Genomic DNA, 72,089 nt, shown 5'->3' with positions numbered 1-72,089 from the left:
TTATAATAATATCTTTGTTACTCTACGGTATGTATATTAATATCTTCGTTAATCTAGACTAGTATATTACCATGTCTGTATTAACCTTGAATATTTTACCACAATATTAGTATTAAAATAGTGTTTTATTATATCTTTGTTAATCTAGGGTATTTTATCATAATATCTGTGTTAACCTCTGGTATGTTTTTACCATGTCGGTGTTAGCCTCGAACACTCTATTACAATATCAGCGTGAAGCTAGTGTTCTGTAATAATATGCTTGTTAATCTAGGGTATTTTATCGTAATGTCTGTGTTAATCTCGAGTAGTTTATTATCATATCTATGTTAACCTCGAACATCCTATTATAATATTAATGTTAATCCAGTGGTTTATAATAATATCTTTGTTTATCAAGAGTATTTTATCATAATATCTTTCTTTATCAAGAATATTTTATCATAATATCTGTATTTATCTAGAGTATTTTATCATAATATCTTTGTTTATCAAGAATATTTTATCATAATATCTGTATTTATCTAGAGTATTTTATCATAATATCTTTGTTTATCAAGAGTATTTTATCATAATATCTTTGTTTATCAAGAGTATTTTATCATAATATCTGTATTTATCAAGAGTATTTATCATAATATCTGTATTTATCTAGAGTATTTTATCATAATATCTGTATTTATCTAGAGTATTTTATCATAATATTTGTATTTATCTAGAGTATTTTATCATAATATATTTGTTTATCAAGAGTATTTTATCATATCTGTATTTATTTAGAGTATTTTATTATAATATCTGTATTTATCTAGAGTATTTTATCATAATATCTGTATTTATCTAGAGTATTTTATAATAATATCTTTGTTTATCAAGAGTATTTTATCATAATATCTGTATTTATCTAGAGTATTTTATCATAATATCTGTATTTATCAAGTGTATTTTATCATAATATCTGTATTTATCAAGAGTATTTATCATAATATCTATATTTATCTAGAGTATTTTATCATAATATTTGTATTTATCTAGAGTATTTTATCATAATATATTTGTTTATCAAGAGTATTTTATCATATCTGTATTTATTTAGAGTATTTTATTATAATATCTGTATTTATCTAGAGTATTTTATCATAATATCTGTATTTATCTAGAGTATTTTATAATAATATCTTTGTTTATCAAGAGTATTTTATCATAATATCTGTATTTATCTAGAGTATTTTATCATAATATCTGTATTTATCAAGTGTATTTTATCATAATATCTGTATTTATCTAGAGTATTTTATAATAATATCTTTGTTTATCAAGAGTATTTTATAATAATATCTTTGTTTATCAAGAGTATTTTATCATAATATCTGTATTTATCTATAGTATTTTATAATAATATCTTTATTTATCTAGAGTATTTTATAATAATATCTTTATTTATCTAGAGTGTTTTATCATAATATCTGTATTTATCAAGAGTATTTTATCCCCATATCTTTTATAACATCGAACACTCTATTACAATATTAGTGTTAAACTAGTGTTTTATAATAATATCTTTGTTACTCTACGGTATGTATATTAATATCTTCGTTAATCTAGACTAGTATATTACCATGTCTGTATTAACCTTGAATATTTTACCACAATATTAGTATTAAAATAGTGTTTTATTATATCTTTGTTAATCTAGGGTATTTTATCATAATATCTGTGTTAACCTCTGGTATGTTTTTACCATTTCGGTGTTAGCCTCGAACACTCTATTACAATATCAGCGTGAAGCTAGTGTTCTGTAATAATATGCTTGTTAATCTAGGGTATTTTATCGTAATGTCTGTGTTAATCTCGAGTAGTTTATTATCATATCTATGTTAACCTCGAACATCCTATTATAATATTAATGTTAATCCAGTGGTTTATAATAATATCTTTGTTTATCAAGAGTATTTTATCATAATATCTTTCTTTATCAAGAATATTTTATCATAATATCTGTATTTATCTAGAGTATTTTATCATAATATCTTTGTTTATCAAGAATATTTTATCATAATATCTGTATTTATCTAGAGTATTTTATCATAATATCTTTGTTTATCAAGAGTATTTTATCATAATATCTTTGTTTATCAAGAGTATTTTATCATAATATCTGTATTTATCAAGAGTATTTATCATAATATCTGTATTTATCTAGAGTATTTTATCATAATATCTGTATTTATCTAGAGTATTTTATCATAATATCTGTATTTATCTAGAGTATTTTATCATAATATTTGTATTTATCTAGAGTATTTTATCATAATATATTTGTTTATCAAGAGTATTTTATCATATCTGTATTTATTTAGAGTATTTTATTATAATATCTGTATTTATCTAGAGTATTTTATCATAATATCTGTATTTATCTAGAGTATTTTATAATAATATCTTTGTTTATCAAGAGTATTTTATCATAATATCTGTATTTATCTAGAGTATTTTATCATAATATCTGTATTTATCAAGTGTATTTTATCATAATATCTGTATTTATCAAGAGTATTTATCATAATATCTATATTTATCTAGAGTATTTTATCATAATATTTGTATTTATCTAGAGTATTTTATCATAATATATTTGTTTATCAAGAGTATTTTATCATATCTGTATTTATTTAGAGTATTTTATTATAATATCTGTATTTATCTAGAGTATTTTATCATAATATCTGTATTTATCTAGAGTATTTTATAATAATATCTTTGTTTATCAAGAGTATTTTATCATAATATCTGTATTTATCTAGAGTATTTTATCATAATATCTGTATTTATCAAGTGTATTTTATCATAATATCTGTATTTATCTAGAGTATTTTATAATAATATCTTTGTTTATCAAGAGTATTTTATAATAATATCTTTGTTTATCAAGAGTATTTTATCATAATATCTGTATTTATCTATAGTATTTTATAATAATATCTTTATTTATCTAGAGTATTTTATAATAATATCTTTATTTATCTAGAGTGTTTTATCATAATATCTGTATTTATCAAGAGTATTTTATCCCCATATCTTTTATAACATCGAACACTCTATTACAATATTAGTGTTAAACTAGTGTTTTATAATATCTTTGTTACTCTACGGTATGTATATTAATATCTTCGTTAATCTAGACTAGTATATTACCATGTCTGTATTAACCTTGAATATTTTACCACAATATTAGTATTAAAATAGTGTTTTATTATATCTTTGTTAATCTAGGGTATTTTATCATAATATCTGTGTTAACCTCTGGTATGTTTTTACCATGTCGGTGTTAGCCTCGAACACTCTATTACAATATCAGCGTGAAGCTAGTGTTCTGTAATAATATGCTTGTTAATCTAGGGTATTTTATCGTAATGTCTGTGTTAATCTCGAGTAGTTTATTATCATATCTATGTTAACCTCGAACATCCTATTATAATATTAATGTTAATCCAGTGGTTTATAATAATATCTTTGTTTATCAAGAGTATTTTATCATAATATCTTTCTTTATCAAGAATATTTTATCATAATATCTGTATTTATCTAGAGTATTTTATCATAATATCTTTGTTTATCAAGAATATTTTATCATAATATCTGTATTTATCTAGAGTATTTTATCATAATATCTTTGTTTATCAAGAGTATTTTATCATAATATCTTTGTTTATCAAGAGTATTTTATCATAATATCTGTATTTATCTAGCATGTTATATCATAATGTCTGTTTTGATCTAGAGTATTTTATTACCATGTCTGTGGTAGCCTCGAACATTATATTACAATATTAGTGTTAATCTAGTGTCTTATAATAATATATGTGGTAACCTCGAGTAGCTTCATACAGTATGTAGTTCATGTAGTTTCACACAGTATGTAGTTCATGTTTTCTTATCATACTTGACCAATTTTCTATTTTCGACAGATATACTAGATTTCAAAAACCAAGTACCATTGAATAATTTCAGCCGGTTTACCGTTGTTGAGTCATTTCACATTGTGGCTCCACCTACTGACGAAGATCATTATCCTCCAAACAGAGTCACCAATCTTCAAGTGAAAAGTGTCAATCAAAGTTTGGAAAATGTGACCGTCTTCTTGAAATGGACTGCTCCGGGCGGTGATGGTGACTGGGGAAGTGGTACGTTAGTCAACCCTAGTAATTAAATAGATTTAGGTCATAATCCTGGTATAATAAATGAAATTAATTTACAAGCAAACAAGAATTATAAAAGCGACCACAGTTAGGTTTTTATGTTATCTATGTTTCTATGTTATCTATGTTTAAACAATAATTTCCAGTACTGACCATATCCTTGATGTATGTTGCAGCTTCAAGGTATGAAGTCCAGTTTTCTGAGGTTCCATCAGCGCTAACAGAATGTAGTTTTGGGGACAGTCACGAGCAGATGATCTTCATGAAATCACAGCCACTACCTAGCTATTCAGTGGAAGTCCAAGGCTTTAGTTTTATTCCGGTAGAGAAAGACACTATTCTTTACGTAGGCCTTCGTGCTGTTGACAGTGCGGGTAATTATGGGAGAGTGTCAAATGTGGTTCCTGTTATTCTGAAAGGTCGTAATATTCCCACTACCACCTCGACCAGCACATCAACCAATACAACTTCATCTATAACTGAAAAATTTACTATAAGTTCATCCTCTAGACCAGAAACTGTCGAAACAACGACACTAGACGTCACCACTAGTAAAACTTCTCAACCGAAGGAAAACGTTGATGTTGAACAAGTGATTATTATATCGAGTGCTGCATGCGGTGGGTTTCTCTTCCTTGTTATCCTAGTGAACGCCATCTGTTACTGCATGTGCTGTAGAAAACACCTTACTGGATCGAAAGGAAACACACTTCAAAGAAGACATTCACGTTATAGCGTAGACATAATGAGTCATCCCGCAAGTAGACTTTCTGTAAACAGTCTACTTCAAGAAAGAACCCAGATCATCCCGGAAGGCAACATGTTGTTTGAAGGAGGCCAGTCACAACCACAGGGACCACATACAAACAAACAAGTGGCAAAAAGGAACAACTTCGACAAACATGCCAGTGATGACGTCACTATGTCCTGTGACCCACTTCATTTTCCTGTACATTCCACTAGCGAAACTCCCTATTCTACATCCTTCCGAGTCAACACAATGGACAGTGATTGTTTGACATTTAAATTCCACATTATCCAAACGTATCGGACAAGAAAATTGAGTTAGACACCAGATATTTTGTACAGCCGTCTCGTTACGATAACCCGAATAATATATTTCCCAATACTGCGGTCCGGCCACGTCCTATTGTAGAGGTTGATGAGGATCTTGGTATCGTATGATGTTGTTGATGAGGATCTAGGTATTGTATGGTATTGATGATGAGGATCTTGGTATCGTATGATGTTGTTGATGAGGATCTAGGTATTGTATGGTATTGATGATGAGGATCTTGGTATTGTATGATGTTGTTGATGAGGATCTAGGTATTGTATGATGTTGTTGATGAGGATCTAGGTATTGTATGGTATTGATGATGAGGATCTTGGTATTGTATGATGTTGTTGATGAGGATCTAGGTATTGTATGATGTTGATTGATGAGGATCTAGGTATTGTATGATGTTGTTGATGAGGATCTAGGTATTGTATGGTGTTGATGATGAGGATCTAGGTATTGTATGATGTTGTTGATGAGGATCTAGGTATTGTATGGTATTGATGATGAGGATCTTGGTATTGTATGATGTTGTTGATAAGGATCTAGGTATTGTATGATGTTGTTGATGAGGATCTAGGCATTGTATGATGCTGTTGATGAGGATCTAGGTATTGTATGGTGCTGGATGATGAGGATCTAGGTATTGTATGATGTTGTTGATGAGGATCTTATTGTATGATGTTGTTGATGAGGATCTAGGTATTGTATGGTATTGATGATGAGGATCTTGGTATTGTATGATGTTGTTGATGAGATCTAGGTATTGTATGATGCTGTTGATGAGGATCTAGGTATTGTATGATGTTGTTGATGAGGATCTAGGTATTGTATGGCATTGATGATGAGGATCTTGGTATTGTATGATGTTGTTGATGAGGATCTTGGTATTGTATGGTATTGATGATAAGGATCTTGATATTGTATGATGTTGTTGATGAGGATCTTGGTATTGTATGATATTGATGATAAGGATCTTGATATTGTATGGTATTGATGATAAGGATCTTGGTATTGTATGGTATTGATGATGAGGATCTAGGTATTGTATGATGTTGTTGATGAGAATCTTGGTATTGTATGGTATTGATGATGAGGATCTTGGTATTGTATGATGTTGTTGATGAGGATCTTGGTATTGTATGGTATTGATGATGAGGATCTTGGTATTGTATGATGTTGTTGATGAGGATCTTGGTATTGTATGGTATTGATGATAAGGATCTTGATATTGTATGGTATTGATGATAAGGATCTTGGTATTGTATGGTATTGATGATGAGGATCTTGGTATTGTATGGTGTTGTTGATGAGGATCTAGGTATTGTATGGTATTGATGATGAGGATCTTGGTATTGTATGATGTTGTTGATGAGGATCTTGGTATTGTATGGTATTGATGATAAGGATCTTGATATTGTATGATGTTGTTGATGAGGATCTTGGTATTGTATGATATTGATGATAAGGATCTTGATATTGTATGGTATTGATGATAAGGATCTTGGTATTGTATGGTATTGATGATAAGGATCTTGGTATTGTATGGTATTGATGATAAGGATCTTGGTATTGTATGGTATTGATGATAAGGATCTTGGTGTTGTATGGTGTTGTTGATGAGATCTTGTTATTGTATGCTGTTGTTGATGAGGATCTAGGTATTGTATGGTATTGATGATGAGGATCTTGGTATTGTATGATATTGATGATAAGGATCTTGATATTGTATGGTATTGATGATAAGGATCTTGGTATTGTATGGTATTGATGATAAGGATCTTGGTATTGTATGATGTTGTTGATGAGGATTTTGGTATTGTATGGTATTGATGATAAGGATCTTGATATTGTATGGTATTGATGATAAGGATCTTGGTATTGTATGGTATTGATGATAAGGATCTTGGTATTGTATGGTATTGATGATGAGGATCTAGGTATTGTACGATGTTGATGATGAAGATCTTGATACTGTATTGTATTGTTAATGAGGATGCTAATAGTGTCTGATAATATAAATGTGTTTAGGACTTGATGTTGTGTGATAAAATCAAACAATTGCAGCTTGGTTATGACCTTACCTTCATGTTGCCTGTCACTAATTAGAACTAACAATATTATCATCAGGTACGAAGCTCATCAGCATCAGAAATGAAAATTATCTTCTTTTCACACATGTAGTCAATACTTTTATTAGTTACATTTTTTAATCAACAGTGGTTTCTCCCATAAACATTGTATAACATCAGTAACTAAGATTTGTGTGTTTCCAATATTATATATACAGCTCAGTTATTCCTGTTATGGTACTAATGAAATTGTTGAAAATAAAAACAACCAAAAACCAGTAACATTGTGAGGATAATTTTGAGACTTTCCTGGCATATATGTTTTAATTATATTAAACTTCCCATTTTACTGAGGAAGCTGAGAAATCAAATTAAAACTTTCTAACTTTGGTAGAAGCATTTACTTTTAAATATTAAAATAAAATAATTGTTTTTTGTTATCAAACTTGTCAGTTATTAGTGAGGGATACATTACAATTCGATATCTATATATATACATCATTTTGAGTTACATTTTTATGTTAATATTTTTACGTGTTTCTATACATAGGTCGCTATAAGCCCTATAAAAATATATGGCTACACTTTATGTCCATCTTTAGTTACAATAAAGAAAATGATTCATTCTCCTTTCTCCTCCTTTATAATATTCAAATATTGTCCTATTAATAGGACGAAAGAATAAAATAAAATCTGTAATACTGAAAAGCGAATAACTGAAAACTCAATATTAAGAATATCATGTTAAAACACGTTAATATCACGTTAAAACACGTTAATATCACGTTAAAAATGTACATTTATAATTTCTTTTTACAATCCTGCTCAACAATTGTAATAACATAAGAAAACGATTACACTGTTATGTTGTTAACTTCACAAACTATAATAATTCATTACCTCTGTTATATTGTGGATATATATCGTGTTGAATTATCTCTGTTATATTATAGATCTATACTATACTGAATAATCTCTGTTATATTGTGGATGTATATCGTGTTGAATTATCTCTTATATTATAGATCTATACTATACCTAATAATCTCTGTTATATTGTAGATATGTATCATGTTGAATTATCTCTGTTATATTATAGATCTATACTATGCCCAATAATCTCTCTTATATTATAGATTTATACCATGTTAAATTATCTCTGTTACATCATAGATCTATACTATGTTGAATTATCTCTATAAAATGCAGACTTATACTATGTTAAATTATTCATGCTGTATCGTGGATCTATAATATGTTGAATTATCTTTGTTATATTGTAAATCTATGTTATGTTGAATCATCTCTGTTTTATTGTACATGTATACTATGTTGAATCATCTGTTTTATTTTGGACCCAAACTATGTTCAATTATATCTGTTATGGTGTAGGTTATACTATGTTTAATTATCTCTCTTATATTGTACATTTATACTATATTGAATTATCTTTGTTAAATTGTAGATCTATACTATGTTAAATTTTGCTGATTTATTGTAGAGATATACTTTAGTATAATTATCTCTGTTATATTGTAGATCTATACTACGTTGAATTATCTCTGTTATATTGTAGATTTATACCATCTCAAATTATCTCTTTTATATTGTAGATTGTACTATGCTGAGTTATCTCAATTATATTGTAGATCTATACTATGTTGAATTATCTCTGTAATAGTGCAGATCTCTACAATGTTAAATTATCTTTATTATATTGTAGATTGTACTATGTTGAATAATCTCGTTTTTTACTGTACATCTATACTATATTGAATCATCTCTGTTATATTATAAATCTATATCATCTTAAATTATCTTTTCATATTGTAGATTGTACCATCTTGAGTTGTTTTTGTTATATTGTAGATTTATACCATCTTGAATAATCTCTGTTATATTATACGTTTATTCTTTGTTAAATTATTCCTGATTCATTGTAGAGATATACTTAGTATAATTATTTCTGTTATATTATAGATCTATACAATGTTGAATCATCTCTATTACATCTATACTATGTTGAATCATGTTTGTTTTTATTTTGGGCCTAAACTATCTTCATTTATCTCTGTTATACTGTATATCTATGTTATGTTGAATTATCTCTGTTGTATTGTACATCTATAGTATGTTGAATTTTACCTGTTATATTGTAGATCTATACACTGTTGAATTATCTGTTATATTGTAGATCTATACACTGTTGAATTATTTGTTATATTGTAGATCTATACACTGTTGAATTCTTTCTCATATTGTAGATCTATACACTGTTGAATTATTTGTCATATTGTAGATCTATACACTGTAGAATTATTTGTTATATTGTAGATCTATACACTGTTGAATTCTTTCTCATATTGTAGATCTATACACTGTTGAATTATTTGTCATATTGTAGATCTGTACACTGTTGAATTATTTGTTATATTGTAGATCTGTACACTGTTGAATTATTTGTTATATTGTAGATCTATACACTGTTGAATTATTTGTTATATTGTAGATCTATACACTGTTGAATTATTTGTTATATTGTAGATCTATACACTGTTGAATTATTTGTTATATTGTAGATCTATACACTGTTGAATTATTTGTTATATTGTAGATCTATACATGGTTGAATTATTTGTTATATTGTAGATCTATACACTGTTGAATTATCTGTTATATTGTAGATCTATACACTGTTGAATTATCTGTTATATTGTAGATCTATACACTGTTGAATTATCTGTTATATTGTAGATCTATACACTGTTGAATTATTTGTTATATTGTAGATTTATACACTGTTGAATTATTTGTTATATTGTAGATCTATACAGTTGAATTATTTGTTATATTGTAGATCTATACACTGTTGAATTATTTGTTATATTGTAGATTTATACACTGTTGAATTATTTGTTGTATTGTAGATCTATACACTGCTGAATTATTTGTTATATTGTAGATCTACACACTGTTGAATTATTTGATATATTGTAGATCTATACACTGTTGAATTATTTGTTATATTGTAGATCTATACACTGTTGAATTATCTATGTAAGATTGTAGATCTATACACTGTTGAATTATTTGTTATATTGTAGATCTATACACTGTTGAATTATTTGTCATATTGTAGATCTATACACTGTTGAATTATTTGTCATATTGTAGATCTATACACTGTTGAATTATCTGTTATATTGTAGATCTATACACTATTGAATTATTTGTTATATTGTAGATCTATACAGTTGAATTATTTGTTATATTGTAGATTTATACACTGTTGAATTATTTGTTGTATTGTAGATCTATACACTGTTGAATTATTTGTTGTATTGTAGATCTATACACTGTTGAATTATTTGTTATATTGTAGATCTATACACTGTTGAATTATTTGTTGTATTGTAGATCTATACACTGTTGAATTATCTGTTATATTGTAGATCTATACACTGTTGAATTATTTGTTATATTGTAGATCTATACACTGTTGAATTATTTGTTATATTGTAGATCTATACACTGTTGAATTATTTGTCATATTGTAGATCTATACACTGTTGAATTATTTGTCATATTGTAGATCTATACACTGTTGAATTATTTGTCATATTGTAGATCTATACACTGTTGAATTATTTGTTATATTGTAGATCTATACATCGTTGAATTATTTGTTATATTGTAGATCTATGCACTGTTGAATTATTTGATATATTGTAGATCTATGCACTGTTGAATTATTTGATATATTGTAGATCTATGCACTGTTGAATTATTTGATATATTGTAGATGTATACATGGTTGAATTATGTTTTATATTGTAGATCTATACACTGTTGAATTATTTGTCATATTGTAAATCTATACACTGTTGAATTATTTGTTATATTGTAGATCCATACTGTGTTGAATTATTTGATATATTGTAGATCTACACTCTGTTGAATTATTTGTTATATTGTAGATCTATACACTGTTGAATTATTTGCTATATTGTAAATCTATACACTGTTGAATTATTTGTTATATTGTAGATCTATACTGTGTTGAATTATTTGTTATATTGTAGATCTATACACTGTTGAATTATTTGTCATATTGTAGATCTATACACTGTTGAATTATCTGTTATATTGTAGATCTATACACTGTTGAATTATTTGATATATTGTAGATGTATACACTGTTGAATTATTTGTTATATAGTAAATATATACACTGTTGAATTATTTGTTATATTGTAGATCTATACATGGTTGAATTATTTGATATATTGTAGATTTACACACTGTTGAATTATTTGTTATATTGTAGATCTATACACTGTTGAATTATTTGCTATATTGTAGATCTATACACTGTTGAATTATTTGTTATATTGTAGATCTATACACTGTTGAATTATTTGTTATATTGTAGATCTATACACTGTTGAATTATTTGTTATATTGTAGATCTATACACTGTTGAATTATCTGTTATATTGTAGATCTATACACTGTTGAATTATTTGCTATATTGTAGATCTATACACTGTTGAATTATTTGTTATATTGTAGATCTATACACTGTTGAATTATTTGCTATATTGTAGATCTATACACTGTTGAATTATTTGTTATATTGTAGATCTATACACTGTTGAATTATTTGTTATATTGTAGATCTATACACTGTTGAATTATTTGTCATATTGTAGATCTATACACTGTTGAATTATCTGTTATATTGTAGATCTATACACTGTTGAATTATCTGTTATATTGTAGATCTATACACTGTTGAATTATCTGTTATATTGTAGATCTATACACTGTTGAATTATTTGTTAATATTGTAGATCTAAACAGTGTTGAATAATTTGTTATATTGTAGATCTATACACTGTTGAATTATTTGTTATATTGTAGATCTATACACTGTTGAATTATTTGTTATATTGTAGATCTATACACTGTTGAATTATTTGTCATATTGTAGATCTATACACTGTTGAATTATTTGTCATATTGTAGATCTATACACTGTTGAATTATTTGTCATATTGTAGATCTATACACTGTTGAATTATTTGTTATATTGTAGATCTATACATCGTTGAATTATTTGTTATATTGTAGATCTATGCACTGTTGAATTATTTGATATATTGTAGATCTATGCACTGTTGAATTATTTGTCATATTGTAAATCTATACACTGTTGAATTATTTGTTATATTGTAGATCCATACTGTGTTGAATTATTTGATATATTGTAGATCTACACTCTGTTGAATTATTTGTTATATTGTAGATCTATACACTGTTGAATTATTTGCTATATTGTAAATCTATACAGTGTTGAATTATTTGTTATATTGTAGATCTATACTGTGTTGAATTATTTGTTATATTGTAGATCTATACACTGTTGAATTATTTGTCATATTGTAGATCTATACACTGTTGAATTATCTGTTATATTGTAGATCTATACACTGTTGAATTATTTGATATATTGTAGATGTATACACTGTTGAATTATTTGTTATATAGTAAATATATACACTGTTGAATTATTTGTTATATTGTAGATCTATACATGGTTGAATTATTTGATATATTGTAGATCTACACACTGTTGAATTATTTGTTATATTGTAGATCTATACACTGTTGAATTATTTGCTATATTGTAGATCTATACACTGTTGAATTATTTGTTATATTGTAGATCTATACACTGTTGAATTATTTGTTATATTGTAGATCTATACACTGTTGAATTATTTGTTATATTGTAGATCTATACACTGTTGAATTATCTGTTATATTGTAGATCTGTACACTGTTGAATTATTTGCTATATTGTAGATCTATACACTGTTGAATTATTTGTTATATTGTAGATCTATACACTGTTGAATTATTTGCTATATTGTAGATCTATACACTGTTGAATTATTTGTTATATTGTAGATCTATACACTGTTGAATTATTTGTTATATTGTAGATCTATACACTGTTGAATTATTTGTTATATTGTAGATCTATACACTGTTGAATTATTTGTTATATTGTAGATCTATACACTGTTGAATTATTTGTCATATTGTAGATCTATACACTGTTGAATTATTTGTTATATTGTAGATCTATACACTGTTGAATTATTTGTTATATTGTAGATCTATACACTGTTGAATTATTTGTTATATTGTAGATCTATACACTGTTGAATTATTTGTTATATTGTAGATCTATACAGTGTTGAATTATTTGTTATATTGTAGATCTATACACTGTTGAATTATTTGTCATATTGTAGATCTATACACTGTTGAATTATCTGTTATATTGTAGATCTATACACTGTTGAATTATCTGTTGTATTGTAGATCTATACACTGTTGAATTATTTGTTAATATTGTAGATCTAAACAGTGTTGAATTATTTGTTATATTGTAGATCTATACATGGTTGAATTATGTTTTATATTGTAGATCTATACACTGTTGAATTATTTGTCATATTGTAAATCTATACACTGTTGAATTATTTGTTATATTGTAGATCCATACTGTGTTGAATTATTTGATATATTGTAGATCTACACTCTGTTGAATTATTTGTTATATTGTAGATCTATACACTGTTGAATTATTTGCTATATTGTAAATCTATACACTGTTGAATTATTTGTTATATTGTAGATCTCTACACTGTTGAATTATTTGTTATGTTGTAGATCTATACACTGTTGAATTATTTGTTATATTGTAGATCTATACACTGTTGAATTATTTATTATATTGTAGATCTATACACTGTTGAATTTGTTATATTGTAGATCTATACACTGTTGAATTATTTGTTATATTGTAGATCTATACATGGTTGAATAATTTGTTATATTGTAGATCTATACACTGTTGAATTATTTGTTATATTGTAGATCTATACACTGTTGAATTATTTGTTATATTGTAGATCTATACACTGTTGAATTATTTGTTATATTGTAGATCTATACACTGTTGAATTATTTGTTATATTGTAGATCTATACACTGTTGAATTTGTTATATTGTAGATCTATACACTGTTGAATTATTTGTTATATTGTAGATCTATACACTGTTGAATTATTTGTTATATTGTAGATCTATACACTGTTGAATTTGTTATATTGTAGATCTATACACTGTTGAATTATTTGTTATATTGTAGTCATAAGTTAGGAGGACCTTCTCTAGTTGTTATAGCTTTAAACAACTTTTTACACCATTAGGGCCTGTTTGTGTTTTTCTTCTTAACAAATCTTTATAAACTCTGACCACACAAATGTAAGTACAGAGGTAATTGTGAAAAAAATATTATTTTTCCCACTTCATGCTTTTGTCTATTTATTTATAGTTAACCAAAACAGATCTTTAAGTCTGAAAACAAAAGTTGTATCGGTCTACTCTCTTACAATGGAGTAAAATATCAGTGCTTTAACACTTAACAACATCTGTTTACGAAGTGGGTCTAAGTTTCACTGATTCCGTACTCAAACACATCTGACTGAATTTTCCATTCGTTACTTGCTTATCAGGACTTACCAGAAAAAAAAAAATATCATAGTAAATTACTGCTTTAGGTAGGAAAGAAAACGTGTGTTGAAAACGACAGCTTACAATACAAAACTAATTTTTAAGTACGACCCAATTTAGTCTCCGTAGAGATGTACACACAATACCAACAACTTTAGTCTGGATAGAGATGTACACACAATACCACCAACTTTAGTCTGGGTAGAGATGTAGACAGAATTCAACCCAGTTTAGTCCGGATAGAAGTGTTGATATAATACGACGAAGTTTAGTCTGGGTAGAGATGCTGACAGAATAAAACCAAGTTTAGTCTCGGTAGAAATGTAGACAGAATTCAACCCAGTTTAGTCCGGATAGAAGTGTTGATATAATACGACCAAGTTTAGTCTCGGTAGAAATGCAGACAAAAACAATCATGTTTACATTGGGAAGAGATGCAGACAGAGCATGACCAAGTTTAGGATTGGTAGAGAGGTAGACAAAATATTACCAAGTTTAGTCTGAGTGTAGATGTAGAAAGAATACAATCAATTTAATCTGGGAAGAGATGTAGACAGAACACGACCAAGTTTAGTCTGGATACAGACGTAGACAGAATACAGCTAACTTTAAGCTGTGTAAAAATGTAGAAAAAAACAAGTTTAGTCTGGGTAGAAGTGTAGACAGAACACGACCAAGTTTAGTCTGGATACAGACGTAGACAGAATACAGCCAACTTTAAGCTGTGTAAAAATGTAGAAAAAAACAAGTTTAGTCTGGGTAGAAGTGTAGACAGAACACGACCAAGTTTAGTCTGGATACAGACGTAGACAGAATACAGCCAACTTTAAGCTGTGTAAAATGTAGAAAAAACAAGTTTAGTCTGGGTAGAAGTGTAGACAGAACACGACCAAGTTTAGTCTGGATACAGACGTAGACAGAATACAGCTAACTTTAAGCTGTGTAAAATGTAGAAAAAACAAGTTTAGTCTGGGTAGAAGTGTAGACAGAACACGACCAAGTTTAGTCTGGATACAGACGTAGACAGAATACAGCCAACTTTAAGCTGTGTAAAAATGTAGAAAAAAACAAGTTTAGTCTGGGTAGAAGTGTAGACAGAACACGACCAAGTTTAGTCTGGATACAGACGTAGACAGAATACAATAACTTTAAGCTGTGTAAAATGTAGAAAAAACAAGTTTAGTCTGGGTAGAAGTGTAGACAGAACACGACCGAGTTTAGTCTGGATAGAAATGTAGACATAAAACTACAAAGTTTAGTCTGGGTAGACATGCAGACAGAATACAATCAAGTATAGCCTGGGTAGAGAAATAGACAATTTAGAGGAGTGAACAACGTTGTTTGCTCTTCTATGTAAAATATTTTCTCAACCCAAACGAGCCGTTTTTACATATATATTTCTCTACAAGTGGGTTTTCTCGACATCACTGAAAACACGACCAAATTTAGTCTGCGTAGAATTGTAGACAGAATACCATCAAGTTTAGTCAAGGTAGAGATGTAGAAAGAATACCGCCAAATTAGTCTGGGTAGAAATGAAGACAGAATACGATAAAGTTTTTTCTACGTCGAAGTGTATACATAATACAACCACGTTTTATTTGAGTAGATATGTAGAGAATACCGCGAAGTTTAGTCTGGATAGACATGAAGACAAAAAACGTTCAATTTAAGTCTAAGTAGCAGTGTAGACAGAATACCACTAAATTTAGTCTCAATAGAGATGTAGACAAAATACGACCAAGATTAGTCTGAGAAAATATGTGTACACAATACCACCAAGTTTAGTCTGAAAACAGGTGTAGACAGAATATAATTAAGTTTCTTCTGGGTAGAAGTGTAGACACAATACCACCAAGTTTAGTCTGGATAAAAATGTAGAGAGAATACGAGGAAGTTTAGTCTGCGTCGAAGTATATACAGATTACAACTTTGTTTTGTTTGAGTACAGATGTACACAGAATACCACCAAGTATAGTCGGGGTAGAGATGTAGACAGAATACCACCAAGTTTAGTCGGGGTAGAGATGTAGACAGAATACCACCAAGTATAGTCGGGGTAGAGATGTAGACAGAATACCACCAAGTTTAGTCGGGGTAGAGATGTAGACAGAATACCACCAAGTATAGTCGGGGTAGAGATGTAGACAGAATACCACCAAGTATAGTCGGGGTAGAGATGTAGACAGAATACCACCAAGTTTAGTCGGGGTAGAGATGTAGACAGAATACCACCAAGTATAGTCGGGGTAGAGATGTAGACAGAATATCACCAAGTATAGTGGGGGTAGAGATGTAGACAGAATACCACCAAGTTTAGTCGGGGTAGAGATGTAGACAGAATACCACCAAGTATAGTCGGGGTAGAGATGTAGACAGAATACCACCAAGTATAGTGGGGGTAGAGATGTATACAGTATACAACGAAGTTTTGTCTAAGTAGAGATGTAGACAGAATACAACTAAGTTTAGTGTGGGAAAAATGTAGACAAAATACCACCAAATTTGGTTTGGGTAGAGATGTAGACAAAATAGAATGAGTTTAGTCTGTGTAGAGATGTAGAGAGAATACCACAAAGATTAGTCTGTGTAGCAGTGTAGACAGAACATAACAAAGTTTAGTCTGGGCAGAAGTGTAGACAGAATACCATCAAGTTTATTCTGGGTAAATATGTAGAAAGAATACCACCAATTTAGTCTTGATGGAGATGTAGAAAGAATATTATTAAGTTTTATTTGGGTAAAGGTGTAGACGGAATATCACCAAGTTTTCTGGGTAGCAATATAGACACTATACCATCAAGGTTAGTGTGAATACAGATATAAACAGAATACCACGCAGTTTGGACTAAACAGAAATAAAGAGAGGATTTCATAAAGTTTAGTCTGGGTACAGATTTAAACAAAATACCTTCAAAGTTAATCTGGGTAAAAGTGTAGAAAGACTACCACCAAGTTTAATCTGGTTAGTGATGTAGACAAAATACTTCCAAGTTCATTCTGGGTAGAGACGTAGACGTAGACAGAATACAACCAAGTCTAGTCTGAAGAAGAATGTAGACAGAAAACGACCCAGTTCAGTCTGAATAGAAATGTAGACAGAATATCATCAAGTTTAGTCTGGATAGAGATGTATACAGAATACGACTCAGTTTAGTCTGGGTAAAAATGTAGACAGAATACGAGGGCTGTTCAAAAAATACGCGGACTGTTTGAATTGGGCGGCTCCAGTTGGTTCCAGGAGAATCCGCTTGGTGTCGCTAGGTTCGCACAGATCAGCTGATTACGACGCCATTTCCCGATTGCAGATATCTTCACTTGTGTATTAGCTACGCGGTTTTAAGTGAAGTGCGATTTTTACGTTTGGCGGATTTTAGAATGAATGACCTGAAGGAGCAACGACTTGCTGTGAAATTTTGTGTTAAACTTGGAAAATCTGCGACTGAAACTTTTGCTATGCTTAACACGGCTTACGGTGATGTTGCTATGAAGCGTACGGCATGTTTCAAGTGGCATGAACGTTTTAAGGATGGTCGACAGTCCATTGAAGATGATGAGCGTCCTGGACGTCCTTCCACGTCAACTGACGACCCACACGTTGACAAAATCAACACCCTGGTGCGGGCAAATCGACGTCTGACTGTCAGGGAGCTTGCTGAAGAGTGTGGGATATCAGTTGGATCTTGTTACGAGATTTTGACCGAAAAATTGAAGATGCACCGCGTTGCTGCGAAATTCAGCCCTCAGAACTCGTGAGTTTTTGGCCAAACACTCGATCACTGTTCTTTGTGATCACCCACCCTACTCACCTGACCTTGCTCCTTGCGATTTTTTCTTGTTCCCCAAACTCAAAAGACCCTTGAAAGGAAGAAGATTTGAGACGATTCCGAGATTTAGGCAAATGCGACGAAGGAGCTGGAGGACATTACAAAAGAAGCGTACCAGGACTGTTTCAACAAGTGGAAACACCGTTGGGATAAGTGTGTGCGTTGGGGAGGAGAGTACTTTGAATGGGTCCCAGACCTGTAACTTCCAAATAAAGTACATTTTGTTTTATGACGTCTGTCCGCGTATTTTTGAACAGACCTCGTACAACTAAGTTTAGTCTGGGTAGAAATGTAGACAGAATACCACCAAGTTTTGTCTTGGTAGAAGCGTAGACAGAATACAATCAAATTTAGTCCGGGTAGAGATGTAGACTGAATACAACCTACTTTAGTCTCGGCAGAAGTGTAAGTAGAATAACATAATGTTTAGTTTGAATAGAGATGTAGACAGAATACGACCCAGTTTAGTTTGGGTAGAAGTGTAGACAGAATACGACCAACTAACTTCTGAGGAAAGAGTAACATAAAACTATTTTAATTTTTCTTTGATATCTGTTCTTCTGGCTAGACATATACAGAGTTCGTTACTTAAGATTCAAACAAGAACTATACAATCTGACTACAGGAAACAAGTTTGAAGTTATGAAATTCTACATTCCAATTCCTTGATAAAACCAATTTTCAAGGTTCGATTGATGATTAAAACAGTGATCTGAGATACAGCACATTGTTTACATCATGTACTTAGGTGTGCTACTATTAAACACTGTATGCATTAAGTAAATAACCATTGACCTGACATACTGAACACTGCTTACATCATATACTTAGTTGTACTGTTATTAAACATTATATCCATTAAATAAATAACCACTGACTTGAGACACTGAACATTGTTTACATCATGTACTTAATGTGCTACTATTAAACACTGTATTCATTAAGTAAATAACCATTGACCTGACATACTGAACACTGCTTACATCATATACTTTGTTGTACTGTTATTAAACATTATATCCATTAAATAAATAACCACTGACTTCAGACACTGAGCATTGCTTACATCAGGTACTTAGGTGTGCTACTATTAAATACTGTATTCATTAAGTAAATAACCATTGACCTGACATACTGAACACTGCTTACATCATATACTTAGTTGTACTGTTATTAAACATTATATCCATTAAATAAATAACCACTGACTTGAGACACTGAGCATTGCTTACATCATGTACTTAGGTGTGCTACTATTAAATACTGTATTCATTAAGTAAATAACCATTGACCTCACATACTGAACACTGCTTACATCATATACTTAGTTGTACTATTATTAAACATTATATCCATTAAATAAATAACCACTGACTTGAGACACTGAGCATTGTTTACATTATATACTTAATGTGCTACTATTAAATACTGTATGCATTAAGTAAATAACCATTGACCTGACTCACAGGTATACATTGTATACTTAATGTACTAGTGTTAAACACTGTATTCACTAGATCAATAAAATAAACACTTTCAAGGAACTTCTAGCATCCTTTTATTAAAGTCATTCTTTGCGGTCTCCAGACACTTAATATCTGCTAATAAGCAGCCACTACTTGTCAATTCGTGTCTTTGTCCACATCCTGTCAATACGCAGTCATGCCCCTAAATAAATCCATCATCTAGCACACATGTGCAAGAAACGTTCTTTGATTATTTAGATGGTGTAAAACGTAACACCATTATTTTCACCTCTTCTTTCAGTTTCTCTTCTGTTCAGTGTTCTGAAACGATAGATTATTTATCGAATTAAAATGTTTTATTATCTCATTCTACGTCATATAGTTTTAATATCAATGTTTTATTATATAATTATATTTCATATAGTGTTAATGTAAATTATTATCTTGCAATTCTACTTCATATAGTTTTACTATGAATGTTTTATTATATAATTCTATTTTATATAGTTTTAATGTAAATGTTTTGTCTTGTAATATTACTTCTTGTATTACGTAATTCTAATTACGATATTTTTTAAGGAAAAAATACTACAAATGAAATGGAAAATATTAAACGTTTCGTTTATATATAAGAACCAACACAAGGTTAAAGTAGGGTTAAATGGCATCCGTGAGGTTCTCTATTTAACTTTAGTGGATTTTGTCAGAAATTATCATTTTTGACAACCTGTCAAACTCTTAAACATAAATCTACTGATTATGCATTATTTCATATATAAATATAAACATTTAAATTGTCTCTATTCTTTGTATGAGGTAACGTCTATAAAACTAATATCAGTGATAATATATTGTGTTGTTAGGATGTTTTGAAATGTGTTCTAACACTAACAGTAACACCGTTAGGTAAAGTAACTTGACGTTAAGTCAAATACAAACATATTTATAAACACAAATATTTATATATATGAATTTGTTTTTGAATTACCTTTATAAGTTCTGAGAGAGAGTATGTTGTGTTAATAACTAAAATAAAAATAAAGTAACATGAAATTGTGTAAAATCAGCCAGTCTTTGAATATCACTTAAAGATATCTTACCTGATTTAAACCCCTCATCCTGGATAGCTTAGTTTAACACTTTGAAGGTTCTTGGGTGCAGTGTTTGTTGTTCCCTCGGCCCTGATGGTAAAACGTCACAAAGAAAGGAAATTTAAGAAACTACAGCAGATGTACAACACTTTTTATGAGAAAATGTAACTAAAAGCATGAAAAGTTCAGGTATTTATAAAAGCCAGTGCTAAAATTAGAATCTGAGATCATATTTAAGAAGATTTCGTCGAGTGAGGTCTAAAAACGTACAGTTTTACATATCTTTCTGTTATCTAGTAATGGATACTACAAATTAACAAATCCACCTCCTGTATACCATCTACTTCGCATTAAAACGTAAAGGAAAATAAATGTTTATTACAACCAAGTACGTTTTATCCTTTTAGAATCCAGAGTTAGAAATTTGTGTCGGAATGTAAAAACGTTAAAATGTGCTATTTAAGTCTCTATCTGGGTGCACACGTACTTTTATTCGAAAGAAATTTTTTCTGTGTAGTTTTTTATTAAAACTATAGTGATAAAATATCATTTTGAGATTGAGGAAATAAGAATAGAGACTAACAAATTCGTTCTAATAAATTATGTATTTTTACTAATCAGTTCATGGTGTTTTTTAACAGGTTTTTATACTATAATATCAGAACAACAGTGAAACATTAATAATAATTCATTAATTAGACGTACTTTACGGCAGCTTCGAGAAATAAAACATTACAAGCAGTTTTGGTATAATAAGTAAAACACAGTTTAAGATAACGTAACCTTGAGCTAAATGCAGAAAATTTATCATTTTATTAAAAAAGATCGATTCAATTTTATACTTAAATCGTTTTGAAATTAAACTATTTTATATCACCAACGTTTTTGGGACAAGTCAGTCTCTATTGTATATCACCAACGTTTTTGGGACAAGTCAGTCTCTATTTTATATCACCAACGTTTTTGGGACAAGTCAGTGTCTATTATACGAGGGCTGTTTATTTTTAAACGCGGACTGACGACATAAAACAAAATGTACTTTATTTACAAGTTACAGGTCTGGGACCCCTTCAAAGTACTCTCCTCCCCAACGCACACACTTATCCCAACGGTGTTTCCACTTGTTGAAACAGTCCTGGTACGCTTCTTTTGTAATGTCCTCCAGCTCCTTCATCGCATTTGCCTAAATCTCGGGAATCGTCTCAAATCTTCTTCCTTTCAAGGGTCTTTTGAGTTTGGGGAACAAGAAAAAATCGCAAGGAGCAAGGTCAGGTGAGTAGGGTGGGTGATCACAAAGAACAGTGATCGAGTGTTTGGCCAAAAACTCACGAGTTCTGAGGGCTGAATTTCGCAGCAACGCGGTGCATCTTCAATTTTTCGGTCAAAATCTCGTAACAAGATCCAACTGATATCCCACATTCTTCAGCAAGCTCCCTGACAGTCAGACGTCGATTTGCCCGCACCAGGGTGTTGATTTTGTCGACGTGTGGGTCGTCAGTTGACGTGGAAGGACGTCCAGGACGCTCATCATCTTCAATGGACTGTCGACCATCCTTAAAACGTTCATGCCACTTGAAACATGCCGTACGCTTCATAGCAACATCACCGTAAGCCGTGTTAAGCATAGCAAAAGTTTCAGTCGCAGATTTTCCAAGTTTAACACAAAATTTCACAGCAAGTCGTTGCTTCTTCAGGTCATTCATTCTGAAATCCGCCAAACGTAAAATTGCACTTCACTTAAAACCGCGTAGCTAATACACAAATGAAGATATCTGCAATCGGGAAAAGGCGTCGTAATCAACTTATCTGTGCAAACCTAGCGACACCAAGCGGATACCCCTGGAACCAACTGGAGCCGCGCAATTCAAACAGTCCGCGTATTTTTTGAACAGACCTTGTATAATGGCTTACGTCATAGATTACTTGAAATGGCATTACCCCAGGAAACTATTCGCTGGCTGTCCAACTTCCTGGAAAACAGAATGTGTAAGGTAAATGTAAATAGGGCCCACTCAGGGTCCTTTTCACCCGAAGCAGGAGTCCCGCAGGGAGTGGTTGTTAGCGCTATATTATTTATCATGTACGTGAGTAATATGCCTCTGTCGGACCTAAATTTAGGTTATGCATCACAGTTCGCTGACGATGTAGCAGTCTGGAAAAGTGCCCCCACTCCGTCAATAGCAGCAACGAACCTACAACCAGTCCTAAATAACATCGAAGAATACTGCCAGAAATACAGAATCAAAATCAATATTCCAAAAACCCAAGTCATATTATTCAACAGACTGAATAAGCTGAAAAAAGATCCACCAAAACTCTATATGAATGGATCACTTTTACTGACTGCTACTTCTGCTAAATTTCTAGGTCTAACCTATGATTCAAAATTAACGTGGTTACCACATATTAAAAATATACTGATACGAATCTGGAAAAGAGCAAACTATGCAAGAAGTCTTTCAGGTAAAATCAAGGAACATCACCAGACAACATACTTAAAATCTACAAAACGTACATTAGGCCAACAATAGAATATGCATCACCTGCCTAGATTAACATAGCACCCACACATGTACAGAAACTTCAACGTATACAAAATTCAGTACTAACTTCAGCATATAAAGTACCACGTAGCACCTCAACCACATTCATGCACAAGTATGCAAACATAAACACAATATCTGAAAGACTCTTGCATAATTCTCTAAAATATTTCCATAAGAATTGGCATAAAAATGACTTAATGTGTGATCTCGACAGATATCACGTACATGATGTAAATGGTACTAAATACCTCTCCCATTTTAACATATATTTAAGAAATGTAACACAAGCTGGCTACTATGCACTAGACACTTAGTCCTTGTTTCTTTTTATTATTATAATTATTATTTTCTTTTTTTAATCATTATTTTTTTTCTCTTTTTGAATTATTATTCAAGTATTGAATAATAATAATTATTATTACTTTCTTTTCTGTGTGTGTGTGTGTTACTACAAGTAGTAGTAGCATTCTCTCAATCGAGAAAAAGGAGAAAAATACAAAAAAAAATATATATATGAAAGTACAAAAAAAATAAAAATGAAGAAAAAAAACACAAGAGAAATAATAAAGGGAAAATACAACAACAAAAAAACTTCTTGTTCGTCCATGCATGGACTGAGCCCTGAAATGGGCCTGAGTATGATGTTATACTTTTAATCTGGCCCAAAGCTTAAAAAAAACAAAACAAAACCCTAAAGACAGACGCTATAATTGTTCGGGAGGGAGGAAGAGGTCAAATGTACCTGACCTGGGTATTTAACATCAATACCCAAATACCGACACAGTGAACTTGGAACAGACCTTGTATATCACCAACGTTTTTGGGACAAGTCAGTCTCAATTTAAGTCAGTGATATTTTTTTATAATATGATAACGACTATACGCTAGAAATTTAGATGAAGAAAATAAATCACGATTTCCTTCAAAATAACGACTGTATACAATTTTCAATTTATTTCTATAGAGTGAGCTATGAGAAATTAGGTTTGATAAATTGACCTTTATAGCGTCTGAGCTGCCATCTAATAGCTTAAAATGAAGTTGTGTAACAACATATTATTAATCGTGTACTCATTTTATTGGGCTCGGCATGGCCTAGCGCGTTAAGGCGTGCGCTTCGTAATCTGAGGGTCGCGGGTTCGCGCCCGAGTCGCACCAAACATGCTCGCTCTCCCAGCCGTGGGGGCGTTATAATGTGACGGTCAATCCAACTATTCGTTGGTAAAAGAGTAGCCCAAGAGTTGGCGGTGGGTGGTGATGACTAGTTGCCTTCCCTCTAGTCTTACACTGCTAAATTAGGGACGGCTAGCACAGATAGTCCTCGAGTAGCTTTGTGCGAAATTCCAAAACAAACAAACTCATTTTATTTAACTTTACATGAATTATTTTACTTCCAAAATATTTCAACATGTATGTTAATAGGAAATATAAAAGAAACTGATAACGGTTCAGCTATATCTTAAAGTATAATGTGATGATTTATTAGCTTGTTCCAGCAGGTTAACCAACTTGTTCTTTTTCTGACTGTTAAGGGAACATATATAAACCAATTGTACTCGTATTACATATATTTATCACTTCTGACTCTTAACAGCTTTTCGTGATGACGAGAAACCCATCTGAAGTAAAAATATAGTTCAGGACGGCTGGTCTGGTATGGATATTAATACTTTTACCAATGAAGCAGGGAACAACGTTTCGACTTTCTTAGGTCATCTTCAGATTAACAGTTTTCTAGCTTCGTCTTTAGGTGTCAATATTATTAACTCATAGTTTCAAGATAAAGCAATTTTGTTTGTTATCACCCACTACGAGATTAATTATTAACTTTATTTTTTCAACCAGTAAAGAAGAAACTGTTGGTGTTTTTCTAAATCCACCCAATATACAAGTAACTGTTGGTCATGTGTAGTAACTACTGTTTGAACTGAGATAGGTGATATTTAGCAACTATTGTTTTACCTACTAATGAATATGATATGTGGCAACTACTGTTTTAACAACTAATGTATGTGATATTCAGTAACTAATGTTTTAACAACTAATGTACGTGATATGTGGTAACTACTGTTTTAACAACTAGTTTATGTGATATTCAGTAACTAGTGCTCTAACAAATAATATATGTGATATTTGGTAACTACTGTTTTAACAACTATTGTATGTGATATGTGGTAACTACTGTTTTAACAACTAATGTACGTGATATGTGGTAACTACTGTTTTAACAACTAATGTATGTGATATGTGGTAACTACTGTTTTAACAATATGAATAATTCAACATACATCACTGGTTTCTTATCCAAGGAGGTATGTTGTAAGTTTGATGAATATTTCAACATACACGACTAGACTAAGGAGATATGCTGTACATTTATCATTTCAGAATGATGTTTATTTTAACAATCATAGTTCCTATTGTTCTTTAAAGGTGAAGTGTTGTTGTGTTTCCTTTCTTACTTACCAGGTTGATTTTCTCATCCAAAACTCTGAAGAATTCTGTTTGGCTTGGTGTTCGTTTACTGCAAAGAACGTTGATAAGTTTCAATAAACTTACTGAAATTTAATTAGCTTAAAGCTAACTACTCAATACACAAAGTTTCAATAATGTTACCTGGCTTAAGTGTTCAATATTTAATAAAGTTAGTGCTCAGTATACAACTAACTTTGTGTTAAATGTACAACGTTTCAGTTAAAAGTGTTGAATGTAAACAGTGGAATCCACTGTGTTACACAATCAACTTTATAACTAAACAACGTGGAATCCACTGTGTTATACAATCAACTTTATAACTAAACAACGTGGAATCCACTGTGTTACACAATCAACTTTATAACTAAAAAACGTGGAATCCACTGTGTTACACAATCAACTTTATAATTACACAACGTAGAACCCACTATGTTACACAATCAACTTTATAATTAAACAACGTGGAATCCACTGTGTTACACGATCAACTTTATAATTAAACAACGTGGAATCTACTGTGTTACACAACCAACTTTATAATTAAACAACGTGGAATCTACTGTGTTACACAACCAACTTTATAATTAAACAACGTGGAATCTACTGTGTTATACAATCAACTTTATAATTAAACAACGTGGAATCCACTGTGTTATACAATCAACTTTATAACTAAACAACGTGGAATCCACTGTGTTACACAATCAACTTTATAACTAAAAAATGTGGAATCCACTGTGTTACACAATCAACTTTATAATTACACAACGTGGAATCCACTGTGTTACACAATCAACTTTATAATTAAACAACGTAGAACCCACTAAGTTACACAATCAACTTTATAATTAAACAACGTGGAATCCACTGTGTTACACGATCAACTTTATAATTAAACAACGTGGAATCTACTGTGTTACACAATCAACTTTATAATTAAACAACGTGGAATCTACTGTGTTACACAACCAACTTTATAATTAAACAACGTGGAATCTACTGTGTTACACAACCAACTTTATAATTAAACAACGTGGAATCTACTGTGTTATACAATCAACTTTATAATTAAACAACGTGGAATCTACTGTGTTACACAACCAACTTTATAATTAAACAACGTGGAATCTACTGTGTTACACAACCAGCTTTATAATTAAACAACGTGGAATCTACTGTGTTACACAATCAACTTTATAATTAAACAACGTAGAACCCACTATGTTACACAATCAACTTTATAACTAAACAACGTGGAATCCACTGTGTTACACAACCAACTTTATAATTACGCAACGTGGAATCCACTGTGTTACACAACCAACTTTATAATTACGCAACGTGGAATCCACTGTGTTACACAATCAACTTTATAATTAAACAACGTGGAATCTACTGTGTTACACAATCAACTTTATAACTAAACAACGTGGAATCCACTGTGTTACACAACCAACTTTATAATTACGCAACGTGGAATCCACTGTGTTACACGATCAACTTTATAATTAAACAACGTGGAATCTACTGTGTTACACAATCAACTTTATAATTAAACAACGTGGAATCTACTGTGTTACACAATCAACTTTATAATTAAACAACGTGGAATCTACTGTGTTACACAACCAACTTTATAATTACGCAACGTGGAATCCACTGTGTTACACGATCAACTTTATAATTAAACAACGTGGAATCTACTGTGTTACACGATCAACTTTATAATTAAACAACGTGAAATCTACTGTGTTACACAATCAACTTTATAATTAAACAACGTGGAATCTACTTGTTACACAATCAACTTTATAACTAAACAACGTGGAATCCACTGTGTTACACAACCAACTTTATAACTAAACAACGTGGAATCCACTGTGTTACACAACCAACTTTATAATTACGCAACGTGGAATCCACTGTGTTACACAATCAACTTTATAATTACGCAACGTGGAATCCACTGTGTTACACGATCAACTTTATAATTAAACAACGTGGAATCTACTGTGTTACACAACCAACTTTATAATTAAACAACGTGGAATCTACTGTGTTACACAACCAACTTTATAATTAAACAACGTGGAATCTACTGTGTTATACAATCAACTTTATAATTAAACAACGTGGAATCTACTGTGTTACACAACCAACTTTATAATTAAACAACGTGGAATCTACTGTGTTACACAACCAGCTTTATAATTAAACAACGTGGAATCTACTGTGTTACACAATCAACTTTATAATTAAACAACGTAGAACCCACTATGTTACACAATCAACTTTATAACTAAACAACGTGGAATCCACTGTGTTACACAACCAACTTTATAATTACGCAACGTGGAATCCACTGTGTTACACAACCAACTTTATAATTACGCAACGTGGAATCCACTGTGTTACACAATCAACTTTATAATTAAACAACGTGGAATCTACTGTGTTACACAATCAACTTTATAACTAAACAACGTGGAATCCACTGTGTTACACAACCAACTTTATAATTACGCAACGTGGAATCCACTGTGTTACACGATCAACTTTATAATTAAACAACGTGGAATCTACTGTGTTACACAATCAACTTTATAATTAAACAACGTGGAATCTACTGTGTTACACAATCAACTTTATAATTAAACAACGTGGAATCTACTGTGTTACACAACTAACTTTATAATTACGCAACGTGGAATCCACTGTGTTACACGATCAACTTTATAATTAAACAACGTGGAATCTACTGTGTTACACGATCAACTTTATAATTAAACAACGTGAAATCTACTGTGTTACACAATCAACTTTATAATTAAACAACGTGGAATCTACTTGTTACACAATCAACTTTATAACTAAACAACGTGGAATCCACTGTGTTACACAACCAACTTTATAACTAAACAACGTGGAATCCACTGTGTTACACAACCAACTTTATAATTACGCAACGTGGAATCCACTGTGTTACACAATCAACTTTATAATTACGCAACGTGGAATCCACTGTGTTACACGATCAACTTTATAATTAAACAACGTGGAATCTACTGTGTTACACAACCAACTTTATAATTAAACAACGTGGAATCTACTGTGTTACACAACCAACTTTATAATTAAACAACGTGGAATCTACTGTGTTACAAAATCAACTTTGTAAACACGTTTTTATTTTTCAAAAGCTTTAACATTATTCTTCGTATACGGGTAGTTTAAAAACCACTGAGAACAAAATATTAGAAACAAAATGATTCGACTTTGTTACTCACACCTGGGCTCTCAGTGGTCCAGAAAGTGTCCGGTTCCCCTTGTCCTTAAGTTCAGGTTTCACATTACGGTTCAATATCGTTGTCTGAAAAAAAACCCAACAAAATCTACCAATAGGTTAATGGTACAAAACAGGGTATTATACAGGTTCATTTCGTAAAACATTTTATACATCCACTTTCAACAAGTATCAAACGTTCTGTAGTCTACACTTTCAACAAGTATCAAACGTTCTGTAGTCTACACTTTCAACAATTATCAAACGTTCTGTAGTCTTCACTCATCAACAAATACCAAACATTCGATAGTCTACACTCATCAACAATTATCAAACCTTCTATAATCTACACTCATAAACAAATATCGGATATTCTATAAATACACTTTCAACAAGTATCAAATGTTCTGTGGTCTACACTCATCAACAATTATCAAATGTTATGTAACCTAGCAATTCTACAGTTTAATGGAAAACCCCACAATATACAAAACAAAATATCACCGAAACATCGCTGTTTATTATAAAATCATATAAGATATGTTAGTAAAACCTCAAATGTTAGATATATTTAAATATTCATATAAAATATATTAGTAAAACCTCAAATGTTAGATATATTTAAATATTCATATAAAATATATTAGTAAAACCTCAAGTGTTAGATATATTTAAATATTCATATAAGATATATTAGTAAAACCTCAAGTGTTAGCTATATTTAAATATTCATATAAGATATATTAGTAAAACCTCAAATGTTAAATGTATTTAAATATTCATATAAGATATATTAGTAAAACCTCAAGTGTTAGATATATTTAAATATTCATATAAGATATGTTAGTAAAACCTCAAATGTTAGATATATTTAAATATTCATATAAGATATGTTAGTAAAACCTCAACTGTTAGATATATTTAAATATTCATATAAAATATATTAGTAAAACCTCAAGTGTTAGATATATTTAAATATTCATATAAGATATATTAGTAAAACCTCAAGTGTTAGATATATTTAAATATTCATATAAGATATGTTAGTAAAACCTCAAATGTTAGATATATTTAAATATTCATATAAGATATATTAGTAAAACCTCAAATGTTAGATATATTTAAATATTCATATAAAATATATTAGTAAAACCTCAAGTGTTAGATATATTTAAATATTCATATAAGATATATTAGTAAAACCTCAAGTGTTAGCTATATTTAAATATTCATATAAGATATATTAGTAAAACCTCAAATGTTAAATGTATTTAAATATTCATATAAGATATATTAGTAAAACCTCAAGTGTTAGATATATTTAAATATTCATATAAGATATGTTAGTAAAACCTCAAATGTTAGATATATTTAAATATTCATATAAGATATGTTAGTAAAACCTCAACTGTTAGATATATTTAAATATTCATATAAGATATATTAGTAAAACCTCAAATGTTAGATGTATTTAAATATTCATATAAAATATATTAGTAAAACCTCAAATGTTAGATGTATTTAAATATTCATATAAGATATGTTAGTAAAACCTCAAGTGTTAGATATATTTAAATATTCATATAAGATATATTAGTAAAACCTCAAGTGTTAGATATATTTAAATATTCATATAAGATATATTAGTAAAACCTCAAATGTTAGATATATTTAAATATTCATATAAGATATGTTAGTAAAACCGCAAATGTTAGATGTATTTAAATATTCATATAAGATATGTTAGTAAAACCTCAAGTGTTAGATATATTTAAATATTCATATAAGATATATTAGTAAAACCTCAAGTGTTAGATATATTTAAATATTCATATAAGATATATTAGTAAAACCTCAAATGTTAGATGTATTTAAATATTCATATAAGATATGTTAGTAAAACCTCAAGTGTTAGATATATTTAAATATTCATATAAGATATGTTAGTAAAACCTCAAGTGTTAGATATATTTAAATATTCATATAAGATATGTTAGTAAAACCTCAAGTGTTAGATATATTTAAATATTCATATAAGATATATAGTAAAACCTCAAATGTTAGATATATTTAAATATTCATATAAGATATGTTAGTAAAACCTCAAGTGTTAGATATATTTAAATATTCATATAAGATATGTTAGTAAAACCTCAAGTGTTAGATATATTTAAATATTCATATAAGATATATTAGTAAAACCTCAAATGTTAGATGTATTTAAATATTCATATAAGATATGTTAGTAAAACCTCAAGTGTTAGATATATTTAAATATTCATATAAGATATATTAGTAAAACCTCAAATGTTAGATGTATTTAAATATTCATATAAGATATGTTAGTAAAACCTCAACTGTTAGATATATTTAAATATTCATATAAGATATATTAGTAAAACCTCAAATGTTAGATATATTTAAATATTCATATAAGATATGTTAGTAAAACCTCAACTGTTAGATATATTTAAATATTCATATAAGATATATTAGTAAAACCTCAAATGTTAGATGTGTTTAAATATTCATATAAGATATGTTAGTAAAACCTCAACTGTTAGATATATTTAAATATTCATATAAGATATATTAGTAAAACCTCAAATGTTAGATGTGTTTAAATATTCATATAAGATATGTTAGTAAAACCTCAACTGTTAGATATATTTAAATATTTTAAAAGAAACCCCTGTAATACCAAAAAACTTAAAATATTTATTACCGTAATCTCTTGGTTGTTCGCTTCCATTTTCCGTGAATATATAGGATGTAGGTGGGAGACACCCATGGGTGTAAATACCTTCTCTCCTGGGAATAACAACAACAATAAAACATTAATTACACTTTTAACCAGGTTTATAATATATTGTACGTGCAGTTTTCAGATGAGTATTTAGAAACTTCCATTACTGTGTAAAAACAATAAAACTAATATTAGATACTGGTTTCTAAGTGTAGAAAGATACCTTCATTTAAAGATAAGAAATTATTGTTTGTGTGCATGCTGGTTCATACACACTTCTCTAAGTAGATACAGCTCTAGTGGCCAATCAAGAATAACCTCACATTTAGAGATACTGCGTCCTCAGTCCTCTTGGAACTATCCGAGTAATATTCTAGATTTTAGTCGTTGGAGAATACAGTGTTGTACGGTTAGTCACATTATGATGTTTTTTTATCTGTAGACATCACATTAAGAAACAGTACATCATTTCACGGAACGTAACAGGGAAACAACGCATTTGTGGTTCGTCTGATACTCTGTCTATTCTACACTGATGTTATGTACTCTACTCTAAAGTGTATACCTGCTGTTCTCTAGTCTACTCTGTAATGTATATGTGGTGTACTCTAGTCTACTTTGTAACGTATATAGGCTGTTCTCTAGTCTACTCTGTAATGTATATGTGCTGTTCTCTAGTCTACTCTGTGATGTATATGTGCTGTACTCTAGTCTACTTTGTAACGTATATAGACTGTTCTCTAGTCTACTCTGTGATGTATATGTGGTGTACTCTAGTCTATTCTGTAACGTATATAGACTGTTCTCTAGCCTACTCTGTAATGTATATGTGGTGTACTCTAGTCTATTCTGTAACGTATATAGACTGTTCTCTAGTCTACTCTGTGATGTATATGTGGTGTACTCTAGTCTACTCTGTAACGTATATAGGCTGTTCTCTAGTCTACTCTGTGATGTATATGTGGTGTACTCTAGTCTATTCTGTAACGTATATAGACTGTTCTCTAGTCTACTCTGTAATGTATATGTGCTGTTCTCTAGTCTACTCTGTGATGTATATGTGCTGTACTCTAGTCTACTTTGTAACGTATATAGACTGTTCTCTAGTCTACTCTGTGATGTATATGTGGTGTACTCTAGTCTATTCTGTAACGTATATAGACTGTTCTCTAGTCTACTCTGTGATGTATATGTGGTGTACTCTAGTCTACTCTGTAACGTATATAGGCTGTTCTCTAGTCTACTCTGTGATGTATATGTGTGTGTACTCTAGTCTATTCTGTAACGTATATAGACTGTTCTCTAGTCTACTCTGTAATGTATATGTGCTGTTCTCTAGTCTACTCTGTGATGTATATGTGCTGTACTCTAGTCTACTTTGTAACGTATATAGACTGTTCTCTAGTCTACTCTGTGATGTATATGTGGTGTACTCTAGTCTATTCTGTAACGTATATAGGCTGTTCTCTAGTCTACTCTGTGATGTATATGTGCTGTACTCTAGTCTATTCTGTAACGTATATAGGCTGTTCTCTAGTCTACTCTGTGATGTATATGTGGTGTACTCTAGTCTACTCTGTAACGTATATAGACTGTTCTCTAGTCTACTCTGTGATGTATATGTGGTGTACTCTAGTCTACTCTGTAATGTATATAGGCTGTTCTCTAGTCTACTCTGTAATGTATATAGGCTGTTCTCTAGTCTACTCTGTGATGTATATGTGCTGTACTCTAGTCTATTCTGTAACGTATATAGGCTGTTCTCTTGTCTACTCTGTGATGTATATGTGGTGTACTCTAGTCTATTCTGTAACGTATATAGACTGTTCTCTAGTCTACTCTGTGATGTATATGTGGTGTACTCTAGTCTACTCTGTAACGTATATAGGCTGTTCTCTAGTCTACTCTGTGATGTATATGTGGTGTACTCTAGTCTATTCTGTAACGTATATAGACTGTTCTCTAGTCTACTCTGTAATGTATATGTGCTGTTCTCTAGTCTACTCTGTGATGTATATGTGCTGTACTCTAGTCTACTCTGTGATGTATATGTGCTGTACTCTAGTCTACTTTGTAACGTATATAGGCTGTTCTCTAGTCTACTCTGTGATGTATATGTGCTGTTCTCTAGTCTACTCTGTGATGTATATGTGCTGTACTCTAGTCTACTTTGTAACGTATATAGACTGTTCTCTAGTCTACTCTGTGATGTATATGTGCTGTTCTCTAGTCTACTCTGTGATGTATATGTGCTGTACTCTAGTCTACTTTGTAACGTATATAGGCTGTTCTCTAGTCTACTCTGTGATGTATATGTGGTGTACTCTAGTCTATTCTGTAACGTATATAGACTGTTCTCTAGTCTACTCTGTGATGTATATGTGCTGTACTCTAGTCTACTTTGTAACGTATATAGACTGTTCTCTAGTCTACTCTGTGATGTATATGTGGTGTACTCTAGTCTATTCTGTAACGTATATAGACTGTTCTCTAGTCTACTCTGTGATGTATATGTGGTGTACTCTAGTCTACTCTGTAACGTATATAGGCTGTTCTCTAGTCTACTCTGTAACGTATATAGGCTGTTCTCTAGTCTACTCTGTGATGTATATGTGCTGTACTCTAGTCTACTTTGTAACGTATATAGACTGTTCTCTAGTCTACTCTGTGATGTATATGTGGTGTACTCTAGTCTATTCTGTAACGTATATAGGCTGTTCTCTAGTCTACTCTGTGATGTATATGTGCTGTACTCTAGTCTACTCTGTAACGTATATAGACTGTTCTCTAGTCTACTCTGTGATGTATATGTGGTGTACTCTAGTCTACTCTGTAATGTATATAGGCTGTTCTCTAGTCTACTCTGTAATGTATATAGGCTGTTCTCTAGTCTACTCTGTGATGTATATGTGCTGTACTCTAGTCTATTCTGTAACGTATATAGGCTGTTCTCTGGTCTACTCTGTAACGTATATAGGCTGTTCTCTAGTCTACTCTGTAATGTATATAGGCTGTTCTCTTGTCCACTTTGTGATGTATATATACCATTCTCTAGTCTATTTTATAATGTATCTGTGCTGTTCTCTAGTCTACTCTGTAATGTTCATAGGCTGTTCTCTAGTCTGCTCTGTAACGTATATGTCTTATTCCATAGTCTACTCTGTAATGTATATGTGCTGTACTTTAGTCTACTCTGTAATGTATATGTGCTGTACTTTAGTCTACTCTGTAATGTATATAGGCTGTTCTCTTGTCTACTTTGTGATGTATATGTACCATTCTCTAGTCTATTTTATAATGTATCTTTGCTGTTCTCTGGTCTACTCTGTAATGTTCATAGGCTGTTCTCTAATCTACTCTGTAATGTTCATAGGCTGTTCTCTAATCTACTCTGTAATGTTCATAGGCTGTTCTCTAGTCTGCTCTGTAACGTATATGTCTTATTCCATAGTCTACTCTGTAACGTATATGTCTTATTCCATAGTCTACTTTGTGATGTATATGTGCTGTACTTTAGTCTACTCTTTAATATTTGATGTATCATGTATCTGTTGTTCTGCTGGTGGATTTTTCTCCCTATTAAGTTTATACCTGCCAAAGGTCATCTGAGACAAACAAGAATTCGTTTATGTGAATTTGCCATTTGTAATGTTAAACCTTTATTTGACGCCTGTATCTGCAATAGGTGTTGAAATGTCGCATATTGTGATGTAATCACCAACCCACGTAAACTATCGTAAAACAGGTGTTAAACAAATGGTGTTGATAAATTACAGGAAGTATTTGTTGCTTGGTATCTCCAAGAGACATAAGTTATCAATTATTTTTACAATATTTACCTGGGTTTCTAATCTTTTGTGTAAAACGCTATTAGAAACTTTAAATCGAAATAATAAATATAAAAATTAATTTCTTTCAGTAAGCTGACTGTTATTGATTATACATACTTAGACTACCAGACAATATATTAATTAAAATAAAATAAATTAGTTAGACAACCAGATAACGTTACAACTAGAACAATACAAGTTTATTAGTCCGTTACACATGATACAGAATAAAAACTGTCGTTTAGAAGAAAATAGATAAAGACGAAGAGGGATGAAAAGATGGAAAACTATCAAAATATTTATAACACACATACCGGCTCCATTCTTATTATTATAATATTGTAGATGTTTGTGTTACCCATTTCACAATGTTCATCACCATCATCTTCTGAGTAAGAACCTCGTCGTCTTGAAGATAAGTACAGCTTGCTCGGACCGCAGCCCATTACGTCATTTTAAAATGAATTGTAGACTATCTTGTACGTAACAATTTTCCTGTAAGATGAACGTATTATGTGAATGAAGAAATCATCTTATTCAAGCAATAATATCTTTAATAACCAGCTTCACATTAACCTCAAGTATCTCCTGACGTATCAGAAATATCCTAAACATGAGTACCTGAAAGTTTGACGTTCTAGTTAGGCCTACTTTAGGATTTCGGTAATTTGTAAAACGTTGTCGACAAAAAATCTAACAGTCCACTTAGTCTAAGGGCAGTACAAGGTAACAATTGAACTTCAGAAGGTCTAATAGCCTAGTTAGGCTAATAACATATTTTTGGTAGAGAATAGATGGCATTTGGCCTTTAGAAAGTTTGAAAGCCTAGTTAGGCTGATGAAATGTTGCTGATAGAGAATACTAAATGACCTTCAGAAAGTCTAGTTGGCTATTTAGGCCGATGACAGATTGTTGGTAGGAAATAGCGTTTAGTTAACAGAAAGTTTAATAGTGTAGTTAAGCCACAGACGGATTACATTTAGAGGATATCGTGAGTCTATGAAAACAGTATAGTAGATGAATGGCATGTTATTAGTAAAGGATGGTTTGTTTGCTTTTCAATTTTGCGCAAAGCTACACGACTATAATCTGTATTCGCCATCTTTAATTTTGCAGTATAAGATAAAAGGGAAGACGACTAGTCATCACCATCAACCGCTAGCTCTTGGGCTACTCTTTTACCAACAAATAGTGGGATTGACCATTACATTATGACACGGTCACGACTGAAAGGGCGAGTATGTTTACTGTTTTGAGAATTGAAACCCGTAAGATGCAGATTGTGAGTCAAGCGCCCTAACCCGCCAGTCTAAAACAACGTTGTTTTCATTGTAAACATGCAGAGGAAAGGTGACGTTTCAACACCAAACGTATGATTGACAATCAGAGTATAATGAATACACGGTTGAAATATCGATGATCGAACTCGAATCCGCAGCTAATGAGTCCAGCACACTGATTGACTAGCCCTGATTTGTAAAATAAATAAGTTTCTTTTATTTATTTATTAGACAATTATAAAATCAATCTGAACATTTTACAGTCTGAAATCAATATGTGATGAAAAAAAATCTTATTGTTTGACATCAGTTGATGAATAGGATGTATACAGTACTGTCTGTCATCAGTTGATGAATAGGATGTATATAGTACTGTCTGACATCAGTTGATGATTAGGTTGTATATAGTACTGTCTGTCATCAGTTGATGATTAGAATGTATATAGTACTGTCTGTCATCAGTTGATGACTAGGATGTATATAGTACTGTCTGTCATCAGTTGATGATTAGGTTGTAAATAGTACTGTCTGTCATCAGTTGATGATTAGAATGTATACAGTACTGTCTGACATCAGATGATGATTAGATTGTAAATAGTACTGTCTGAAATAAACTGGTGATTAGGGTAATAATGTTATTGTTTGAACTGGCTACGATTAAAAGCTTGTCTTATGGAACCAACAAGTGGTTATATGAAAAGCTCACTGTATGGAACCAACTAGTGGTTATATGAAAAGCTCACTGTATGAAACCAACTAGTGGTTATATGAAAGCTCACTGTATGAAACCAACTAGTGGTTATATGAAAAGCTCACTGTATGAAACCAACTAATGGTTATATGAAAAGCTCACTGTATGAAACCAACTAGTGGTTATATGAAAAGCTCACTGTATGAAACCAACTAGTGGTTATATGAAAAGCTCACTGTATGAAACCAACATGTATACTACTATTTGAAACTTTCAATCTGAAACTGGATATGAACGGATATTTATTTTTTGGCGACTTTCGTTCGACGTATTTGTGTTGTTTTGTGCATAACAATGTCCGTTTTAAATATATATGTTATTTGATCTCTGGTTATTAGAAAATACATTCGTCAGATGCAATTCAATCCTAACGGACTGTTTATGACCTTGAAAGCTATGGTGACTCGTTGCTTAAACGTTCACAAGGTGGAAGGAACACATTTTAGAGTATCACCGCTTATCTAACCAGCTAAGCTTCGTTTTCAAAGTAACGCCATCTAGAATTACGTATTATATTTCACTCACATAAATTGGTTCCGCAAGTTTTATCATGCTGCCAGAATAAATAACAGCAAAGAAAACGAAAACAACTCTTTTATTCAGCTGTATTATTCAGTATTAATATAATCATGTTTTTTTATTTAGTCGTGGATCAGGTTATTGGTAGATATAACTAATAATTGTTGGAAGTACCAAAGCTTAGTAAAAGTTTAAAAAATAATTTTTATACGATATTTTTGATTAAAAGTATAAAAAGTAAAATTCATTTTGCAGTATTGCAAAGATATAAATATTCTTTAAACAAATTTAATTCTAACTCTTTACCTAACATTGGTCTACATTTTAGTCTTAGTGTCGTAGATTTAAGGTCTTCACTTTCACTACATACCTAAAGTTGCAGTTTAAAGTCCTTGGTAATAACTAGCCCAAAACTTTAAGTTTTAAGGTTTTCATTCTCATCATAAATATACTGAGGTTTTAAACCCTTCAGGTTTCACTTTACATCCATGTGGCAATTTAAATGCCTAGGTTTTCACTCTAGAGCTAAAGTTTCAGTTTTAAGGTTTCAGATTTAAGGTTATAGCTTCACTATCACTGTGAAGCTTTAAGTCATTCATCTATCACTCTTTAATAAATACATCACTGTGTACTTAATATTCCAGCTTAAGTACTAGACTATCAGTATGTACTTAATATTCCAGCTTAAGTACTAGACTATCACTGTGTACTTAATATTCCAGCTTAAGTACTAGACTATCACTGTGTACTTAATATTCCAGCTTAAGTACTAGACTATCAGTATGTACTTAATATTCCAGCTTAAGTACTAGACTATCACTGTGTATTTAATATTCCAGCTTAAGTACTAGACTATCACTGTGTATTTAATATTCCAGCTTAAGTACTAGACTATCACTGTGTATTTAATATACCAGCTTATGTACTAGACTATCACTGTGTATTTAATATTCCAGCTTAGGTACTAGACTATCAGTATGTACTTAATATTCCAGCTTAAGTACTAGACTATCACTGTGTACTTAATATTCCAGCTTAAGTACTAGACTATCACTGTGTACTTAATATTCCAGCTTAAGTACCAGACTATCAGTATGTACTTAATATTCCAGCTTAAGTACTAGACAATCACTGTGTATTTAATATTCCAGCTTAAGTACTAGACTATCACTGTGTATTTAATATTCCAGCTTAAGTACTAGACTATCACTGTGTACTTAATATTCCAGCTTAAGTACTAGATATCACTATGTATTTAATATTCCAGCTTAAGTACTAGACTATCACTGTGTATTTAATATTCCAGCTTATGTACTAGACTATCATTGTGTATTTAATATTCCAGCTTAAGTACTAGACTATCACTGTGTATTTAATATTCCAGCTTATGTACTAGACTATCATTGTGTATTTAATATTCCAGCTTAAGTACTAGATATCACTATGTACTTAATATTCCAGCTTAAGTACTAGACTATCACTATGTATTTAATATTCCAGCTTAAGTACTAGACTATCACTGTGTATTTAATATTCCAGCTTAAGTACTAGACTATCACTGTGTATTTAATATTCCAGCTTAAGTACTAGACTATCACTATGTACTTAATATTCCAGCTTATGTACTAGACTATCACTGTGTATTTAATATTCCAGCTTAAGTACTAGACTATCACTGTGTATTTAATATTCCAGCTTAAGTACTAGACTATCACTGTGTATTTAATATTCCAGCTTATGTACTAAACCATCACTGTGTATTTAATATTCCAGCTTATGTACTGGACTATCAGAATGTACTTAATATTCCAGCTTAAGTACTAGACTATCACTGTGTACTTAATATTCCAGCTTAAGTACTAGACTATCAGAATGTACTTAATATTCCAGCTTAAGTACTAGACTATCACTGTGTACTTAATATTCCAGCTTAAGTACTAGACTATCACTGTGTATTTAATATTCCAGCTTATGTACTAGATATCACTGTGTATTTAATATTCCAGCTTATGTACTAGACTATCATTGTGTATTTAATATTCCAGCTTAAGTACTAGACTATCACTGTGTATTTAATATTCCAGCTTATGTACTAGACTATCATTGTGTATTTAATATTCCAGCTTAAGTACTAGATATCACTATGTACTTAATATTCCAGCTTAAGTACTAGACTATCACTGTGTATTTAATATTCCAGCTTAAGTACTAGACTATCACTGTGTATTTAATATTCCAGCTTAAGTACTAGACAATCACTATGTACTTAATATTCCAGCTTATGTACTAGACTATCACTGTGTATTTAATATTCCAGCTTATGTACTAGACTATCACTGTGTATTTAATATTCCAGCTTATGTACTAGACTATCACTGTGTACTTAATACTCCAGCTTAAGTACTAGACTATCAGAATGTACTTAATATTCCAGCTTAAGTACTAGACTATCACTGTGTACTTAATATTCCAGCTTAAGTACTAGACTATCACTGTGTATTTAATATTCCAGCTTAAGTACTAGACTATCACTGTGTATTTAATATTCCAGCTTATGTACTAGATATCACTGTGTATTTAATATTCCAGCTTAGGTACTAGACTATCAGTATGTACTTAATATTCCAGCTTAAGTACTAGACTATCACTGTGTACTTAATATTCCAGCTTAAGTACTAGACTATCACTGTGTATTTAATATTCCAGCTTAAGTACTAGACTATCACTATGCACTTAATATTCCAGCTTATGTACTAGACTATCACTGTGTATTTAATATTCCAGCTTAAGTACTAGCCTATCACTGTGTATTTAATATTCCAGCTTAAGTACTAGACTATCACTGTGTATTTAATATTCCAGCTTATGTACTGGACTATCATTGTGTACTTAATATTCCAGCTTAAGTACTAGACTATCACTATGTACTTAATATTCCAGCTTATGTACTAGACTATCACTGTGTATTTAATATTCCAGCTTAAGTACTAGACTATCACTTTGTATTTAATATTCCAGCTTAAGTACAAGACCATCACTGTGTATTTAATTTCAGCTTTCACTCCTTTTACTAACACAGTGTAATTAATGTCATTCTTTAGTCCTAGAGTTATCACTGTGTATTTAATTTGTGAGATTTAAGTTCTTGACATATCCATGTGTATTTAATATATCAGCTATATAAGTCCTAGACCTATTACTATGTATTTAATATATCAGCCATAAGTCCTAGACCTATTACTATGTATATAATATGCCAGCCTTAAGTTTAGGCCTGTCACTTTGTATTTAATATAACAGCTTTAAGTCCTATAACTATACCTGTTTATTTAATATATCAAATTTAAGTCGTATAACTATCACTGGGTATTTATATATATAAGATTTAAGACCTAGACCTATCAGTGTGTAATTGATATTTTGGTTTTAAGTCCTACAACTATCATGATGTGTATTTAATGTATAAGCCTTAACTCCTACAACTATCAGTGTGTATTTAATATGCCAGATCCAGGTCCTAGACATAACATTGTCTTTAATATGGGCTTGAACTCCTAAACCTATCATTGTGTATTTAATATGCATGCCTTAAGTTCTAGACCTACCACTGTATTTAATGTCAGATTTAAGTCTTATAACTATTGCTGTGTACTTAATATGTCAGCTTTAATTCCTATAGCTATCACTGTGTATTTAATATGCCAGATTTGTGTTCTACACTTATCAATGTGTATTTAATAGCCAGCTTTAAGGCCTAGACATAACACTCGGTATTTAATATATCAGCTACAAGTCCTAAATTTATCACTGTGCATTTTATATATATCAGTTTTAAGTTTTAGACCCATCAGTCTGTATTTAATTTGGGAGCCTTAATTCTTGACCGATCCCTATGTTTTTAATATGCCAGGTTCAAGTCATTGACCTATCCCTATGTATTTAATATATCAGCTTTAAGTTATTGGCCTATCTTAGTGTATTTAATATATCACCATTAAGACCTTGCTTGACCTACCACTGTGTATTAGCTTTATATTCTTTACATCTCATCGTGTATTTAATGCCATCTTTAAATTTCATCTTTTGAATACATCATATAGCAGTTTATGTAATGGTGTCAGACATCATCTTTAAATCAAAAGATAACAGATGCACATCTTATATGGCTATATTTTAGAGCCATCTAAGAAATGTAGATGTTTGCGGCTTTTGAAGTCACTGAGATTTCTTACTTTTATACGAGTGGTCACTTTATGAATGTTCTACAATTCATTCTCACTACGACATATTTAGTTCTTATGGCTTCTTGTCAGATTTGACGTAATGTGAATGGTTGTGTTCTACCATTGTTTACTGCTCAGTGATACACCAGAACCATCGAATAAATCACTTCATATAGAACACTACATTGATAAACAGAAACAGAAACCTACATGTTATGAACTATTCTACTTTAAGGCCTAACATTTCAATACATTGGTAAGTGTATGTAAGAATGTCCTGCTTTGTCTGAAAGAAGTTCGTCATTTGTATCTTTTCTTGGGTCAGGTTGTTGTAAAACTGTGGAAGGCAGTGGACTTGAAGAAATATGGTCCACTATGTATAATCGAAATTTATTTCCAAAGATGCTTGAAAGTAAAGCCAATATAAAATCAAGGATCCCATCAATCATGATAAGATATTTGCTGATACAAAAGTTTGGTGAACTTCTTGGAATTGCTCAAAGATGCAAAAACAAAATACTTCAAATATATAAGAATAGTGCCATGGTTACATTGGGTCGATATTTATCAGGATTGATAGAATAGGTAGCTGGCAGATAATTGTTGTTTTTTGTAATTAACCACAAAGCTACATAAATGGATATCTGTGGTTTGGCCTCCACGGATATGGAAATCCTATTTCTCGTGGTATAAGTTGGAAGACTCGTCACTTCACACTTCGTCAAAACAAAATCTTAGTTACATAGAATATTCCTTCATGAAAATCAGGAAGACACAGAATGTGTTCAATTAGATCTAGGAAGAACTACTAGGCTTCAAACCACACATGTGGTTCCTCAGTCAGATCTTTCTGACAAAAAGCATCAAATACTACTGGTCAAACTAATATAGGGAAATGAATGAAGGATGCATTAGATAAGACTAGAGTGGCATTCGCAATTAACTTGAAGTTATAATCCTTTCCAAGATGGGAAGCATTCACAGCTGAGAAACATTGCCTTAGCTGGTGGTCGAGTGAATGTTCGATCAATGTTGAGAACTCTGTCAATGAAAGGTTCAAACAGAGAGATTTTTAGAGAAAAGATTTTAAGTATAATCTGTCAGGCTTGTGAAGAAAGCAGTCACTCTAGCTACTGAGAATTTTCACGTCTTCTGCCGAATTCTTCTGATTACTATCATTAGGTTGTTGACACCACCACTTGCTGACTTTACCTTGTAGATGTTTCAACATTTTCTCTTTTATGATGAGATTGAGGTGAAAAAGGAAAAAACTTGCATCATAAACTTTGGCCCTAAAATTCTGATTTGTGGGGACTTCATCAAAGAAGTTATAGCTGTTACTTACCTGACCAAAGATACATTTTCATGAAGTATTTATAGCGTACACGAACACAATGTACACAAAGCATCAGATGGTTTCCAACTTCTGGTAGTATTTCATATCTATGAAGGGTCCCAACAAAATACCCAGAAATAAAACACTGCAGTCTCATAAAAGCCACTCCTGCTAGTCGTGGTAGTAGAACAAAACACTCTTGGCAGTTTCTCTGCTACAGAATAACAAACACCATACTATTAACCTCATTCCTTCTTACCTGACAGATACTGTCACTTAAGTAGAACTTCCAAGCAATAAAGGAAATGCAGATGTCGTGTTTCTCAGAAAAGCAGTCTAGTTGGCTACGAGATACGACATAGTTTATGTTATTAACGATGACGCAGCTAAGCTTATATAATATCTCACTTCTATTGTGTTCAAGATAGTAAAACTTAGCTGTCAAGTATCTAACCCCGCAGGAAACAGGTGTCTAGAATGATATTATAAATAAAGCCTAGAGACATCTAAGGGTGGATATTTGAACATTAAATAAAATATATACATATCTGTTTAACATAACATAATAATAATACATGGAAAATAAAAGGTGTAAAAGTAGTTTCTATTTATGTATGAAAAATAAAGTGAAGTGCTTGTATGAAACACTTGGAAACAGATAGAATCAGCTACATGTGAAACAACTGTAAATAGACAGAATTAGGGCTTGGGTTTACGTAGATGTATAACAAAGTAATTCATGTAATAGATTACGATCGAAGTTTACATAAATTTGTTATAAAATAATCCATGTAATACAACAGGATGCAGGTTTAAACAAACGTACAACAAAGTTTTGAATATAACGTATATATTAGGATCTATATTATACATATTATCTATGTCCTTTCTCATTTCTAAATAACACCCTGTATTTCTCCACGGCCAGTGTTTCAAAATTAAAAAAGTTATTTCTATAATATCAGTCATACAAGTTTATTTATACGTTTACACAACTTGCTCAATTACTATTCCCAAAATTCGTCTATGTAAAGCCATTGATCCATCTTCATTAACATATATATATATAAAAATAGTGCTAAGCCTATTTTTCACCTCGCAGATTTGCAAAGTAAAGGTATAACTGCAAGTCGCCTGATGTCGTAAAAACAGTCTTGTTTAGTAAAGTAATATTGGAATTATAGATATTGTTTACAAAACGTATATTACTCACGTACAGGTGCGCAAGTAACTCACGTTACTTATTACGGATAAGTAGTTTACGGATGTAATAAATTTTATAGACAACTTCAGTGATAACATATAAAGGCGGGAAACAAATCTCTATTTTTGCCACAAAGTTTGGCTACATTTCAGTTAGTTATTGACGTCAGCGAGGAAAAATATTTTCGCTCATGGATCCATTTTGGGACAGACACTTGATGTTTAACAATTAGATTACTTGAGACATGTCCTTTATGAAGAGATACTTAGTAGATTGGCCTTCAGAGTTAGAGACCGAAAATTAATTCCATACTTAGACAGAATTGGGCTTTATCTTACTTAAAAGAGTTTATCATGCATGATTTTCAGTAAAGAAAGATTTGGTTTCTTCTTCCTTAAAATCTTATAAGGAAGTATTTTCAACAAAACATTAAGAATCAGGCCCTCCTTAAAAACGTAAGTTAGCAGGAACGATTTCAACAAAACATTAAGAATCAGGCCCGCCTTAAAAACGTAAGTTAGCAGGAACGATTTCAACAAAACATTAAGAATCAGGCCCGCCTTAAAAACGTAAGTTAGCAGGAACGATTTCAACAAAACGGTAAGAATCAGGTTTTTCCTTAAAAAGATAAGTTAGCAGGGAATAATTTCAACAAAACAGCAGGACTCAAGTCCTCTTTAAAAAGATAAGTTAGCAGGGACTAATTTCAACAAAACAACAGGACTCAAGTCCTCTAGGTTTTCTTAGTTGAAAAGGTGGCTCCTTGGAAAGATTCTCCTCACCAAATGGAAATGACTTTCAGTATGAAAGGAAACATAAACATACCTAAACAAAATATGCCAGTAAAGGTCTAACTGGATTTGTGGTGCAGATATAAAGGAGAGTTTTCTATAGATGGTGGTCTCTTTGTGTCTTCTACGTCGAACCTAACGTATCTGTGGTAAATGTATTAACGAGATTTCTTTATAGAATGAAATGTCTTGGCATCCTTCATTTATAACCGAAATCATTCTTGGCACAGGTTTAACTACAATTACATGATGTCGCTTTACTTTTATCATTCAAAGAGTAAGTCATTAAGTAATGAGTTAATATGATCACACACTGTGTTTCCTGAACATTAACTTAAGTTCCCTATTCTTTATGTTAACTACATTAAGTTCCCACATCTTTATATTAACTACATTAAGTTCTCACATAACTTGTGTTAACTACCATAAGTTTATGTTAAATACCTTAAGTTCCCAATTCTTTATGTTAACTACCTTAAGTTCCCACATCTTTATATTAACTAACTTAAGTTCCCACATCTTTATATTAACTACCTTAAGTCCCCACATCTTTATGTTAACTACCTTAAGTCCCCACATCTTTATATTAACTAACTTAAGTTCCCAATTCTTTATGTTAAATACCTTAAATTCCCACACCTTTATGTTAACTAACCTAAGTTCTCATATAACCTATGTTAACTACCTTAAGTTTCCTACATATCATGTTACAAACCCTTAAATTTTTCCACACCACCAGGTTAAGTAACTTTAAAGTTTGACAAGGGTGGAACTCCCTAGCTGAGAGATACAGATATACTGAAAGATATACTTAGAGATATAATATTAAAATAGTACAAATTTCTAACGTTTTGTCTTTAGACTTTATGTGATAAAAGTCAATTGAATGTAATAATTGATGTAAGGAGTGAAGAACTGACCAACGGTAACCAGTGGTCTCTATTTAATGTTGGTTTATGTGGTATCAAGGAAGAGTGAAGTGAATGTAACATGACTGGTGTAACGAGTGAAGAACTGACCAATGGTAATCAGTGGTCTCTATTTAATGTTGGGTTATGTGGTATCAAGGAAGAGTGAAGCGAATGTAACATGACTGGTGTAACGAGTGAAGAACTGACCAATGGTAATCAGTGGTCTCTATTTAATGTTGGTTTATGTGGTATCAAGGAAAAGTGAAGCGAATGTAACATGACTGGTGTAACGAGTGAAGAACTGACCAATGGTAACCAGTGGTCTCTATTTAATATTGGTTTATGTGGTATCAAGGAAGAGTGAAGCGAATGTAACATGACTGGTGTAACGAGTGAAGAACTGACCAATGGTAACCAGTGGTCTCTATTTAATGTTGGTTTATGTGGTATCAAGGAAGAGTGAAGCGAATGTAACATGACTGGTGTAACGAGTGAAGAACTGACCAATGGTAACCAGTGGTCTCTATTTAATGTTGGTTTATGTGGTATCAAGGAAGAGTGAAGTGAATGTAACATGACTGGTGTAACGAGTGAAGAACTGACCAATGGTAACCAGTGGTCTCTATTTAATGTTGATTTATGTGGTATCAAGGAAGAGTGAAGCGAATGTAACATGACTGGTGTAACGAGTGAAGAACTGACCAATGGTAATCAGTGGTCTCTATTTAATGTTGGTTTATGTGGTATCAAGAAAGAGTGAAATGAATGTAACATGACTGGTGTAACGAGTGAAGAACTGACCAATGGTAACCAGTGGTCTCTATTTAATGTTGATTTATGTGGTATCAAGGAAGAGTGAAGCGAATGTAACATGACTGGTGTAACGAGTGAAGAACTGACCAATGGTAACCAGTGGTCTCTATTTAATGTTGATTTATGTGGTATCAAGGAAGAGTGAAGCGAATGTAACATGACTGGTGTAACGAGTGAAGAACTGACCAATGGTAATCAGTGGTCTCTATTTAATGTTGGTTTATGTGGTATCAAGAAAGAGTGAAATGAATGTAACATGACTGGTGTAACGAGTGAAGAACTGACCAATGGTAACCAGTGGTCTCTATTTAATGTTGATTTATGTGGTATCAAGGAAGAGTGAAGCGAATGTAACATGACTGGTGTAACGAGTGAAGAACTGACCAATGGTAATCAGTGGTCTCTATTTAATGTTGGTTTATGTGGTATCAAGAAAGAGTGAAATGAATGTAACATGACTGGTGTAACGAGTGAAGAACTGACCAATGGTAACCAGTGGTCTCTATTTAATGTTGGTTTATCAGTGTTGCTAGGTATGTTTTCATCTACAGCTATCATGGTGTTTCATAAATTTTCTTTTTAGTCGCCAGTTAAACCCTCCTTGGGATATCACAAATCACCAAAGTGATCATCCTGAGATATCCCAGATCTATACAATAACCATCTCGAAATACCCCAAATCACCACGATAACCATCCCAGGCTTTCTCGCATTGAGTTAAGTTTAATACCTTAAATTATGACCTTTGTTTCTGGAGATCGTTTCTAGACTATAACTAGATCAAATCTGTGTCAACAATGTTATCGTGTAACTTTCAAACATACAGTCAGAAAGGAATTCTTGTTGCATCAGGAAAGATATTATGAGGTTTGAAATTAACAACAATTTAACAGAAATGTGCAGTGGAAGCATGCTAAATACGTGAAATATTATTATAGAAAATAATACACCGTACAACTCAATAATAAAATTAATATACCGTAGTACTCAATAATAAAAATAATAAATCGTTCAACTCAATAATAAACATAATACACCGTACTACTCAATAATAAACGTAATACACCGTAGTATTCAATAATAAAAATAATACACCGTACTACTCAATAATAAAAATAATACACGGTAGTACTCAGTAATAAAAATAATACACCGTAATACTCAATAATAAAAAACACCGTACTACTCAATAATAAAAAGTGTACACCGTACTACTCAGTAATAAAAATAATACACTGTACTATTCAACAATAAAAATAATACACTGTACTATTCAACAATAAAAATAATACAATGTATATGTAACAATATTACTCACAAACAAACTGTGGTATTACTCCAAACCCTGCTCCCAATATTCCCGCCTTGGCATAGAGACACAAGTAAGGATGGGTTAGTAGCGTCTAAATATAAAGGTCTCTCCTGTACAGACTCCAGGAACATGTCGTCGACAATGGTTCTTGGTAGACGTCCAACTCACTAAACGGTCCATGTATTCTTGTGAGTTGGCAAGAAATGGCAGAAACGATAGAAGTTTAAAGGGTTAACAGCCGGACTTGCAATTATTTCTTTCACGAGTTAAATAGTAACAAAAGTGAAAAGAATAAAAAAATACTGGGCTAATAAATACCATATAATATAATATAATACAATAATATATTTGTACATTAAATACACCGTATTTAATATAATATAACATAATATTTGTACATTAAATATTCCAGGAAATTATTTGAAACACTTATTATTACGGAAATCATCGAACCATACATTAAAATTAAAACAAACATTACATGTGGCATTGCTCTCTCTACTAATCAGATACAATCTATAACTGAATATGTTTATGTACCTTTCACTTGGTTATTTATATAGTGCGTTATACTTTATGTTAACCGTTTTACTATCAGATACAATCTATAACTGAATATGTTTATGAACCTTTCACTTGGTTATTTATATAGTGTGTTATACTTTATGTTAACTGTTTTACTATCAGATACAATCTAAAACTAAATGTGTTTATGCACCTTTCACTTGCTTCTTTATATAGTGTGTTATAAATATGCTAATTTCCGTTACTCTATCATCTATAGTTATGTGAGTTTCAGTTACTCTTTCATCTATAGTTATGTTAGTTTTAGTTACTCTTTCATCTATAGTTATATTAGTTTCAGTTACTCTTTCATCTATAGTTATGTTAGTTTCAGTTATACTTTCATCTATAGTTATGTTAGTTTCAGTTACTCTTTCATCTATAGTTATGTTAGTTTCAGTTACTCTTTCATCTATAGTTATGTTAGTTTCAGTTATACTTTCATCTATAGTTATGTTAGTTTCAGTTATACTTTCATCTATAGTTATGTTAGTTTCAGTTACTCTTTCATCTATAGTTATGTTAGTTTCAGTTACTCTTTCATCTATAGTTATGTTAGTTTCAGTTACTCTTTCATCTATAGTTATGTTAGTTTCAGTTATACTTTCATCTATAGTTATGTTAGTTTCAGTTATACTTTCATCTATAGTTATGTTAGTTTCAGTTACTCTTTCATCTATAGTTATGTTAGTTTCAGTTACTCTTTCATCTATAGTTATGTTAGTTTCAGTTACTCTTTCATCTATAGTTATGTTAGTTTCAGTTATACTTTCATCTATAGTTATGTTAGTTTCAGTTACTCTTTCATCTATAGTTATGTTAGTTTCAGTTACTCTTTCATCTATAGTTATGTTAGTTTCAGTTATACTTTCATCTATAGTTATGTTAGTTTCAGTTACTCTTTCATCTATAGTTATGTTAGTTTCAGTTACTCTTTCATCTATAGTTATGTTAGTTTCAGTTACTCTTTCATCTATAGTTATGTTAGTTTCAGTTATACTTTCATCTATAGTTATGTTAGTTTCAGTTATACTTTCATCTATAGTTATGTTAGTTTCAGTTACTCTTTCATCTATAGTTATGTTAGTTTCAGTTACTCTTTCATCTATAGTTATGTTAGTTTCAGTTACTCTTTCATCTATAGTTATGTTAGTTTCAGTTATACTTTCATCTATAGTTATGTTAGTTTCAGTTACTCTTTCATCTATAGTTATGTTAGTTTCAGTTACTCTTTCATCTATAGTTATGTTAGTTTCAGTTATACTTTCATCTATAGTTATGTTAGTTTCAGTTATACTTTCATCTATAGTTATGTTAGTTTCAGTTTCTCTTTCATCTATAGTTATGTTAGTTTCAGTTATACTTTCATCTATAGTTATGTTTGTTTCAGTTACTCTTTCATCTATGGTTATGTTAGTTTCAGTTACTCTTTCATCTATAGTTATGTTAGTTTCAGTTATACTTTCATCCATAGTTATGTTAGTTTCAGTTACTCTTTCATCTATAGTTATGTTAGTTTCAGTTATACTTTCATCTATAGTTATGTTAGTTTCAGTTACTCTTTCATCTATAGTTATGTTAGTTTCAGTTATTCTTTTATATCATTCTATTCTTTAGTAATGAGTAACAGTCTTCTTTTGTTGTTGTTTTTATTTTCTTGTTACTGTCAGTTAACATTTCATTCTTATTTCTAGTTTATGGACGTATCTGTTAACATTCCCTTCTTATTTCTAGTTTAGGAACGTATCTGTTAGCATTCCCTTCTTATTTCTAGTTTAGGAACGTATCTGTTAACATTTCATTCTTATTTCTAGTTTAGGAACGTATCTGTTAACATTCCCTTCTTATTTCTAGTTTAGGAACGTACTTGTTAACATTCCCTTCTTATTTCTAGTTTAGGAACGTATCTGTTAACATTTCATTCTTATTTCTAGTTTAGGGACGTATCTGTTAACATTCCCTTCTTATTTCTAGTTTAGGAACGTATCTGTTAGCATTCCCTTCTTATTTCTAGTTTAGGAACGTATCTGTTAACATTTCATTCTTATTTCTAGTTTAGGAACGTATCTGTTAACATTCCCTTCTTATTTCTAGTTTAGGAACGTATCTGTTAACATTCCATTCTTATTTCTAGTTTAGGAACGTATCTGTTAACATTTCATTCTTATTTCTAGTTTAGGAACGTATCTGTTAACATTCCATTCTTATTTCTAGTTTAGGAACGTATCTGTTAACATTTCATTCTTATTTCTAGTTTAGGAACGTATCTGTTAACATTCCCTTCTTATTTCTAGTTTAGGAACGTATCTGTTAACATTCCATTCTTATTTCTAGTTTAGGAACGTATCTGTTAACATTCCATTCTTATTTCTAGTTTAGGAACGTATCTGTTAACATTCCATTCTTATTTCTAGTTTAGGAACGTATCTGTTAATTTTCGATCATTGGATTGTGGTTTAAGGACGTGAATGTAGTTATATTTTATGAAGGTGACAGTTATTGTTTCTCCATTATTTGAATTCTTATTTTGAGGACGTTAAGGATACGTCTTGGGATTCCCTAATTAGAAAGTAATAATGACTTGCTATATTTATATCCTGGTCAAGCATCAGTATATGACTGTTTTTTTAACAATGTTCAAGTTGAAAATTTTCATTTGTTCAGTATTGGGAGCGGTTTGGTTAAGTTCGTGGACAATGTTTATTTGTCATAAAGATTAGTTACCGGAGATTAACAAGATTAGATAAACGAAAAGTAATTTGCGACATAAAGTTAGACTGTGAACTGTTATCTTCTCACACTAGTATGCTTTGGATAATGAATTATAGAGACGACATTGTATTTTATGAGTAATAAAAGAACTTTGAAAGATTTGTGTCCATGGTTCGTATATTTGTATGATTTATAAACTGTATTGCTGTTTTTCTGATAAATGCAAAGCTTTGTGTCCCAGAAACACGATAAGAAGATGTAGAAATATTCAGATTGTATATCACTGAGACTTAGTAACTCTACGGCCGAATAAAGAACGTAAACTTCTAGTTATTAGACCATGAATAAGGACGTTGGGAACCCGAGTCACACGTTTCGACTTAACAAGGTCAACGAATCAGAGGTAATAATGTTGTTAGTCATATTTCTATTATATATCTTTTGGAAATAAGACAGATTTCTTTCATTATTTTACGTGTTTTTGTTCGCGTATCTTAACATGCTACCCACGAATATACTTACACTAGACACCCAACAATAATATCACATAATCATATTTTGACAGTTTAAAACATACTTTTGAAACCTTAATAACTAAATAGTTGTTTCGAGTAGATAATCTTCCGAATTTAAACGCCAGCTCGTAACTCTAAAAATATGGAGAAAGTACATCGTCAGAGTGAAAACCATATCATATTGCATCATATAAATATAATAACAGTAATAATGTTGTAACGGGTTCTTTCACTAAATGTGATAATACACTGCTTGCCAGAATCTTAAGGCCAATGAACATAAAAAAATATGCATTTTGCGTTGTTAGACTCAACCACTTATTTAAGTAGAGTTTCGAAAGATGAAAATAAGAGAAGGTAAAAAAAACAAAAAACTTTTGTAGCATTTAATAGGGAAAATGTGAACACTATGAAATTAGCCTAAATACTAGCTGGTCAAAAGTTTAAGACTATACCAAAAAGAAGTCCTAAACAGGGTAGGAAATGCCCAACAAGAGGTCTCAGTAGTGAGTTGCGCGGCCGTCATTGCGAATAACTTCAAACATTCGCTTTGGCATGGTCGTTATAAGCATTTGCAGAAGGCTGGCTGGAATAACATGAAAAGATGGCTTCACGAAGATCATGCACTGTTTGGAATTGACATCCATTTCTATAGACTTCCCTTGCCATCAACCCCCAAACATTTTAGATGGGGTTCAGTTCGGGCAAACACGCTGGATGGTCCAAAAGAATCATGTTATTCGCCACGAAAAAATCCTTTGTCCTGCGGGCATTGTGGGATCCAGCGTTGTCCTGCTGAAAGATCCAGTCATTTCCACACAAGCGAGGGCCTTCAGTCAATAAGGATGCTCTCTCCAACATGCCAATGTAGCCAGTTGTTGTTTGATGCCCCTGTATAACCTGAAGCTCCAATGTTCAATGAAGGAGAAAGCACCCCAGATCATGAAGAAACCTTCTCCACTGTGTCGTGTAGAAAATGTCTCCAGTGGGATATCCTTATCGTGCCAGTAACGTTGATAACCCTCTGGACCATCCATGTTAAATTTTTTCTCATCAGAAAACAAAACCACTTTTCTACATTCCACGTTTGGTGCTTCGCAGCAAAGCTTAACCGTGGTATGGAAGGAGGCGTGGCCTTTGATGAAGTTTACGGTTTTTAAAGCGTTTCTCTCGTAAATGCCGTCTTATTGTTCTTGAGCTGCATTCTGCGTCCGTAAGGGCCTTAATCCGGTTCGACGATCAGAGGTATCTTGCCGGACAATCCGTCGAATCCTCCTGCTCAACACCGGTGAACTTTTCTTGGGCCGACCACTTGAATTTCTCGTTCCATATTAATCAGGGTTTTTTAAGAAATTTGCAACAGCAGTTTTACTACGCTCAATCTCACCAGCAATGGCACGTTTAGAGAGATCTTGCTTTTGCAGCTCGACAATTCTGCCACGTTCAAACTCTGTCAACTTTTTTAGCCTTTGTCATGTTTTTACCCAATGTAACACAGAAGATGTCAGTGGAAGATGTTGACAACGCTAATGCTTAAACACAAATGACTAAATTTCGTTACGTGTTTACCGATTAACGCTTCGTTTCAGTATGGTCTTAAACTTTTGACCAGCTAGTACTTAGACTAATTTCATAGTGTTCACATTTTCCCAATTAAATGCTAAAAACGTTTTTTATTTTTATTTTCCCTTTTCTTATTTTCATCTTTCAAAGCTCTACTTAAATAAATGGTTGAGTCTAACAACGCAAAATGCACATGTTTTCTTTTTGTTCATTGGCCTTAAGATTTTGGCCGGCAGTGTATTATCTCATATAAATATAATAAGAATAATAATGTTAGTATTCAGTGATGTCGAGAAACCCACTTGTTGAGAAATTTATATGCAAAAACGGCTCGTTTGGGTTGAGAAAATATTTTACATAGAAGGTCGAAACGTTGTTCGCTCTTCTATGTAAAATATTTTCTCAACCCAAACGAGCCGTTTTTGCATATAAAAATAATGTTAGTATATTCTTATGGGAATTGAAATTGTAGACATACTATCTGGTGTGTCTTGAATTTCAATTCCCATAAAAATAAACTAATAGTAAAAACATATTAAATTGGAAAAAAAAAATATGCAATTATGAGTGATAAACAATTATGAGTGATAAACAATTACTAGAAATTATTAAAACTAGAATGAAACTTGTTATCTTTTCATTTCGCGCAAAGCTACACGGGAACATTTAATTTCACAGTGTAAGACGAGAGGGAAGGCGGCTGGTCATCATCACCCACCGTCAACTCTTTGGATACTCTTTTACCAACGAATAATAAGATTGCCCGTAACATTATAACGCCCTCACGGCTGAAAGGGTGAGCATGTTTGGTGCGACGGGGATGCGAACCCGCGACTCTCAGATTACGATTCGCACGCCTTAACCCACCTGGCCAAGCAAATAAATGTTGTGATGTTTTTTTCCAAAAAGATAAACTAGCGGGAAGCAAACAAATGTTGTTATATTTATTAAAAACGATGAAGTAGTAGGAAACACACAAATGTTTTTATGTTTTTTGTCAAGGTAATCTAGTGTGAAGAAAACAAATGTTGTTTTTTAAATTAGGTAAACTATCGGGAAGCAAAGAAGTGTTATATTTTATTTAAGAAATTAATATAGCGAGAAGCAAACAACTGCTGTTATATTTTTATTTGAAAAAGGTAAACTAGAGGGAGAAAACTAATGTTATGTTTTTAAAAATACAAATTTCCAGAAAACGAAGAAATGTTATCTTTTTTTTAAAAAAAAGGTAAACTAGCGGGAAGGTTACAATTGTTTTTTTAATGTAAACCAGCGGGAAGGAAACAATTGTTGTTTTGTTTCAAACGTAAACTAGCGCAAAACAAACAAATGTTGTTTTTTCAAATAAACTAACAGGAAACAAACAAATGTTGTTATGTTTTTTTTAATGTAAACTAACGGGAAGCAAACAAATGTTGTTATGGTTTTTTTAAAATGTAAACTAACGGGAAGCAAACAAATGTTGTTATGGTTTTTTTTAAATGTAAACTAACGGGAAGCAAACAAATGTTGTTATGGTTTTTTTTAAATGTAAACTAACAGGAAACAAACAAATGTTGTTATGTTTTTTTTAATGTAAACTAACGGGAAACAAACAAATGTTGTTATGTTGTTTTTTTAATGTAAACTAACGGGAAGCAAACAAATGTTGTTATGGTTTTTTTTAAATGTAAACTAGCGGGAAGCAAACAAATGTTGTTATGGTTTTTTTTAAATGTAAACTAACGGGAAGCAAACAAATGTTGTTATGGTTTTCTAATGTAAACTAACGGGAAGCAAACAAATGTTGTTATGGTTTTTTTAAATGTAAACTAACGGGAAGCAAAAAAATGTTGTTATGTTTTTTTTAATGTAAACTAGCGGGAAGCAAACAAATGTTGTTATGTTTTTTTTAAAAGGTAAACTAGCGGGAAGGAAACAAATGTTATGTTTTTTTTAAAAAAATAAACTAGCCAGAAGCAAACAAATGTTCCTATGTTTTTTCTAAAAAGGGTAAACTAGCCAGAAGCAAACAAATGTTCCTATGTTTTTTCTAAAAAGGGTAAACTAGCGGGAAGGAAACAAATGCTATGTTTTTTTAAAAAAGGAAAACTAGCGGAAAGCAAACAAATGTTATGTTTTTTTTAAAAAATAAACTAGCCAGAAGCAAACAAATGTTCTTATGTTTTTTCTAAAAAGGGTAAACTAGCGGGAAAAAACAAATGTTGTCATTTTTTTAAAAAAGATAAACTGGCCTGGAAGCAAAGAAATGCTGTTATGTTTTTTAAATGTAAACTAACGGGAAGCAAAAAAATGTTGTTATGTTTTATTTAATGTAAACTAGCGGGAAGCAAACAAATGTTGTTATTTTTTTTAAAAGGTAAACTAGCGGGAAGGAAACAAATGCTATGTTTTTAAAAAAAAAGAAAAACTAGCGGAAAACAAACAAATGTTCCTATGTTTTTTTCTAAAAAGGGTAAACTAGCGGGAAGGAAACAAATGTTATGTGTTTTTTTTAAATAAACTAATAGAAACAAACAAATGTTCCTATGTTTTTTCTAAAAAGGGTAAACTAGCGGGAAAAAACAAATGTTGTCATTTTTTTAAAAAAGATAAAGTGGCCTGGAAGCAAAGAAATGCTGTTATGTTTTTTTATGAAAGGTAAACTAGCGGGAAGGAAACGATTGCTATGTTTTTAAAAAAAAAGAAAAACTAGCGGAAAGCAAACAAATGTTCCTATGTTTTTTTCTAAAAAGGGTAAACTAGCGGGAAGGAAACAAATGTTATGTGTTTTTTTTAAATAAACTAGCCAGAAGCAAACAAATGTTCCTATGTTTTTTTTAAAAAGGGTAAACTAGCGGGAAAAAACAAATGTTGTCATTTTTTTAAAAAAGATAAAGTGGCCTGGAAGCAAAGAAATGCTGTTATGTTTTTTTTAAAAAAGGAAAACTAGCGGAAAGCAAACAAATGTTGTGTGTTTTTTTAAAAATAAACTAGCCAGAAGCAAACAAATGTTCCTATGCTTTTTCTAAAAAGGATAAACTAGCGGGAAAAAACAAATGTTGTCATTTTTTTAAAAAAGATAAACTGGCCTGGAAGCAAAGAAATGCTGTTATGTTTTATAAAATGGTAAACTAGCGGGAAGGAAACGAATGTTGTTATGTTTTTTTAATGTAAACTGGTGGGAAGCAAAGAAATGTTGTTATGTTTTTTTAAAAAAGGTAAACTAGCGGGAAGGAAACGAATGTTGTTATGTTTTTTTTTTAATTAAACTAGTGGGAAGCAAAGAAATATTATGTTTTTTGAGAAAGGTAAACTTGCGGGAAGTAAACAAATGTTGTGTTTTTTTTTTTAATATAAAGTAGTGGGAAGCAAACAAGTTAGAAGGCGGACTCAGCAAATTGCCCGATGTTGCTTTGTTATGAGAAAACACACATACCAAATAAAGTATGGTAACGAGGAAACTGTTGCGTAAAATATCATCAACATTTATGTAATAGAAAACGTAACTCAATCTTGGATAAACAGACAAATCTATTAAAGCTACAAAGAATAACTTTTGTATTCATAGTGTTCCTATCTCAACCAAATCTGAATTTGTGCTGGAAACATACAACTGATTCCTAGAACTGTCGCGCAAGTATTTATAACAGTGATTTATGAACACGTGCTAGAGTTGCTAAGTCACACACCATTATCATGTACCAAGTGTATTACACCATTCATTATGTATCATACCAAAGTCCACCTGCACAAGAAAATAAACCATTACTTTATAAATTAATCACAGTGTATTCAGAAGGATATTAAATGTCTAATTCGCGCTGATAAAGTAATTAAGTGAAAAATGTGATTATTATGCACGAAACTGTTTATAGTTTCATTTGGAACTACCAAACAAATAAAAGTAACAACTAGCACGAAACTGTTTATAGTTTCATTTGGAACTACCAAACAAATAAAAGTAACTAACACGAAACTGTTTATAGTTTCATTTGGAACTACCAAACAAATAAAAGTGACAACTAGCACTAAACTGTTTATAGTTTTATTTGGAACTACCAAACAAATAAAAGTAACAACTAGCACGAAACTGTTTATAGTTTCATTTGGAACTACCAAACAAATAAAAGTAACAACTAGCACTAAACTGTTTATAGTTTTATTTGGAACTACCAAACAAATAAAAGTAACAACTAGCACAAAACTGTTTATAGTTTCATTTGGAACTGTTTATAGTTTCATTTGGAACTACCAAACAAATAAAAGTAACAACTAGCACGAAACTGTTTATAGTTTCATTTGGAACTACCAAACAAATAAAAGTAACAACTAGCACGAAACTATTTATAGTTTCATTTGGAACTATCAAACAAATAAAAGTAACAACTAGCACTAAACGTTATAGGCAAATGGGCATAGTCCTGAAAAGACTTTTGGGTTGGTTTTGAATTTCACACATAGCTACATGAGGGCTATCTATGCTAGCCAGCCCTAATTTAGCAGTGTAAGACTAGAAGAAAGGCAGCTAATCATCACCACCAACTGCTTGGACTGCTCTTTCACCAACGAATTGTGGGATTGACCTTAAAGTTATAACTAAATGTAACCCTAACCGTAGATACAAAGTTCAATATCAACTATTAGTTCATACAAACAGTGCTTGGGATTAGCTCCTCAAACTGAAGTTAAACCTACATTTTATCTATTAGTATAATATTATTATCAGAGTATATTCACAAAAATTAATTACTGCTCAAACATGAATCAACTGTGTTGTCCCATAAACAACCCCTTTTTTTATTAAATTCTCAAAATATAGACTGAACACAATATTCCAAATGAGTCCTAACCAGTGACCTGTACAATGAAGTTATAACCCCTTTAGACTTGTATTTAGTATTTTATATATACAACCTAAAATCCTATTTGCTTTACCACTAGAAACAGCAAGCAGTTTATGTAGCTTCAGAGACTGATCAACCATTACATCAAAATTCCTTTTTCATAACATTTTAAAGGTCATTTTCATCCAAATTACACTTGTAATTAAAATTATGACAACCCACATGCATTGTAGTACAATTATTATAATTGAAACGCATCTGCAATTTATCTGTTGAACTCATAAATTAGCTTAAATCCTTTTGTAAATCAGCAGAATCTTACTGACAGCTAGTAATAACGAAAACCTTAATATCATCTCTAAATTTAAATAATTTTCATTGATGTAAAGGTTCTAAGACTAAGCCCTGACGTACATAACATTAATCAATCCAGTTCAACTGAACTCTATTTGTACCAACCCTTTTCTTTCATCCAACTACTCATCAATTCAATTTGCCAATTTATCCTCCACCCTTTCATGTGGCACCTTGCTCACCTTCTACATTCAAAGAATGTCTAAAGATTTGTAAGACAAGATTTTCCCTTAGTGAAACCATGTTGACTATCCAATAAAATTTTAAATTTTATCAATGACTGAGAAAAATCATGTTTCAACAGACTTTTCAAACCTTTCTCCACAACTGATGTAAAACTAAAAAGTCTATAACATTGGGAAAAGTTTTATTACCTTCTTTGAAAAGATGAGTCATATTACTTAACTACCAATCCTCTGGAACTTACCCAATATTCAAGAAATTATAAAAAATAGTAGAAAGTGGTTCAGGTATCCAACCTTAAACTTCGTTGAAACCCCTTGGGGAAATATTACCTAACCCAGAAGCGTTATGTTTTGAAAGTTCCCAATTCTTTCTTAATTAGCATTCATCTTGTTCGATGTCATTTTCATTTATCAACTGTTCAAGATGTGAAATACTGTTTAAATATTCATTAATAAGGACCAAAGAAAAAGCAAAATTTAATAATCGAGCCATCTTATAATCATCCTAGTCTTCCTTTATCATTCCTGAAGTGTCCTACCCCCATTCTAACATTTTGTTTACCTTAATGTGTATAAAGAAACCCTCACTGTTAATATCATTCCTCAAGTGTCCTACCCCCATTTTAACATTTTGTTTACCTTAATGTGTTTAAAGAAACCCTCACTGTTAATATCATTCCTCAAGTGTCCTACCCCCATTCTAACATTTTGTTTACCTTAATGTGTTTAAAGAAACCCTTACTGTTAATATCATTCCTCAAGTGTCCTACCCCCATTCTAACATTTTGTTTACCTATATGTGTTAAAGAAACCCTTACTGTTAATATCATTCCTCAAGTGTCCTACCCCCATTCTAACATTTTGTTTACCTTAATGTGTTTAAAGAAACCCTTACTGTTAATATCATTCCTCAAGTGTCCTACCCCCATTCTAACATTTTGTTTACCTTAATGTGTTTAAAGAAACCCTCACTGTTAATATCATTCCTCAAGTGTCCTACCCCATTCTAACATTTTGTTTACCTTAATGTGTTTAAAGAAACCCTTACTGTTAATATCATTCCTCAAGTGTCCTACCCCCATTCTAACATTTTGTTTACCTTAATGTGTTTAAAGAAACCCTTACTGTTAATATCATTCCTCAAGTGTCCTACCCCTATTCTTACATTTTGTTTACCTTAATGTGTTTAAAGAAATCCTTACTGTTAATATCATTCCTCAAGTGTCCTACCCCCATTTTAACATTTTGTTTACCTTAATGTGTTTAAAGAAACCCTTACTGTTAATATCATTCCTCAAGTGTCCTACCCCTATTTTGACATTTTGTTTACCTTAATGTGTTTAAAGAAACCCTTACTGTTAATATCATTCCTCAAGTGTCCTACCCCTATTCTTACATTTTGTTTACCTTAATGTGTTTAAAGAAACCCTTACTGTTAATATCATTCCTCAAGTGTCCTACCCCCATTCTAACATTTTGTTTACCTTAATGTGTTTAAAGAAACCCTTACTGTTAATATCATTCCTCAAGTGTCCAATCCCCATTTTAACATTTTGTTTACCTTAATGTGTTTAAAGAAATCCTTACTGTTAATATCATTCCTCAAGTGTCCTACCCCCATTTTAACATTTTGTTTACCTTAATGTGTTTAAAGAAACCCTTACTGTTAATATCATTCCTCAAGTGTCCTACCCCTATTCTAACATTTTGTTTACCTTAATGTGTTTAAAGAAACCCTTACTGTTAATATCATTCCTAAAGTGTCCTACCCCCATTTTAACATTTTGTTTACCTTAATGTGTTTAAAGAAACCCTTACTGTTAATATCATTCCTCAAGTGTCCTACCCCCATTCTAACATTTTGTTTACCTTAATGTGTTTAAAGAAACCCTTACTGTTAATATCATTCCTCAAGTGTCCTACCCCCATTCTAACATTTTGTTTACCTTAATGTGTTTAAAGAAACCCTTACTGTTAATATCATTCCTAAAGTGTACTACCCCCATTTTAATATTTTGTTTACCTTAATGTGTTTAAAGAAACACTTACTGTTAATTTATACATTTTCATAAACCTCTTCTCGTCCATCCTTTTTGATGTTCTAATTTCTTGCTCACCAACATGATTAATATTCTGTAATACCTTCAGTTTCCTGCTATACCAGTCAATAGAAATTCATCGAATTCATGATGTTTTTCTCTTGAGCTTTTTGTTAGCCAACCTAGTTTTTTACTAGCAGCTACCCTTTTCTTCCTATAACGAACATATTTACCATGACCACATTTGACCAATGTCTCCAAATATCTTAGTTTCCCAAACAACAAATAATTCTTATTGATTTTTTCAAAATTTTATGTTTTTAAATTTGTAACCAAAGTATAATTATTCCTTATCTCCACGTGCAACATAAGATCGAACCTAATAAAACAACGATTACTTGCACCCAGATGTTACTCGGTTTCTACCCTCTCCATCATTTCTATATTAGAAGTTAACAATAAATCTAAAATAGTATTGTTTCTAGCAGATTCCTTGACCAATTGGCGAAAAAATTCATCCTGAACAGTTTCAAAAACCTTACTCTCCCATGGTTTGACTCTATCATTTCCCAGTTTATGTGTCTAAAATTAAAATCACCAATAATTATGAGTTCATTAATAGCTGACATATTAATTTCATGGTAAAGTTTTTCACTAATTTCAACAGTACCATCTGATGGTGAGTAATACATTTTCATATCCACTAATAAACATCTAAATGTATTCAGTCTTCTTGCTATTATCTTAAATACTTCAACAACATGTAACTCACGTTTCACTTATCAAATCACTTCTCTTCTCTTTACTACTCTATCCTATTAAATAACTTGTAACCCTGTAGCACAAAGAAACTTCTGTCATCCAAATAATATACATATAACCATGCTTCAGTTGTTTCTATTATATCAAAACCCTACATTACAACCAGTGCTCTAAAGGCACCGACTGTATTTCTGTCATCAAAATCATCTACTTTATTGCCATTATATCAAAACCCTACATTACAACCAGTGCTCTAAAGTCACCTACTGTATTTCTGTCATCAAAATCATCTACTTTATTGCCATTATATCAAAATCCTCCATTCCTACTAATGTTATAAAGTCATATATTTTATTTCATATACTTGTAACGTTACAACGATAGCATAAAGCCTATCCTTATAACTACTTTTATACTTCATAGGCCCAGCATGGACAGGTGGTTAAGGCACTCGACTCGTAATCCGAGGGTCGCGGGTTCGAATCGCCATCACACCAAACATGCTCGCCCTTTCAGCCGTGGAGGCGTTACAATGTGACGATCAATCCCTACTATTCGTTGGTAAAGGAGTAGCCCAAGAGTTGGCAGTGGGTGGTGATGACTATTTGCTTTCCCTCTAATCTTACACTCTAAATTAGGGACGGCTAGCGCAAGTAGCCCTCGAGTAGCTTTGCGCGAAATTCAAAACAAACCAAACTATCAGTGATGACGAGAAACCCACTTGTTGAGAAATTTATATGCAAAAACGGCTCGTTTGGGCTGAGAAAACACTTTTACATAGAAGAGCGAACAACCTGACGATGACCGAAGAAGGTCGAAACGTTGTTCGCTCTTCTATGTAAAAGTGTTTTCTCAGCCCAAACGAGCCGTTTTTGCATATAAACAAACCAAACTATATTTTATTTCTCGCCTCCCTAAAGCGGTAGGTCTCCGGATTTACAACGCTAAAATTAGGGGTTCGATTCCCCTCGGTAGGCTTAGCAGATATCCCGATGTGGCTTTGCTATAAGAAAAACAAACAAACTTTATTTCTTATACTTCTAACGTTACAACTGTAACACTAAGCCTAACCTTATAACTACTTCTAAACTCAGTTTCTATTCTAAACTCTTCACTGCCTCTTACTTTTTCGTACTTAGTTTTCCTAGTCCTCACCAGTGTCTGGACCAAGTTTATAACTTCCCTCATAACGGAGTTAAAGCAAACAAGTCAGCCCCTACCCTATTTAAATATAAATAATTTATTCCGTAAAGTTCTGTTCTTCCACTGTTTATAGTGAAGATTACAACTATAACGTGTTAAAGATACCTATTATTGTGTTTATAGTGAAGATTACAACTATAACGTGTTAAAAATACCCATTATTGTGTTTATAGTGAATATTACAACTATAACGTGTTAAAGATACCTATTATTGTGTTTATAGTGAAGATTACAACTATAACGTGTTAAAAATACCCATTATTGTGTTTATAGTGAATATTACAACTATAACGTGTTAAAGATACCTATTATTGTGTTTATAGTGAAGATTACAACTATAACGTGTTAAAAATACCCATTATTGTGTTTATAGTGAATATTACAACTATAACGTGTTAAAGATACCTATTATTGTGTTTAGAATGATGAGTAAAAACACAAGGTATTAGAGATACCTAATATTATCTTTAGAGTACCGACTGTATTTAAAAGTGTTTTCTTATAGCAGACCCACATCGGAATACCTGTTGAGTCCACCGAGGGGAATCAAACCTCTCATTTTAAAGTTGTAAATCAAGATACTTACCTCTGTACCAGCGGGAGATGGAGATAAAAGTGTTAAAGATATCTATAGTTATGATTAAAACTATAAGGTGTTAAAATACCTAATATTATGTTTATAATGATAATTGGAACTATAGTTTGCTAAAGGTACCTAAATGTTCATAGTAATAAAATAGTATGCTTAAATTACTATTTTCATTAATAATGTTTCATATATATAACGCTATATTTTATATACAACACCAGTACTTACAGACAATAATTGCCCTTACATCCATTTTAATTGTTTGTCTAATACTGTATGTTGGAAACTAATATGTGTGTCGTGGAAAAGGGTTTCTTATCAAAAGGTACTCACTGAAAGAAACATCAGCTCCAGAATCAGTTACATTACTCTCTTGACACGATGTGCGCATGCCTCATACTCTAACAAGTGTTGAATTCCTGTCGCCATGAGCAAAGTCAGGACTTAGTCATAAATCACATTTATTGACCAGAATAGGAACTACAAGTTTCTAACGAGTGTTACAGGTATTCAAGTCTAGGTTTCAACACGAGAGATATCCAAGTGATTTCTATAGATCTTCAAGTCTAAGTTTCAACACGAGAGATATCCAAGTGATTTCTATAGATTTTCAAGTCTAGGTTTCAACACGAGAGATATCCAAGAGATTTCTATAGATTTTCTAGTCTAGGTTTCAACACGAAGTGCTTGCTGTAAGTCTTCAAGCCTGGGTTTTATTACGAGAAACAGAACAGTGCTGTAAGTCCTTAAAATCAGATTTCAACACGAAAATTAAAAACCTAAAACTAAAAATGACGAAACATTAAATATCTCGGCATGATATCCTACAAGGAAATACTTATGCAGGTAAGCTGGTTTCAAATTTCTTAAAACTCCAGGTTTATCTATAAAGCTCTACTTTGTTTTCACTTCGGTGTTTGTAATACATATCTAACTACAAACGGCATTACTTTAGGTTAAAGTTAATTTTACTAGGCACGTACTCTAACAGATCAAACTACTTTATTACAATGTTACTTTGAATAGACGACTACTATAACTTATCAAACAACTTTATAAGAATGTTACTTTGAATAGACGACTACTATAACTTATCAAACAACTTTATAAGAATGTTACTTTAACTAGTCTGCTACTACAACCTATCAAACTTCTTTATTACAATATCACTTTCACTAGTCTGCTGTTACAACCTATCAGACTTCTTTATTACAATATTACTTTCACTAGTCTGCTGTTACAACCTATCAAACTTCTTTATTACAATATCACTTTCACTAGTCTGCTGTTACAACCTATCAAACTTCTTTATTACAATATTACTTTCACTAGTCTGCTACTACAACCTATCAAACTTCTTTATTACAATATTACTTTCACTAGTCTGCTGTTACAACCTATCAAACTTCTTTATTACAATATTACTTTCACTAGTCTGCTACTACAGTCTATCAAACTTCTTTATTACAATATTACTTTCACTAGTCTGCTGTTACAACCTATCAAACTTCTTTATTACAATATTACTTTCACTGGTCTGCTGCTACAGTCTATCAAACTTCTTTATTACAGTATTACTTTCACTGGTCTGCTGTTACGGTCTATCAAACTTCTTTATTACAATATTACTTTCACTGGTCTGCTGCTACAACCTATCAGGCTTCTTTATTACAATATTACTTTCACTGGTCTGCTACTACAACCTATCAAACTTCTTTATTACAGTATTGCTTTCGCTGGTCTGCTACTACAACCTATCAAACTTCTTTATTACAATATCACTTTCACTAGTCTGCTACTACAGTCTATCAAACTTCTTTATTACAATATTACTTTCACTAGTCTGCTGTTACAACCTATCAAACTTCTTTATTACAATATTACTTTCACTAGTCTGCTACTACAGTCTATCAAACTTCTTTATTACAATATTGCTTTCACTGGTCTGCTACTACAACCTATCAAACTTCTTTTATTACAATATTGCTTTCACTGGTCTGCTACTACAACCTATCAAACTTCTTTATTACAATATTACTTTCACTAGTCTGCTACTACAACCTATCAAACTTCTTTATTACAATATTACTTTCACTAGTCTGCTGTTACAACCTATCAAACTTCTTTATTACAATATTACTTTCACTAGTCTGCTACTACAACCTATCAAACTTCTTTATTACAATATTACTTTCACTAGTCTGCTACTACAACCTATCAAACTTCTTTATTACAATATTACTTTGACTAGCCCATTACTCCAACAGATCAAACTACTTTATTTCAATGTTACTTTGACTAGCCTGCTACTACGTCTGTCAACCCTGTGTAGTGATGCCAACTGTCATTTGAACGCCACATCTGGATTAGCGGCTAAATCTAAAAAAAAAAATGAAATATGACGTCATAGCTGAAAGTTGTCCAAATTACAAACATTGTGATTCAATTTGAGGCAGTATCAATTGTTTCAATTTCAAAGTATATTTCTATGACGTATAATTATATTTATGACAATTATAATTGGTAATTGTTAGGTTAGATTAGATTTGTTCTTGTTTAATTAGACAAGCTTGGTACCAATGGCCCTCATGACGTCATGTTTCATTTCGTTTCATTTCGTTCGAGAGTTAGATGCATGTCAGATCTGGCTTAAAATATATATAGCTTAAAACTTTCCGTTAAAAACAAAAAACAGTAAAAAATAATAGGTTACCCTTTACCTTTAAAAATGTATATTATTCTAGCGGTCAAGTATTTTTTCCACAAATCTTTATTTTTGACTTCCTTATGGCAATACTGATCTTCGTTCAGCATGTCATTGTATGATGATAAAACTCAAGTGCTTGAACGAGTTTTCATTAATAAACTATTTTGTGTCCGTGAAAATACTTTTGAAGTGCAAAAGATATAAGAATACGTGTTTAGACAAATTAATAATTAGTTTTCACCCTTATAATGGATAAGTGGCTGAATATCAGTAATAAATCTCTTACGAAAAATCGTCCTAGGCCTAATACGAATTTGTCGGCGTCATTGTCGTGGTCAAGCACTTCAACGCAGGACGATACAAGAAGTAGTGAAACAAGAAATAAAAGAAAGTGTGATAAAAGTTTTATTTAATGTGGTTTTACATGGACAGGTAATGAAGATGGTCCTTGTGGGTTGTGTGTTGAATGTGGAACACTGTTGAGTAACAGTAGTTTGCACCCAGCAAAGTTAAAACAGCATCTAGAAACCAAACACTTCCAATTAAAAATCCAACTTCCGAGTATTTCAAGAGAAAGTGTTTGCAATTAAATGCAAGAAAAGCTACATTCGTTTGTCCATCAGGACAACAAAGGTGCTCTTATTGCTTCATATCGTGTTATCTAACGTATTGTTTTTAACTTATGAATGAAGTTTCCTAAAGTGAACATACAAAAGTTTCAGTCTTGTAGCACATATCTGATTTGTGTACAACTACTAGCGAGTACTTTCCTTCTCATTTAGAAAAATTACTGTGGATTCAAAATCCTTATGTTGACTCTGCAAATACCAACGATCTTCCTTTAAAAGAGAAAATCAGCTTATACAAATTTCAACTGATTACATCCTAAAAACAAAATTTCAACAAAAAGAAATTACACAATTTTGGATTGAAATGACCATGGAATAACTTGGAATAAGTAACAGTGCTTTGAAAATTTTGATGGGTTTTCTAATAACATATCTTTGTGGGCACACGTTTTCACTATATACAACTACAAAGACCAAATTTAGAAACATACTAGATATTAGAGATGAGTGCACTTACAAGTAACAACCATAACTCCAAATATTGAACTACTTTGTGAACAAAAGCAAGCCCATCCGAGCGACTAATAAAAAATAAGTACTCTGTACGTCTACTGATATAAATTTTGCAAGCAGAAATTGTTAACAAAGTAAGTAGAAGTAAAAATGTTTCTTTAAATGTTGATAGTTTTAATAAACGCATGTTCCAAAAGCTTGAAGTATATTTTATCTGGTGCTAGTGACCGATTGTTCCTATTTTAATGTATTTTTTATTAAGGCTCCTGAATGTTATTTTCTTTCTGATGTGACGCTCCGCAGGTCTGAAAAGTTTGGAAACTCCTGGTCTAACAGATCAAACTACTTTATAACAACGTTACACTGACTAACTTGTTACTTTAACAGGTCCAACTATATTAATACAATGTTATTTTGACTAGACTGGTACCTTAACAGATTAAACTTCATTATTACAATGTTACATTGACTAGTCTGGTAATGTAATAGATGACACTACAATGTTACATTGACTAGTCTGGTAATGTAATAGATAAAACTACAATGTTACATTGAGTACTCCAACAGATCAATCTATTTTACAACAATGTTAATTTTAATAACTATTTAACACTATTTTTTGATAATAATAGTTTAGGGCATTGGATGGAACTTTCATAATCTAATATATTTGAAATTATATTGGTTTTATTTTTGTTTCTTTATTGATGTAGAAATTAAAACCATTATAGTCTTCATAGGTACAGCTGATTTTTGTCTAAACGTAATTTTAGAGTTTAAATACTATAATTACAGAATTTGTTGAAATATTTTTAACTTTTATCTCACACAGACTTTAAACATAATGTCATGTGGAGGGTTAGAAACATTACCTTTGTTCTGATACAAATTGTTACAACGTGCATGTGGAAATGTTCTTGTTTTATGAATATATGAAGTACATAAACTCTTGTTAAATGACACCACCTGTGAAGGAGGCTTTGTCATTACCAAGGTAAAAGTTCAGAACTGTTTAAATAAAGTTCTACTGAACTTGCTAAGCGAAAAGAGAATTTTTATTTCCACTAGCAAAAGTCGACGTCACGTTTTCATAATGACGTCATGGTTATATTGTTTCAGCTGGGTAAAACGAAAATATGGTAAAAATCACACCCGAATCGTACATCTAGCAGTCATTACAGATGTAATAACATCAGTTGACCCATAAGGAGATTACAGGGTCAAATACTGAGCAGTCGCCTTTGTTTACACCGGTTACAGACATATTACGTATCGTTCTCTCAAATATAAACGAGTTTATTGTACCAAACACTGATATAAATATTTGTTCTACTAATCTTCACGTCTTTATTATACTATGACCAAATTTTCTGTACAAATCCCTTTTGTTATAAATAATCCATATAACTGAAAGTTACCGATATATATAGGTCTGAAATATTGTTTAAATATTTTACGTCGTAGAAACATATTATACGAATCATTACAATATACTCTGGATGGAGATTAACTAACTGTTATTATCCTATCAGTAAAGTTTACACTGTAAACCAGGATTAAGAATCGGTATATTTCTTTTGTTTTGAATATAGCGTAAAGCTACACGAGGGTTATCTGCGCTAGCCGTCCGTAATTTAGTAGTGTAAAACTAGAAGGAAGGCACTTAGTCATCACCATCCATTGCCAACTCTTGGGCTACTAGTTTACCAACCAATTGACCTTCACTTTATAACGCCCCCACGGGTGAAAGGGCGAGCATGTTTGGCGCTACGGGGATTCGAACCCGCGACCCTCCACTTACGAGTCGAACGCCTTAACCCACCTGGCCATGCGAGGTGAAACAACCAGAGGTTTATGCAGATGAACGTTATAGTAAAAATCAAAGTTTAAAATTAACAATTTAATCTAGTTTTCGTAGTGCTGTGGTGACAATTATCCTTCGTGAAATGTTTTCACAACAACAGTTATTGTTTATTAGTAAAAATATTGAATCTGCTACTTTTTACCTTTTTAACTTTCCTTGTGTATTAATATATCTTACGAAGGTAGGTGGTGTTAATAAGAAGATATAAGGGGTGGTAAATTTTGTTGGGTGGATAGATTTTCTATGTACTTTTACTTCAATGAGATAGTAGCCTCATCATAAGCAGTCTGAACATATAATTGTGTCACCAACTAGATTTAATTATATGTACTAAAACACGTTACAAGTACAGGCACTATTTTAACAAAACAAATATTATAACAGCTTTACATATGTTTGTTTAATCACACATATCAGCTTCATTTATACATTATTGAATAAGGAAAAATATTAGATCGTAGTCAATAATTTACTCTACATGTTTTTATAATTATCTGCCTTGAAATGATTTTATTGCATTTACATAGATTGAATGAGAAGTTAGTAAAGACAATTGTGGCTAATCTATACCTTAGTACATTTAATACACTGATTATAATCTATTTACATAGATTGAATGAGAAGTTAGTAAAGACAATTGTGGCTAATCTATACCTTAGTACATTTAATACACTGATTATAATTTATTTACATAGATTGAATGAGAAGTTAGTAAAGACAATTGTGGCTAATCTATACCTTAGTACATTTAATACACTAATTATAATTTTTCGCTTTTATGTTAAATATTGTTTTGTATTTCCTGATATTTTATACGTAAGATGCTCATCGCTAACTTGTATAATTAATATATTTCAGAACATCTATACCCTAGTTAGGATGATTATTTAAACATCTAAACAATATACAATAACTTCAAGTTTAGCTTGAAAGGTTCATTTCTCTCAATAAAGTTTAGGTTTAACAGACTTTCTTAAATAATTGTGTTCAACTATTACTGTTATAAAAACCATAATGTATCTTCCCTTAGATATTTTATTAAGAGGTTTTTCTTGTTGACTGAAAGTAATAACATATAGGACGTCTATACTTGAAGGATATTAACCAAATGATTTTGCTAAAGTAAATTTCATAAATAAATGACTTAGTATGTGATGTCGAGAAAACCCACTTGTAGAGAAATACATATGTAAAAACGGCTCGTTTGGGTTGAGAAAATTTTTTACGTAGAGGAGTGAACAACGTTTCGACCTTCTTCGGCCATCGTCAGGTTCACAAAGAAAGAGAGAGATAACTGACCGGAAGCTGACTACATGTTTGAAAGGGGGTTGTGTAATGAGTGTCGGAATGTAGAGGGCGGGTTTAGATGTTTAAATATACAATTTTATATTATTTATTTATTATATTATATTTTAATATAGATATAAAGGTGTTCCTTTGTATTAGTTTATTTTGGGCTTAAGTTGTTGTATAAGTAAGGCTTCTTTAATTTTGCGTTTGTTTCCTCCACAAACCGTAGAAAACCGCCTTCAAACATGTGGTCAGCTACCGGTCAGTAACTCTTTCTTTCTTTGTGAATCTGACGATGACCGAAGAAGGTCGAAACGTTGTTCGCTCTTCTGGTAGTGCCTTCTCTATCCTTACCAGCCATTTTAAAATGTATAGACTTGTCAACTATTACACACATCTTCAATCGTACAGCAGAATGTCTTCGAGTCCCCACACTAGAAAACCGGTTTGTGATATTTGTGGTGGGTTGGACACAGATAGCCCATTGTGTAGCTTTGTGCTTAATTCGA

The 72,089-nt window shown here is 31.5% G+C and overlaps 3 protein-coding genes across 9 annotated transcripts in view; 2 read left to right on the top strand and 1 right to left on the bottom strand.

Annotated features, from left to right (window-relative positions):
• Window positions 1-5,268, top strand: part of LOC143245654 (calcium-activated chloride channel regulator 4-like) — a 13,013-nt gene extending 7,745 nt beyond the window's left edge. The window contains exons 4-5 of the mRNA XM_076492002.1: window positions 3,969-4,184; window positions 4,376-5,268. Coding sequence (XP_076348117.1) covers window positions 3,969-4,184; window positions 4,376-5,268 — 1,109 coding nt within the window. The remainder of the gene's footprint in view (window positions 1-3,968; window positions 4,185-4,375) is intronic.
• A 13,990-nt stretch (window positions 5,269-19,258) lies between these two features.
• On the bottom strand, window positions 19,259-49,464 carry LOC143245390 (uncharacterized). 6 transcript variants are annotated; one of them, XM_076491674.1, is made up of 8 exons: window positions 49,332-49,427; window positions 46,324-46,433; window positions 36,544-36,680; window positions 32,335-32,420; window positions 29,614-29,696; window positions 26,318-26,375; window positions 21,315-21,434; window positions 19,259-20,535 (listed from the first exon to the last, which is right to left on the bottom strand). In XM_076491674.1, exons 3-7 carry the CDS (start codon window positions 36,629-36,631, stop codon window positions 21,348-21,350), a joined length of 402 nt encoding a protein of 133 aa, XP_076347789.1. In that variant the 5' UTR covers window positions 36,632-36,680; window positions 46,324-46,433; window positions 49,332-49,427; the 3' UTR covers window positions 19,259-20,535; window positions 21,315-21,347. The 6 variants fall into 6 exon arrangements, with proteins under 6 accessions (XP_076347789.1, XP_076347793.1, XP_076347788.1 ...); XM_076491678.1 differs by having other exon boundaries at window positions 21,315-21,395; XM_076491673.1 differs by lacking the exon at window positions 46,324-46,433 and having other exon boundaries at window positions 49,332-49,464.
• A 3,249-nt stretch (window positions 49,465-52,713) lies between these two features.
• LOC143245389 (proton channel OtopLc-like) overlaps window positions 52,714-72,089 on the top strand; it is a 57,242-nt gene continuing 37,866 nt past the window's right edge. The window contains exon 1 of one of the 2 annotated variants that reach the window (XM_076491669.1): window positions 52,714-53,004. In XM_076491669.1, the coding sequence (XP_076347784.1) occupies window positions 52,942-53,004 (63 nt within the window). In that variant the 5' untranslated portion in view covers window positions 52,714-52,941. Of the gene's footprint in view, window positions 53,005-65,438; window positions 65,484-72,089 lie in introns of those variants that run through there. The other variant, XM_076491670.1, reaches the window with a different exon arrangement.

This window comes from Tachypleus tridentatus, chromosome 2 (assembly GCF_004210375.1).
Source record: "Tachypleus tridentatus isolate NWPU-2018 chromosome 2, ASM421037v1, whole genome shotgun sequence".
NCBI lineage: Eukaryota > Metazoa > Arthropoda > Merostomata > Xiphosura > Limulidae > Tachypleus > Tachypleus tridentatus.
Note: the sequence above shows the minus strand (reverse complement) of the source record. Positions and strands in the feature narration are given on the sequence as shown.

What these genes read in the sequence shown, in the direction of transcription:
- LOC143245390 (XM_076491673.1), bottom strand. Translation starts at nt 36,631, where the DNA reads ATGGGCTGCGGTCCGAGCAAGCTGTACTTATCTTCAAGACGACGAGGT. An exon ending in GGACCACTGAGAGCCCAGGT is followed by an intron (nt 26,376 to 29,613) that starts GTGAGTAACAAA and finishes CGTTCTTTGCAG; the next exon opens with TAAACGAACACCAAGCCAAA. An exon ending in TGGATGAGAAAATCAACCTG is followed by an intron (nt 21,435 to 26,317) that starts GTAAGTAAGAAA and finishes CATCTGCTGTAG; the next exon opens with TTTCTTAAATTTCCTTTCTT.